The 71499-nt window shown below is 43.3% G+C and overlaps 2 protein-coding genes across 4 annotated transcripts in view; both read left to right on the top strand.

Moving 5' to 3' along the window:
- Positions 1-16192: 16192 nt before the first annotated feature.
- LOC100350914 (uncharacterized) lies at positions 16193-47797 on the top strand. Its single transcript, XM_051855299.2, has 4 exons — positions 16193-16713; positions 34133-34172; positions 46407-46473; positions 47473-47797. The coding sequence occupies exons 1-4, from the start codon at positions 16229-16231 to the stop codon at positions 47664-47666; spliced, it is 786 nt and encodes a 261-aa protein (XP_051711259.1). The 5' UTR covers positions 16193-16228; the 3' UTR covers positions 47667-47797.
- Positions 47798-54522: 6725 nt separating this feature from the next.
- PLAGL1 (PLAG1 like zinc finger 1) overlaps positions 54523-71499 on the top strand; it is a 20124-nt gene continuing 3147 nt past the window's right edge. The window contains exons 1-3 of one of the 3 annotated variants that reach the window (XM_051855298.2): positions 54523-54651; positions 68243-68350; positions 68639-68707. In XM_051855298.2, the coding sequence (XP_051711258.1) occupies positions 68349-68350; positions 68639-68707 (71 nt within the window). In that variant the 5' untranslated portion in view covers positions 54523-54651; positions 68243-68348. Of the gene's footprint in view, positions 54656-68242; positions 68351-68638; positions 68708-71499 lie in introns of those variants that run through there. The other 2 variants (XM_008263594.4, XM_070073473.1) reach the window with 2 other exon arrangements.

Below are 71499 nucleotides of genomic sequence, written 5' to 3' on the forward strand. Positions count from 1 at the left end.
AAAGAGATACATGTTTGAAAAGTTAATAGCTTATGCAGTAACTGTATGTCGGTAAATTATTAACCTCACAAAGGAGCCCTGCTTTGGTTACAGCATAAAATTGTAATTAGTAGAACTGATAAAGAACATAGGAGCCATTGGTTGTACACTTTGAGGTGCTCGGACTATAAAGGGACAATCCTATGCATTCCGGGAGGGTGGGTTGCTTTCTTTGTTTCCTCCTCTGTGGTTCCCCCTCTTCCCCCACCCCCATCTTCAGGTTTTTTTTTTTTTTTTTTGTAAGTGTTGCCAGGTATCTTTATTATATCAAAATGAATGATGCTCTAAGACTGTTGGAGCCCCAGTAAACTTTCTTTAGGACCTTGCTACATGTGAGTCTGTGCATGTGTTGGCAAGACAGGTACAATCAGGATTACTAGAATGAACATACAGTAGTTCATTTAACAAATATGCCAAAGATTTCCCTGACAGAGCAACACATTTCTCAGTACCTACTAATGGCTTGTGACCCACTGTTTTGAAAACAGTGGTTTATGGAGTTTTGAATTCATGATACTATGTGGAGTCCTGGGACCCGGAAGGCTGTCTGTAAATGTTTGTCAGACATATGAACAAATGATGGAGTTCAGCGAATGAGGAGGAGCTGGGGTCAGCTGGAGGAATTCTTGAGAGGTGGGGTTTATGTGTTTCTCATTGTGACTCCGTATTCCTGTCGCTTGCATCTGTGAGGGTACTCCTGGGCTGAATCCAGATCTCTTCAAGTGGAGCTCAGGCAAGTCGGCATTTGCTTTTTAAGTGCCTTTTAATTTTAGAATGGTTTAAGAGTTGTGGAAAGTTACAAAGATATTGTAGAGAGTTTCCAAACAGCTAGTACTCACTTTCCCTTTGTTAATGTTGTGCATTTCCAGGGTGCACTTCTCAATCAATAATGCTACTTTGTTAGTCCCTAAACTTCCTGCTTTATTTGGAGTTCACCTGTTTTCACCTGATGTCCTTTTTCTGCTCCAGGATTCCAGCTAGGACACCCCCCTCCCTTTAGTTGTGGTGTCTTCTCAGGGGCCTCTTGGGTGTAAAGAGCCTCTCAAACTCATTCCTGTTAGATGACCTTGACAGTTTTCGAGACTATTGGTCAGGTATTTGTAGAAAGTCCCTCAATTTGAATTTGATATTTTTCTCATGGTTCAACTGGGGCTTTCAGAAGAAAAACATAAAAGTAAAAGGTACATGCTATGAAGACCTGAGTGAGGTAGCATTTATGATTTCTCTACTGCAAAGTTAGCCTTTTTTGAGTCATTGTTCTACACCGCACACTTTGGAAGGACCTCACCCCATACAGCCCATACTTAGGGAGTGGGAGTTGTATTCTTCTGACAGCAGAGTATCTGCATAAATTATTTGGAAGTCTCTTGCACAGGATTTCTGTCTTTATTACTTGTGTGTTCAATTATCTATATCAGTATCAACTTTTACTGATGTTAATGGATGTTTGTACTTCTGGTTATAATTCAATATTTTTTAAAATTTTTATTTTTCTTTTCTTTTCTTTTCTTTTCTTTTTTGACGGGCAAAGTGGACAGTGAGAGACAGAGAGAAAAGTTTTCCTTTTCCGTTGGTTCACCCCCCAATGGCCGCTGCGGCCAGCATACTGCGCTGATCCAAAGCCGAGAGCCAGGTGCTTCCCCCTGGTCACCCATGCGGGTTCAGGGCCCAAGCACCTGGGCCATCCTCCATTGCACTCCCGGGCCACAGCAGAGAGCTGGATTGGAAGAGGAGCAACCAGGACAGAATCTGGCACCCCGACTAGGACTAGAACCCAGTGTGCCAGCGCCACAGGCTGAGGATTAGCCTAGTGAGCGGCGGTGCCTGCTATAATTCAGTATTATTATTATTATTATTATTATTATTATTTTGACAGGCAGAGTTAGACAGTGAGAGAAAGACAGAAAGGTCTTCCTTCTGTTGGTTCACCCCCCAAATGGCCACTACAGTCAGTGCATTGCGCCTATCCGAAACCAGGAGCCAGGTGCTTCCTCCTGGTCTCCCATGCGGGTGCAGGGCCCAAGCACATGGGCCATCCTCCACTGCCTTCCCGGGCCACAGCAGAGAGCTGGACTGGAAGAGGAGCAACCGGGACAGAATCCAGTGCCCCAACCGGGACTAGAACCCGGAGTGCCAGTGCCGCAGGCTGAGGATTAGCCTAGTGAGCCTCGGCGCCAGCCCAGTATTATTATTTAATTGCTCAAATGGTCCCAGTGTCAATCACTGGGAACTCTCTCTGGTTGACTCCTGGGTCTTTTAGACAAGCACCTTTTTGGTTTGTTTCTGAGCATCATCTGTCTGATTCCAGGCCCGTCTCATGTATTTATTCCCTGGCTCAGCCCTACAGGCAGCAATTTCTCCAAGTCCTGGAGAATGGTACTAGAAGCAAGACCTTAGGGCTCGTTCATACTACAGTGTCATTGTACACAGACCTTTTCAGCATTCAGAGCAAAGAAATACGTGTGTGTATACTACCATGTGCATACATACATCTATTTATATGTCCATCTGCATCTTTATAAACTTAAATTTATATAACCATGTCTGACTCTAATCCACTACTACATGTGACTTATTCTAACCTTCTTCTCTTGCTATCTACAACTTCCCTTTGCAATAGTGAAAGAAATCTGGCTCCCACCATCTGTTTACTTATTTTTCAATCCCTGAGTGCATGGGCAGTGTTTTCAGAGCTGTTAATTTGTACTCCATTGGGAAACAATTTTAACAAGTAGAATGCAGTGCTTGTTTTATATATAGCTCCTTTTTGTCTTTAATTATGTCCAAAGTTACATTATCTGGGTTACCGAGGACTCTTTTTCTCAGACCTCCCCCCCCTCCCCTCATCAGTGATTTAATGCAGTAAACCGGTAATACAGATTCTGAGACTCTGGTTCAGAGTCCTGGATCCCCTGAGTAATATGGTTAGACTCTTTTGTTGCAGGTTGCATTCCTTCTGGGATCCACTGACCTCCTGGGTGACTTTTTTTCAAAATTTGCATACATTAAAGTTTACTTTTTTTTTTTTCTTTTGACAAGCAGAGTGGATAGTGTGTGAGAGAGAGACAGAGAGAAAGGTCTTCCTTTTTGCTGTTGGTTCACCCTCCAATGGCCGCTACTGCCAGCGCGCCTCACTGATCCGAAGCCAGGAGCCAGGTGCTTCTCCTGGTCTCCCATGTGGGTGCAGGGCCCAAGGACTTGGGCCATCCTCCACTGCACTCCCGGGCCACAGCAGAGAGCTGGACTGGAAGAGGGGCAATCGGGACAGAATCTGGCACCCCTACCGGAACTAGAACTTGGTGTGCCGGCGCCGCAAGGCAGAGGATTAGCCTAGTGAGCCACGGCGCAGGCAAGGTTTACTTTTTATGCTATAAAATTCCACAGGTTTCATCAGATACATATTACATATCTACCACTACATGGCCATAGGGATAGCTTTATTGTCCTAAAATGTTCCCTCTGTTCACCTAATCTTTTTCCCTCTCCTAACTCCTGGTTAGTTTGATCTGTTTTTCATATCTATAGGGTGCCCTTTCTGAAAATGTTATATAGATGCAATCACAATATGCAGTTTTTGCAAACAAGCTTGTTTTGTTTATTATATAGTAAGGTCTTTTATGTTGCATGATTTAGTGGCTTATTGCTTTTGATTGCTGACTTGCACTCCATGTTGTGGATATATGCATTTACCTATTGAACATCACAGTTGCTCCCGGGTTTTGGTCATCATGAATAAAACTGCTGTAAATACTTATACACAGGTTTTTTTGTGAATTTAAGTTTTCAGGCTATCCAGATTAGTATGGGAAAGTATGATTGCTCAATAATACGATAAAGCTACATTTAGCTTTGTGATAAACCACCAAACTATCTTCCAAAGTGGCTGTACCATTTTCTGTTCCCACAACAAATGATGAGTTGTTGTTCTGCATCCTTGCCAGCATTTGGTATTGTCAGACTTTTGGATTCTAGCCATTCTAATACATGTGTAGGGGTATCTTATAGCTGTTTGACTTGCATTCTCTAAAGACAGTGATGAACATCTCTTCATATGCTTATATGCCATCTGCACCTCTCCTTGGATGAGTGGTGCATGCTTGTATTTTGCCCACTTTCAGATTGGGTTGTTATTTTTCCCTCTTAAGTATCCTTTGAATGTCTGAATGTGAGCCCTTTATCAGATTTATGATCTGCAACTATTTTCTCTCACTCTGTGGTTTGTCATTGGCATGAGAGCTTTTAAAACATTTTTGGCTGATTCTGACACTCTAGTTCAAAGTCCTAGGTCTGCCTGAGACAGAGGAGTGAGTCCCCTCTTCTGCAGCCACCTTCTCTCCTCTTCTTACTAGTCAGTCTCTCTGCATCTTGATTGCTTCATTTGTAAACCAGGAATATTAGGTTACCTTCCCAAGAGCAGATGTCTTTCAACGTTCAGCTCTATGATTCTGTGACCACCTGACCTTCTAAAACCCTGCTGGAAGGCGGCCAAAGTACAGTTAGATCTGCTTACCTTTCTAATTGCTTTCATAAAGGAAGAAAACTGTATGATCCCAACACTGAGAGGTTTGAATTTCATTGTAGAACTTATCGCTCCCTAAAAACTCAACTGTTCAGATGAAATGACAGAGTGAAATAAACCTATCAGCACTTTAAAATCACAACAGCACAATAATCAACTGACCCTGCCTCATGGACACTGCACATAGAAATTTGACCATGTTTACTGTGTATTGTAAATGCTACATGCTTGTAGGCAGGCAAGGAAACAAGTCGTCAGGTTAAAATTTTATTTGCTTCCTCTATGTAGTTATCCCATCATTAAAAAGCAGACCCCATTTTCTACAAAGGTGGTTTTTGTCTGCAAAGTGTCCCCTGAAGCCTGAACAGGAGACTTCCTGCAGGAGATTAGAAAGGCTTGCAGGGGCTGTTGCTGTGGCACAGTGAGTAAAGCCATTGCCTTCGATGTCTGCACCGCATACAGGCACTGGGTCTAGCCCTAGCTGCTCCACTTCTAATCCAGCTTCCTGCTAATACCCTTGGGAAAGTGGTGGACAATGGCCCGAGTGCCTGGGTTCTCCCCATGTAGGAGAACCTCATGAAGCTCCAGGCTTCAGCTTGCCCAGCCCTGGCTATTGAGACCATTTGGAGAGTGAAGATCTCTCTCGCGTGCGCATTCACTCTCTAACTCTGCCTTTCAAATAAATATATTTTTAAAAATTTTATTTGAAAGTTAGAATCACTAAGAGAGATGGAGAGACAGAGATTTCTCTCTGCTGGTTCACTCTCCAAATAGCCACAACAGCCAGGGCTGGGGCAAGCCAAAGCCAAAGTCAGAAGCCAGGAGCTTCTTCCGGGTCTCCTACATGGGTGCAGGGGCTTAAGCACTTGGGACATCTGCTTTCCCAAGAGCATTAGTAAGGAGTCCATATGGGAGGCTGATGTTGCAGCTTTACCCACTATGCTACACTGGCCACAGATAAATAAGTCTTAAAGAAAAAAAAAAAAAAAAAAAAAAAACCTCCCAGAGTAAGGGTACAGTACCTTGAAGATTCCTGTGGGTAGAATACTTTTAGAAAAGATACTTATAAAACCTTAGAATAATAAAACAAAAATGCAGGAATAATAGCTAACATTTTCTGACAAGATGGGACTTGCAGAGGCTCTTGTTCACTCGGTGGTGTTTTTAAATAAATCCAGAGCATGCAGACTTTTTTTGGTTTCACTTAGTGTAATGTGTGATGGAGGCTCAAGCCTCTTGGTCAGAATGACCTGTTACCCACTTAGTGCCTGCTTCTAAACTGACCATTATGCACATGTTCTCTGCATGCTGTGGGAGGCTCACAGCACAGGCACAGGAATCGGAGCTTTCATGCAGTTTGCCTTGACATTTTATTACTTCCTAGCTGAGACATTCTCTGCAAGTTCCTTAACTCCCAAAACTTTGGTTCTTCCTGTGCAGCAGGTATCTTTATTTTTTTTTTCTCTTTTGTTTGAAAGGCAGAGAGAGAGAGAGAGAGAGAGGTCTTCCACGAACTGGTTCACTCCCCAAATGCCTGCAACAGCCAGAGTTAGGCCAGGATGAAGCCAGGAGCCCAGAGTTGCATTTGGGTCTCATGTGGGTGGCAGGAGCTGAAGTACTTGAGCCATCATCTACTGCCTTCCAGGTGTGTGCCAGCAGGAAGTTAGGAATTGAAAACAAAGTCGGGAATGAAACCCAGGACTCCAGAGTGGGATGCAGGTGTCCCAAGTGGTGTCTTAACCCCTGTGCCAAGCACCTGTCTAGCTCTTTGTGTCTTAGCTCAAGCTACTAAAACAGTGACTTAACTGAAACTTACTTTTCGCAGTGCAGGAAGCTGGGGAGGGCAGACTCATTTATAACGAGGGTCTGCCTGGGGGTTTACAGGCAGCTGTCTTCTCGTTCCCTCAGCGGTGGAGGTCAGGAGATGCGGAATAAGCAAGCTACCTGGGGTCTCCTCAGACATGGGTACTGGTCAAATCAGGAGGAATCTAGCTTCAGGACCTAATCGCCTCCAGGAGTTATTTTAGGATTAAGAAATTGTAACCAGTTTAGTGTTTTTGAGTTTTTAAGAGTCTCGTAAGAGTCTCGTTTGATTTGGACTCTCAGCTTTTTTTTTTTTTTTTTTTGATAAAATTTTTATTTTTTTTCTTTTTCTTTTTTTTTTAACTTTTATTTAATGAATATAAATTTCCAAAGTACGGCTTATGGATTACAATGGCTTCCCCCCCATATCGTCTCTCCCACCCGCATCCCTCCCCTTTCCCACTCCCTCTCCCCTTCCATTCACATGAGGATTCATTTTCGATTCTCTTTATATACAGAAGATCAGTTTAGCATACATTAAGTAAAGATTTCAACAGTTTGCTCTTTTAATCTTTGTAGCAATGATGTTTTCACAACTTACAGTCTAGTGGTCTAGTGATTTCTTTCCCCCGATATCCCTTGATTTTAGTTTAAACTGAGTCTAGTTATTTCATCATTTTGAGAGTTAGGTTATATGTTTTAGCAGGAATACTTACATAAGTGATATTGTATCTTAGTATATTGCATTGGGAAACAACTGTCATTCTGTTACACTTTTGGTCATCCTAACTTTCTTAAAAATATTGCTCAGAGAATTTAAATAAGTGTTAGATTGAGCATTACTTTTATTTTAAATTGATAAATTAAAATTTTATATTTATGTTGGAAAATGTGTTTTGATATATGTATATATCACAGAATGGCTAAATCAAGCTAGCTAACATATGCCTTGCCTCACATACTTGTCAGGTTTTTGTAATGAGAATACTTGAAATCTATTCTCCAAGAAATTTTCAACCATACAATATATTGTTCTTGACTGTAGCCACTATGATGAACAACAGATCTTTGGAACTTATCCTTTTATCTAGCTGAAATTCTATGTCTTTTGACCAACATCTTCCCCAGCCCCTCACCTTGAAGCTCCTGTTCATCACCATTTTGCACTCTGCTTCTGGGAGTTTGATTTTTTTTTTTTTACACTCCACACATAAATGAAATCATGCAGTATTTATCTTTTGCTGCCTGGCTTATTTCACTTAATATATCTTCCATATTCACCCATGTTTTTGCATATGACAGGGTTTCCTTTTAAAAGATGAATAGTATTCCCTTGTGTGTATATGACATATTTTCTTTATCATTCATCCATTGATGGACACATAGATTTATTCCATACCTTGGCTATTGTGATAATGCTGCAGTGAACATGGGAGTGCAACTATCTTTTTTATACATTAAAATCCCTTCAATATAGCCAGAAATGGGGAGGGGGGTGGCTCTAACTATGATCACTTGGTTAAGGTGGTGTCTGCTGGGTTTCTTCCTTATAAAGTTACTAGTTTCTTTCTTTCTTTTTTTTTTTTTAATTCCTAGTGACTAAGTGGGACACACACACCATCTTCCATCTGCTGGTTCACTCCACAAATGGCCACAACAATCTGGGCTGGGCCAGGCTGAAACTAAGAACTAGGAATTCTATCTGGGTCTTCTGCATGAGTGGTAGGGATGCAGTCTTTTGAGACGTCATCTGCTGCCTTCCCAAGCACATTAGCAGGGAGCTGGGTCAGAAATGGAGCAGCCAGGACTTGAAAATGCCGCTCTGATGTGGGGTGCTGGTATCACAAGTGGCAGCTTAACCTGTGCCACAATGCTGATCCCTACAGCTACTATCTTTACCTTTGTAGTTAATAAGAATCTTGTTAAGGGATAGATGCTTTGTCACTGTAGATTCTGTAAACATCCTATTCTTCAAAAAACTATTCTATTTTTCCTTGCAGTTTTAGCATCCATTGGTGATTCTTGCATGCATCAATTATTACCGTGATGCTTCCAAAATGACAGTTTTGTAGATGATTCTTTCTGGGCTTGTTAGCTGGCTGGAGTAGAGCTTTGGAATTTGGCTTGGTGTTAAGCAAAGTTCTGAAGACACCTGAGAAAATGATTACAGGCGTGAGCTATACAATCCAGCCTGGCTGGAAAAAAACTGGAACAAGTAGGGAGTCATGAGAAGGAGACTGGCACAGGGGAATGCCACTGTAATCAGAGTAAATATCCCGGGAATGAGCAGGTGAACAATCTGGAAGGGCAGGAAGTTATGGTCATCAGAGGCAAGGATACTGGAGAATAAGATTTCCTGAGTAAAACGGCTCTTGGTTGTTGAGTGGAGCAATGGCTTTCTATTAGGCAAAGTGAGATCATTCAAAGACCAATGTGTAGAATAAATCATTCACATGGATGCTGAATTAGCTCATGGTGCTGAGGCAGAAGTAATTGAGCCAAGGTTCAAAGTCTTCCGTTAAGCAGGACCCATAGTGAATCCATGGATGATAATGAAAAGGGGATGGGTTGAAGAGCTGGAAATCACAAATTAGTGAAGGAATAATCATGTAGAAGAGAAGATAGTGCATAAAAGTAGTGCCATCTTTTCCACCTCTCCCAGGGCTGAGTGGGTTTTGGGCAATTGCACTGCCACCACTCGAGTAACTTCTGAGCACAGCCAGGTTTTTGAGTTAAGGTGAAGAGCTGGAGGGAGTATGGACAAGAAGAAGGAAAAGCATGACTCTGGTACTGTGGACAGGATTAGAAAGGTATAGGAAGAGGCAGTGGCTTAATCCATTTGTGCCACTGTAACAAAATATCATAGAATGAGTAACTTATACAGAAATTTATTTTCTCATAGTTTAGAAATTTACCTTTGCATAGTACTGGAGGTGGAGAAGTCCATGATCAAGGTGCTGGCAGACTCAGTGACTGCTAAGGGCTGCTCCGTGCTTCCAAAATGGCACCTCTTGCTACATCCTCACATGGTTCTAGGGATGGAAATAAAGTTATAAGGACCTTGATAAGGGCTCTACCCTTGTGACTTAATCACCTCCCAAAGGCCCTCCTAATACAATCACATTGACTGTTAAGCTTCAACATGAATTTTGGTGGGGACATGAGCATTCAAGCCACAGCATGTAGAATGGCAGTTGGTCATAGCAATGAAGAGCAAGAGGACTGGGGAAGCTCAGGATGTCTTGGGAAGAGAGGACCTTGGAGAATCATGGAGGGCTATAGGTCAAAGAATGGAAGGGGAAAAAAAGGTGCTTTGAGCTGGTGTAAGGTCTATGCTTAGACCTTGAGTGCATAGGTGGACCCTATGTTCCATAAAGGACTGGACAGCCAGTAATTTTTGGCCTTGTGGGCAATTCAGATCCCCATCACACCTGACACAGGAAAAGAAGCTGTAGATAATCAGAAAATGAACCACAGCGGCTGTGTTCCAGTCAAATTTCATTGACAGTCACTGAAATTTGAATTTCATTTTCCAAAAATTTCATTTTCCAAAGTCACCAGATCTTGTTTTGATTTTTTCCCCCTCAACTATCCAGAAATGCAGAACTCCTTCTCAGCATGCAGGGCATTCAGAAAGAGCCAGTGGGTCTGGTGTGGCCCCTGGTTGCAGTTTGCTAAGCGTGGGACTTGGAATGTTAAAGCAAAGGCTTAAGAGTCACTGGGGACATTTTGGGAGGAGGGAAGTGAAATATCTCTTGATAATCCTGAGTAACTGGGAAAAATCAGTGGATTAAGAGTTCAGATTCTCTGCTGGCGCCGCGGCTCGCTAGGCTAATCCTCCGCCTGCGGCGCCAGCACACCAGGCTCTAGTCCCGGTTGGGGCGCCAGATTCTGTCCCAGTCGCTCCTCTTCCTGTCCAGCTCTCTGCTGTGGCCTGGGAGTGCAGTGAGGATGGCCCAAGTGCTTGGGCCCTGTACCTGCATGGGAGACCAGGGGGAAGCACCTAGCTCCTGGCTTCGGATCAGCAGTGGCCACTGGGGGGTGAACCAACGGATGGAAGACCTTTCTCTCTGTCTGTCTCTCTCTGTCCACTCTGCCTGTCAAAAAAAAAAAAAAAAAAAAGTTCAGATTCTCAGATAGGCTAATCTGAGAAGACAGGGAAAAGTTTAAGTGAGATGAACAATAGTTTGGTGAAGCAGTTACGCAATTGGTGCAAAGCAGTTCATTTTCATTTTTAAACTTCTTTAAAAATGTAAAATGTGTGATATATTTAAAACCAGAAACATAGGATTTCCAAGTTCAGTTTTGAAATATCTGGTGGATCTCTTGATAGAATTCTCAATTCAGTACTAAATCTCTGGTTTCTTCTACATGGGGAAAGTGTGGTTGCTACCAGAAAGACCTTGGTCCCCTAATTGCTCTGCAAAATAAAGGCTTTTTGAATTGGTGCCGCCTTGGCAGCTTCCTCCTCTCCTCCTTGCTCCCTGGCACTGCTGAGTGTTGAGTCCCTCTTAAGTCAGCTACCCATCTTCCCTTTGTTTTTCACAACCCACTACGGATCCTCCATTTGTTTCCCACAATTTGTCATTTAAAATCCACTGAACTTGCTCAACTGCTCGTCGCGTCACTCTCCTGATGTCCTTGTTTGAGCAGAGATTTGGAAAGGAGATGAGAAAAATAGATATAGCTAGCCTGCCAAATCGTTTTTATTTAAAAATAAATAGCTGGTACTCTTAAATTATGAAGTGGCTCTACCACCTTTCCCTTTTTCTTGTTTCTTCTCACCTACTGCTGCTGAATTTTGTGATGAAATTTTAATTATGGTGGATAGAAAAACAGAATACCTATCAATATTTGGTGTCTATAAATGACTTTTCTGTCTTCCCTCCTAAGACCAGCCTGGGGTCAGTCATTGTCAACTCGCTTTTTTTTTCATGCCACATGAAATGAAAATTAATGTCATTGACTCTATTTCAAATTACTTTACTAGTTCTGGTTGCTTATTAATAGAAGCTGAAGGTTTTTTTTTTCATTTTTGACATAGTATCAAATTTGAAGCTAGACACCGAATTCTCCTGTAAAGTTTAAAATTCACACAAACACCTTGTACAACTGGAGTCACAGGAGGGCCTTTGACTGTGAAAGCAGAAGGCATGCAGCTGTCCCTGTCAATTCGTTATTCTTTTTGGTGGGAGTCACAATCTCTCTCTCTCTCTCTCTCTCTCTCTCTCTGATTTATTTATTTGAAAGGCAGAGTTAGAGAAGGAGAAGCAGAGAGAATCTTCCATTCGCTGGTTCACTCCCCAATTGACAACCATTTCCTAACATGCATGTAACAGAGAAACACTTTTCCACATGGAGGTTTGTATTTCAACAGAGCAACTGCCTGTACAAAACTTTGTGAGCCCACCGTGCTTGCCAAATGTTATTCAACTGAAGAGAAACATGGATGTTAGTCTGCTTTGCTTAGGGAAAAAAACATTTGAAAGTTCTTATGGGATACCTTTTGGAGGAAGTGATACCTGGAAGGAGAAGTCACAGTAGCTAGCAGCAGGACTGGGGAGGGGGCAGGAATCCTGTGAGACAAGATTACCTCTCACAAAAAGGAGAAGGGACTTGGAGGTTGAGAGAGGCCAGCCGAAGGCCAGCAAGAGGTGGTGTGGCCAGAAGCCATGAGCCTCAAAAGAACTATGTATAGGTTTTAAACTGTTATATTATTCGAGAAAATTAAATCTAGGTACTGAATATTTGCTGAGCTGAATGCACTTGAAGATGTTTTCAAGTTGGTATGATTTAAGATCTGATGGGCAGAAGGTAAACTGTCACGTGGTGGCTCCTGATGGCTGCTGGCTATTGTGGAAGAACCCTAGACTGGGAGTCGGAAGAAAGATTCGGGCTTGAGTTTCTTCTCGGCCACTGAAAAAATGAACCAACACTATACCAGGGAGGGCTAATGACAAAGGTCGCAATGAAAAAGCTGAAGGCAAATTCTGATTCAAACTGCTGTGAAGGAAGACAAAAATAATCTCATATTTCTCTATCCGCATCCTATTCAAATGAGATCAGAGAAATGTTACGACCTTCACTGAGACCTAATGTATATGTAACGTACACGTCTTCCTTGTATCCTTAAGTAAAGTGTGGCAAATGTATCGACCACACAGTCTCACCAGTGAAGATACGGAACATTCCCATCAACCGCAAAATTCCAAAATTCTTCCCTCCCATCTGGCCCAGAAAACCACTGCTCTGCTGCTTATCACCACAGATTAGTCATTCTAAAAGTTTATATGGATGGGATTGTAAGCTTTATCTTTTACATGTGAGTTCTTTCAGTCAGCACAACATCTGACTTCTCTATGAGGCTGAGCCTATCAGCAATTTGCCCATTTTATTACTGACGTTTGTGTTCTTTCCAGTTTGGGCCAACTTTTAAGATTTGTTTGTCTTTAAACAAACACATGATCATTTCTCTTCAGTAAACACTGAGGGGTGGTATTTTTCTGGGTCACAGAATTAAATTTACTCATCTATTTAAATTTCCAAGAAACTTTCAAATTGTTTTACAAAGTGGCCATTTCATGTTCCCTCCAGCAGTGTGTGTGAGAGTCTGAGTTTTTCCACACAGCTGCCAATCCTTGGTATTGTCAGGCTTTTTAATGTTAGCCATTCCAGTGGGTTATTTTTTGTAGTTTTAGTTTGTGGTAGTCAGCCTTGTGTTTATTGGCCAACCACATGTCTTCTTGGTTAAGTTCTTTTCAAGTGTTTAGCACATGTTAATTGCATTGTTTATTGCACGATTGAGTTGTATGGGTTTTATTGAAACAAATACATCTAAAATACTATTGTTTTAACATGTAATCCATATAAAATTTGAGATATCTTACATTGTTTTTTTTATCCTAAAGCCTTTGAAATCCAGAGTACATCTTATAGCTTACTTCAGTTTGGGCTAGCCCTGTTTCAAGTACTTAATAGCCACCCATGGGTGATGGCTGCTGTTTGGAGCACTAGTTCAAGAAGTTCTTTTTATTTAGGGCTGTGACCTAACTTGATTTAATTTTTGCGTATAATGTGAAATACAGGAGAACTTCATTACTTCTGGATTCAATATACGATGCTAGTTTTTCTTATGCAGTGCCAAACAGTCTTGTGTATCCTAGCTTTGGAGTAGGCCTTAAGATCAGGTAGAACAGATCTTCCAACATTTTTTATTTGAGATTCCTTTTTGTCTTCTCATTTCATTTCTATATGAAGTTTAGAATCTGCTTGTTGATTTCTACAACAAAGCTAGTAAAGAATTTTCCCTGTCATAGAGGGTTGAGAAATGCTCCTCCCCAAAAATATGTCTGTGTCCTGAACCCCAGAACCTGTGAATGTCACCTTCTATCTAGAGAAAGAAGGAGGTGGGAAGGAGGGGAATCTTCATAGCCTTAATCAAGGATATTGACATGAGAAGATGAACTTGAGTTATTCAGATAAGACCTACATACGACAGTCATCCTTATAAGGTGGACGCATAGGAGAGAAGCCACGACACATTGACAGGAGAGAAGGTGGTATGAATATAGGAATGATGTGGCCACAAGCCAGGGAAGCCAGGAATGCCAACAGCCACCAAAAGAGCTGAGGAAGAATTCTCCTTCATGACCACTAGAGGGCACATGCGGTCTTTGCTGATCCTTTGCTTGTAGCTTTCTGGCCTCTATCGGGCTGTGAGAAAAGAAATTTCTTGTTTTAAACCACCAGTTTATAACTTGTTCTGGCAGATATAGGAACACATCTCCTTTATCAGGCTAAGGAAGCTCATTCTGTTCCCAGTTTTCTTTTCTTCCAGAATTAGTGCTAGATTTTGTCAGATACCTTTCTTGTATCAGTTTAAAAAAAGTTTCCCCCATTTATTTTGTTAATGTATTTGTATTCTGTGTGGGCTGTGTACTCACATGGCATGAGTTTTAGTGGGATCATAGACCTCACCCCTAGTAACATCTATGTTTGAAAGTGCTGGGTCCTAATACATCCTATCAGGTGGTAAATATGTGAACGTGAGCTGTCTTGCACTTTAAGAACTCATCACAGTGTCCGTAGAACAAAACCGCATCTCAGAATACTTAGAGATGGGCTGCAGAATGTATCCAGAGCGTTTCTCTATAGCAGGGGTAGCACTGGGAACCCTGGAGTCCAGGTAGGCCTCGAGAGTGACTTCATTTGGCCTCTGCCCTGCTTCCAAATCGGGAGATTTTGTACTAAAACATTACACATCTTCCAGACAAGGTAAAGGTGATTAGACCAAACCTTAAATTCTCACTGCTGTCCTCCAACGTGGAAAGGAGGTGACCACCTCCCTGAGAAGTATCAAGGAGTCTCTGCACCACTGCTGAATCTTGCCAGAGCAGGAAAGTTGGGGTACTGTGCTGAACTGAAGCAGGCACCGGGGGGCCGTGGCTAGTGACGGCGGCGGGCTGGGGGATAGCTTGCAGGACCCCCAGGTGGTTGAGTGCCCCCAGCAAGCTCTATAACAATCTCGCTGAGTTTTTCGCAGCCCCTTCCTCCCTCCCTTGTCCTCAGCCTACAGAAAAAGCAGATAGAAACAACACTGGGACCAAAGACCAAAGCCTATTCAGGCCTGTAATGTGTTCAGAAAATCCTCACCCCCCTCCTGCCAAAAAAAAAAAAAAAAAAAATGCAAGGGAGGCAATCTGTAAGTTGCAAGATCATACTATATTTGGGGAGGGGGGACCAAGGCAGAGTAACAGCACTGAGAGCTCAGATAAGGAGGTTAAAGGGTACTTTGATAAAGAATTCTTCAGAAATCCTCACAGGAAAATCAAGTCACTCCCATGGGAAAAATTACATGGAATTCAGATGTCCCCGCAGCAATCTCTGACGTCAACAAGGAGTAAAGCAACTGCCTTCTTGTTCTGTTGGGGTTTTGAAGGAAGGTGTGAATTCAAAATATTTGCCCAGCTCAGTTTTTATTTACAGATAGAGGGGGCAAAAGTAAGTTTTTTTTCAAACACTAAGGCACTCTATAAGCCCTCCTTAAGAAAACAACTAGGAAAAAAAAAGGCAGTCTGTTGAGAACCAAATGAAGGAATTTAGGAATAGATAAGTTATGGGGAATACCTAATTCCCTTAAATGTAGACTTAAAACCGTTGGAGGATAAGGTTGCAGAGCAACTGTGAATTTTCTAAGTGCTTGTAAGACAAAAGTAAAGTAACAAACAGGAATGGGGAGACCGGGGGCCGAAGGTGGGCGCAAGTGTGAGCCGCTCGCCTCGTCTTAAACAGCTACAAGACTGCAGCTGAAACGCGTGGTCAACAATTTATGCCTGCCCTAGTCTTTCCACTTAAATGTTTCCAGGCCTCTTTCAGGATCATTGTCTAGGAAGAAGGCAACCGTTCACTTGAGTTTCTTCCACTTAAATAACGCGCAAAGTCTGGAGGTGACTTAAGGCACACAGCACGCGACCCCACGATTACAGAATTACTTTTGCCCGGTCTGTCCGCGCCTCGCTTTCTCGGGCTGCACGGCGGGAACGACTGAAGCTCTCTCGGGGCTGTAGTAGGGAGGACTCTGTGTGTTCACCTGTGTCGTGCTCAGAACCGCGCACGGCTCCAGACCCGTGGTCAGATTCAGCTGCCATGACTTCTACTCGGCGCGCGCACAGCAGCAGAGTTTGGCCTAACGCAGTGTGCTCCTAGCATCTGTCCTGCTTCTCGCTTATGATTGCACTGGGGCTGCTCATATGGGGGGGGGGGGGGGGGGTTGACTTGAGTGCGCAGTTTCCGATACGGGGCTCCGGGCTGGTTCGGGTCTACCTGCGCCAGCCCTGCACCTGGGCCACCTTGGCTTGGCCCACACCGATGACTCAATCGGCCAGGCGTCTGGGAGCCTATCCTCCTCCTCCTCCTCCTCCTCCTCCACACGCAAGCTGCCGACCCCCAGCTCCCTGGCGGGGCCTCCTTCTGCCACGTGACGCCCCCGCCAGGGGCCCCAGCGCCCTCCTCGCGGACGCGCCGTTCCGGCTCCCGGGCTCCGCCTGTGCGCGGCCTCCTCGGCACAGCCATCCTCTTGGCTGCCGCGGGCGGCAAAGCCCACGGCATCTGCCATTTGTCATTCAGCCTGTCGGGAACGCCCCAAGCCTTGATTTAGACACGTCTGGGGCGTACTCTGGCCTCACTCTCCCGGCGCACGGGCAGACGGACGCACGGGGCAGCCGTGCTCACAGCCGAGCGGAGCGCGGGCCCTGGCGCGCGGGGCTCTTTGCCGGGTCGCCGTCATGGCCGCGCGGGCGGCACGCCTGGGCTGCCTTGCCTGAGATCCAGGGGGGTACTCTGGGCCACGCAGGGTAGGTACCGGGGCTGCGGCCGCGCGCTCTGCGTGGCGCCGCGGCCTGGGGACGGCGGGTGGCCGTGGCGCGGCCGCGCTGGGCAGGGTGTGCCGGAGCGGAGTGCCGCGGACGGGGCCGCGCTGGCTGCGCGGCAGCGAGTGCGAAACTCCGGGACTTGTCACGGTGCACGCCCGCAGCTGGGACCGATGTGCCGCGCTGGCCACCGCTGCCGTGCAGTCCGCAAACCGCGCTTCAGACCTGGGGTTGCAGCCTTGGTCGGAGGCCAAGGAGAGAAAGAGAGGAAAGCGGTAAAAAAGTCTCCTCGAAGTAATAACGTGGCTGCTTGGCCGTGGCTTGCGTTGCCAGCCGCGCTGGGGAAGGCGGTTATTTCGATGCTTTCATGTTGGGGGTTCCATCCAATGACTTAGCTTACTCTGAACCGCGGGCTCCTAAAAATTTCTCCGACTCGCATCGCTGAGTCCCGAACTTTGCCGATTGTGCCTCCGTATACAACTTGAAGGATGGTGATTTTTTTTTTTTCTACTTTGGGCTTGGATGTGCTACTGTAACTTTGAAGGGAAAACAATTTTTTTTCAACAGATGTGTGACTTTTATGTTTTAGGAAACCAATAAAAAATAAAAGTAGAAGCAATTTCCTTAGGTCCGCCTGCTTCCAGGACTCCCACAACCTGGGCCCCGGGGTCCCCCCTTCCGTAGCCCCAACCCTCTCTTCCCCACAGCCCTCCGCGCCTGAACCCGTCGGGTGCGCCCGGAATCACTGGTGGGCTTGCTTGGAACATGGTAAGTGGGCGATTACTGTTTCTTGACGGAGCGAGAAGGTAAAACGTCCTGACGGCTCATGGTTTTCCCTCTGAAATTTGAATTGCGTTTAGTGTACGTGCGCTTAGATGGGTACGTTGGTTTTAAAAGTTCAGGATCTTAGAAAAGTTGAGGTCGTTGGATGTCCGCGGTCCATTCCCGCGCCTGGGTATTCATCCTCTGTAGCGATGTTTTCCAAAAACCCAAAGCCCGTTTTGGTGGAAAACATGCAGAATTTGTAAAACGCGAACTAGCAGAGAAAATATCAGAATGTGTCTCGGGTCTAGGGTGTTTGCTTGATGGACGCGCGCACCTCCCTGTTTCATATGTAGACACAGATGTGTGTCTTACTGGAAAGCGTCATTCCTTGGTGTGAGTCGTGGTCAGCCAGGTTTGAAAGCCCCTGCCCTAGGTACATTTTCTCACGTGCACGGGGAAGTTTACCGTAGGACCAAAAGGTAGCCTTCATGTCCATCTGGAGGAGAAAGGTGAATTATACGCTAGCCGTGCAGTAAAGGGAGCAGCGTACCTTGGCAAATAAAGTCGTTTGTGTTTCAACACAGATGTGTCTCCATGGTGAGCCAAGGAAAGAGAGAGCAAGTTGCTGAAGAACCCTGAGGATAGCATGTGTGTAAGATTCAGAACGAGGCAGAGCAGCGCCATTGTGGGGGCACGGACCCAGGCGTTCAAAGTAGCACAGAAAAACGTGCAAAGAAAGGATTCCCACCAAGTCAGGCTGATGGCACCTGCTTTGGGGCCGGTGAGGCGGGTCTGGGCGCGCCGAGCGCCTCTGACCTGGGCGACTGTTACAGGAGTGTTCGCTTCGTGAATTCTTTGTTAGTTGATATGGGAGAGGTTTGTGCGCGCGGAGGTGCCCCTAGAATACATTGAAATACAGGCATCACAGAATAAGGGAGCCTAAAGCCAGGGCTCTAAGTCTGTTATTAATATTTTCCAGCTTTTTAAATAAAGAAAAGCTGCGAACAGGGAGCAGTAGCTGAAGAACTTAACATCAGTAATGGTTTCTATTAGAAATTTTGAGGTGAACTCATCAGTAGTCATTATTCTCTCTAGATGTTTGAAACTTAAATAATTTACAGTGTTTAATGGAGCATTTGGAAGAAAAAGATCTTTTGGTATGTCTGTTTTCTAAAAAATTAACTATTTTGTGCAGAATTTCATGTTGTGATTTAAGCTAAATTTATGTTGCGAAAAACTTACATTTTCACATACTTTTTAGTATGTAACAGAACTTTGTAAACCTTCACTTAGGGTTTAAAAATTCTAATATGTTGTCATATTTACTTGGTGAGACCGTTTCAGTCCCTCAGTCGCTCTAGACCACATTTCTAGGACTCAATTGCCATGTGTGACTTTCATATTTTCTGTTATATTATTACTATGTTATAGAGCAGAGGGTTTCCAGTCTTGACGAAGTTTCCTTCAGGAAACATTATTCTTGATCCAAGTACTTCCAAGTTGGTTAAGTAAACTTAGAGATACTAAACTGTGTATACTAATTTTTTTCTTCATGCTTTTTATATCAAAATATTCTTTCCTGTTAATGAAGTGCATTTTAAAATGACTTCTGAAGGTTATAAAGTTTGTTTCATCTTCATTTAGCTCTTACCTGACCTGAGAAATATGTGTACATATGTGTTTGTGTGCATTTTATGTTGCGAGGTGAAGATTAATGTGTTTTTCTTTTTTCCGTGTGGAAAGGTAGTTGTCCCAACCCCAGTGATTTGCCCTGCTTGTTCTGTCATATGCGATACCCAGGTATTGACTACAGGGCTCTGGATCCATTTGTTACCTGAAAATGCTAAAGAATTTTATTAACTCTTGCTTTATATGCAAGATATAGTTTCATTCTAAGAATTAAAATTTTTTTCATTGTAATATTTTTCTTTCCCTGGAAGATTTCTCTCATTGCTTAGTTCCCACAGGGAGGGTTTTGTAAGTTACTCGATTGCTGCTGGCTTTTAATTCCCAGTTGTAGTCAGCAGACGTCCTGTGCTTAGGATTTCTTTGAAGCTGGAAGATGGCTTTCTGATCTCAGTTGCTCCCTATATCATCGAGAATGTGTACTCATAGACTTTGTGGGCAAAGTAGGTACTGTGTATATGTATTTTATACATATGTACAAATAAAATGTGTATTTATATGCATACATGCATATACATGTACATATATAACATAAGCCAACATATACGTGTGTATGTGTGTGTATAGGTTCCAAATATGTCCATTATCTTTTGATTCCATTTTCTGGGAACTTTTTGGAGCCCCCTCATAAAGCTATCTCCTGTCTCTAAGGTTTTGTACTTCATCATGCTGGAAAGTTATATACTTTATCTCTTTCCTATAAAAACTATATTTGGTTTCTGTTAAACGTTGATGATAAATGAAGAAGTCTTTAAATCTAGCTTTTATTTATTGGATTATATATATATACACACACACACCATGTTTATGTATTTTATCCATGTTGAATTCTAGATATTTTCTAGAATTCTATTTTTATGTCCATGTTGAATTCCATATCTACATTTTGATCTTTGTCTAATTTGTATTTTTCTCCAAATTGAGCTTTGCAACAAAACACAGAAAGACTGTGGCTTAATCCAGTTCACATATGTCTGCATGCACTTGTGTGATCACTACCCAGAAAAAGATAAAAAACATTTTCATTCCTGCAAAAGTTCCCTCCTCCTCTTTCCTATCAATAGTCACTCCACAGTTATTGTCCTGACTTCTATCACCATGAAGTACCTTGAGGTATTCTTGAACTTCACATAAATGAAACCATACAGTCTATTTTGTTCATATTGTGTTTATGAGGCTCATCCATAAAAGACTTACATATACATTTATAACATTTTTTTCTTTTTTCTTTATAACAAGGATTGGAAAATTATGACCCATGGTTTAAAGATAAAATAGATAAAATTTTCTTGGAACATAGCAATGCCCTCCATTAGAGTTGAGTAGTTATCACAGAGACAGTATAGCCCACAGAGCCTAAATGCTGGACTGTGCGCCCACTTAGAGAAAATGTTCATTGACTGTGAATTTACAGTATTGCATTATGTGACTATAACAGCCATTAATCTCTTCTTCTGTTAGTGAACATTTGAGTTATTTTAATGTTTCACCGTTATAAGTTAAAACTACAAATGTTCTCGAAAGTCCTGTTGAGGGATGTATACTTGTTATCTCTTGAGTATATGCCACGGAGCTGAATTGAAGGTGTTGGGTAAGTTGGTTGCATTACCATGACTATTAGTAATGCCAAACATGTTTATTGGCCATTCAGATTTCATTTGTGAAGTTTCTATTCAGATTTTTTGCTCATTTTAAAACTTAGGCTAACCTTTGTTAATTTTTAATCTGATAGGGAACCTTTGTCAGTCCCTCCAACTTTATTCTTTTAGCAATTGTTTTGGTTATTCATTCTTATGTAAATTTTTAAAAAAGATTTACTTATTAATTGGAAGAGAAAGAGGTAAGACTGAAATCTTCGTCTGCTGGTTCATTCCCCAAATGCTCACAGGCTGAAGCCAGGAGCAAGGAACACCATCTGAGTCTTCCACATGAGTGGCAGGAACCCAGATACTTGGGCTGTCATCTGCTGCTTCCCATGCACACTAGCAGGAAGTGAAATAGCTGGTCCCATGCGTTCCAGTATGGGATATGTATGTCGCAAACAGCTACCTAACCTGCTTTGCCACAATGTCTGTCCCTAAGTTTTAATTTTCATTTAAACTTTTTTGAGTTGGCAGAGAGATCCCATTTGCTGGTTCATTCTCCAGATACCCACAATAGACAGGGTTGGACCTGAGAACTCAATCCAAATCTCCTCCATAGGGTGGCAAACAGCTGATTACTTGAGCCATCACCACTGCCTCTCAGCATCTGCATTAACAGGTAGCTGAATTTGGGAGCCGGAGGCAGGTGTTAAACCCAGGCACTCTAACATGGGGCAAGCATCTTTCTTAACTAGCATCTTTCTTAACCACTAGGCCAAATTCCTGCTGTTCCACATCAGTTTTAGAATGAACTTGTCAACAACTATTCTTTGTGTCTACCAGTCTTGTGGCTGGCATTATTGGCACAGCAGCTAAAGCTGCTGCCAGCAATGCCAGAATCCCATATCCTGCTTCCAATCCAGCACACTGCTCATGAACCTGGGTGGGCAGAAGAGGATGACCCAAGTACTTGGGCCCCTGCCACACACCTGGAAGACCTGGATGGAATTCCAGGATCCTGGCTTTGGGCTGGCCCTGACAAAGTTGTTTGAGGAGTGAATCTTTCTATCTGCCTCTCTGTCACTTTTTTAAATAAGTAAATAAAATTTAAATTAAAAAAAAAACTAGTCTTTTTTTATCAAAATTGCATTGACTCTGTAGTTATGAGAAAATGAATATCTTAACAGTAACCTTCCAGTTTATGAACATGGTATATCTCTTCATTGAATATTTCTTCAATTATTTTCAGTATTTTTTTCCTTCAGTATAGAATACTTACATTCTTGTATTAAATTTACTTCTAGGCAGTAGATTTTTTTAAGATTTATTTTATTTATTTGAAAGAGTTACAGGGAGAAGTAGAGACAGAGAGAGAGGTCTTCTATCCACTGGTTCACTCCCCAAATGGCTGCAACAGCCAGAGCTGAACCGATCCAAAGCCAAGAGCTACTTCCAGGTCTCCCATGTGGGTGCAGGGGCCCAAGGAGTTGGGCCATTCTCCACTGCTTTCCCAGGCGTATTAGAAGGGAGCTGGATCAGAAGTGGTGTTAGCGAGTTAAGCCACCACTTGTAACATTGGCATCCTATACTAGAGCACTAAGTTCAAGTCTCAGCTACTCTGCTTCTAATCCAACTCTCTGCATCTGAAAAAGCAGCAGAAAATGGCCCAAGTTCCTGCCACCCACATAAGAGATGGCATAAAGATGGCTTTGGTCTAGCCAGCCCTGGTAGTTGTGGCCATTTGGGGAATGAACCAATGAATGGAAGATATATTGTCTCTCCCCTCGTCCTTCCCACCCCTCGTCCTTCCCACCCCTCGTCCTTCCCACCCCTCGTCCTTCCCACCCCTCGTCCTTCCCACCCCTCGTCCTTCCCACCCCTCGTCCTTCCCCCCTCTTTTCCCCCTTTCTTCACCCCCTCTTCCTTCCCCCCTCTTTTCCCCCTTTCTTCACCCCCTCTTCCTTCCCCCCTCTTTTCCCCCTTTCTTCACCCCCTCTTCCTTCCCCCCTCTTTTCCCCCTTTCTTCACCCCCTCTTCCTTCCCCCCCTTTTCCCCCTTTCTCCACCCCCTCTTCCTTCCCCCCTCTTTTCCCCCTTTCTTCACCCCCTCTTCCTTCCCCCCTCTTTTCCCCCTTTCTTCACCCCCTCTTCCTTCCCCCTCTTCCTTCCCCCCCTCTTTCTTCCCCTTCTTTACCCCCCTTCACCCCTCTTCCTTCACCCCTCTTCCTTCACCCCTCTTCCTTCACCCCTCTTCCTTCACCCCTCTTCCTTCACCCCTCTTCCTTCACCCCCTCTTCCTTCACCCCCTCTTCCTTCACCCCCTCTTCCTTCACCCCCTCTTCCTTCACCCCCTCTTCCTTCACCCCCTCTTCCTTCACCCCCTCTTCCTTCACCCCCTCTTTTCCCCCCCTTCTTTCCCCCTTCCTTCCACCCCCTTCCTTCCACCCCCTTCCTTCCACCCCCTTCCTTCCCACCCCCTTCCTTCCCACCCCCTTCCTTCCCACCCCCTTCCTTCCCACCCCCTTCCTTCCCACCCCCTTCCTTCCCACCCCCTTCCTTCCCACCCCCTTTCTTCCCACCCCCTTTCTTCCCCCCCTTTCTTCCCCCCCTTTCTTCCCCCCCTTTCTTTCCCCCCCTTTCTTTCCCCCCTCCCCCTCCCCCTTCCCCTTCCCCCCCCTCACCCTGTCACTATATCTTTCAAATAAATAAAATTAATTTTTAAATTGTTTTGACTTCACAAATTAATATGAGAAGGGTGGATATTTTTAGAATATCTAATCTGTCCATTCTTCTCACAAGTCTATATCCTTCAGTGATGTTTTATAAATAAATGATTTGTACTTATTTTGTTATGTTTATTCCTAGATCCTGTGATTTTTGTTGTGAATTGTTTCGCTTTATTTCTATTTATGTAGGCACACAGTTGCATTGAATGACAATTTTTTTCTTTTCTGATCTGAATGTCTCATGTTCTTTTGCTTGTGTTTATTTCATTGTCTAGGCCCACCCCTCCCCATCCCCATTCCAGTGAAGAATAGTGATGGTGGTCATGGATAGTCCTATCTAGTTCCTCACTTAAACAGGGAGATTTCTGCAGCACTGTAGATTAGTACGATGCTGCTGCTGAGTATTTAAAATCCTCTTCCAATTCTCATTTTCTAAGGATTTTAAAATCCTGAATGGTGGCCGGCGCCGCAGCTCACGGCTAATCCTCCGCCTGCAGCGCTGGCAACCCAGGTTCTGGTCCCATTTGGGGCGCCAGATTCTGTCCCAGCTGCTCCTCTTCCAGTCCAGCTCTCTGCTGTGGCCTGGGAGTTCAGTGGAGGATGGTCCAGGTGCTTGGGCTCTGCTCCTGCATGGGAGATCAGGGGGAAGCACCTGGCTCCTGGCTTCGGATCGGCGCAGCGTGCTGGCCGCAGCACACCGGCAGTTGCGGCCGCTTGGGGGGTGAACCAACGGAAAAGGGAGGACCTTTCTCTCTGTCTCTTTCTCTCTCTCTCTCTCACTAACTCTGCCTGTCCAAAAAAAAAAAAAAAAATACATTTTTTGAATCTGGTGGAGCTTGGAACCAGATTGCTTGGGTTTGGGTTCTAGTTCTGTCTCTTTGCTGCCTTGTAACTGTGATCCTGGGCAATCACTTAACTTTACTACATCTCAACCTTTTCATCTATTAGAGTATCTGGGGCAGAGGTTGTGATGCAGTGGGTTAAGCTGCCACTTGAGACACATCCCATATTAGAGTGCCTGGTTTGAGTCCCAGCTACTCCATGCTTTGGTCCAGCTGATGTGCCTGAAGACAGTGGATGATGGCCCATGTATTTGGATTCCTGCCGTGCATGAAGGGGACCCAGATGGAATTCCTGGCTCCTGGCTTCAGCCAACCCCAACCCTAGAGAGTGAACTAGTAGTAAGTGGAAGATTCTCTCTCTCTCTCTCTCTCTGTCTGTCTGTCTCTCTGTCTCTTTGTCTGTTATTCTGCTTTTCAAATAAGTAAATCTTTAAAAAATATTTAAGGTATGTACTGTGTGAGGTTATTGAAAGAAATGAGTTAGAAAGGGCTGAATTGTACTTTGTCTCCTAGGATTTTTTGTTTCTTAGCATGTGATGAAGTTATTTTCATGTAAATTATGTTAATTATGTTAATTATCAAGTCATTTTGTTAAGTAAACCTTACAAACATTTCTATGATTTGGTTTTAATGCTTTAATTATTTTCATGTAATAAGCATGAATACAAAGTGATTGTTCTTTTGCTATAGCGAAGAACGTAATGAATGATAGATTTCTGAAACAGTATTACACAAGAGCTTAGTGAGGTGACAACATTCCGAACTTTCTGGAGCGATTTCTATCTGAGATTTTTGATAAACTACAGATATAGTTCTTACATGAGCAAATGTAAAACTTGGCATATATGAGGATATCTCAGTAAGTTTGTGGAAAAATAGAATTGAAAGATAAGCTTATTTTGGTGCAAACGTTTTTTTGAAGTCTAGTTTTTTCTATACTGTGCATTTTCCATTCACTTTTCTAAAGACTCCTTATATGGTGGAAAATGGCCACTTCACAGGAAGAGAGATTTCAGCTTTTCTACTTGTTTCACATTGCATTATTACCACACTGTATTATTTGACTTGTGTATTGAAGTTTCAGTCTTGGGAATCTTTAGAAATATCTACTCACCAGCATTGTCCAAAACAGTTCTGTATGCCAGGAAGTATGTTTTGCTGGTCTGAAGTGTATCTTTGCTTTTGATGGACAGGCCAACTTGTATCCATCAATTGTTAAAATTGAACTTTCTCTTTCCTGTTTCTTGGACGTCCATCAACACCTTGGTTATAGGCCCTTGTCAATCCATGCTGTTTCTCCCTGTGTGGGATTTTCTTTCCTTTCTATTATGGGTAATGACCACAGAGCTCAGTTCCCCAAAAAAGACTCCTTCAATGGCATTCCAGTCCTTGAGAAAAGAGGGCCTTGACTTTGCAGCCTGCCGGTGGTCCTCCTTTGATACCAACCTGCTTGACCAATGGCCTTATAGTCTGTTACTATTCAGAACTAGTCCAGTGGTGCAGGTGGTCCTAACCACCCATCAGCCCCTAAAGGTTCACTCTACTGCTTCTGCAGGTATGTTCTTATTCGTGCCATTTCCTCTGCCTTAAATGCATTTTCTCCAAATAATTTTTCAATAAAAATGACCCAGGCCTTTTTCAGAGAATACCCACTGTACAATCCTGCCAGCTAGATAGGAACCCTGTAATTTGTAATCTGTAGCCTTTGTTAAAGTCTTCCCTTTCATCACGAATCTCCCCATCTAAATGTCATTTCCAGATGGTCAGGGTCTTAGGGATAGAGTTCTGGTACCTAGCACACCACTTTGTGTACAAAGAGCTATTGCTAAAGAGTCCCCACTATTAAGTAGCTGCTATAATTGTGCTACAGTTCTGCCAAGTAAGTATTATATGTTTTAAATTGTGAAGAAATTTGGTATCAAAGAGATTAAGAAACTTACCCAACAACGTATAGTTAGTAAGTGCCCAAACTGGTTTGTCTGATTTAAAAGCTCTTACTCTTTTCTTCTGTGTCATATTGCCTTGGTGATAAATAAGTAGTTAAATAAATGAAATTATTAAACATAAACGTTTATGGTGAAGCACCATGGAAATTGCTTTACTCTCCTTGCCAGTGTGCTCCTTGGTATCTTTGCCTTGTTGACCCCACTGGTTACTATGAACTAACTGGTGCCCTACTTTATTTGGATTTTCCTTCTGAATTTTTTTGATTCATTTATTGGTTTATTTGAAAGGCAGATTTGCTGGGGAGGGGGGAGAGGAGAGAGAGAAAGAAAATTCTTCCCTCTGCTGATTTACTCCCCAAATGGCTGCAATGGCCCAGGCCGCCCCTAGGAGCCTGGAACTCCATCTAGGTCTCCCAAAATCTGAAATATAAAACACTTTTGGTCTCAAGCATCTTAGTTAATGGATATTCAGCCTGTACAAATTTTCTTAATTAGCAGCTTTCCACCTTGTATTTCCATTTCTTATATTCTGTATCTTTGCATTCATATCCCTTAGATAATCTCTGAGGTGTTTAAAATGCCCTTTTGAAATCCATGCTGTTAAAGTTTCATCTATGCCCAGTGATCACAGCTTGAGAGAAGGTACTTAAGCTTAGTTGTCGGGTTTGAATGGCTGTGCTTTGATCTAATGGGGTGCAATCCCAGGCTTCCTAGGTCTTTGTTTATTTGTTTTAAAGAAATACATTAATGATGATCACTATGCTTTTTTAAAACAATGCTTCATGGAGGTGTGATTGATATACAAAAGCTATAGATATTTAATGCACACAACTAGATGCATTTGAAGGTAAGGATGCACCATGAGACCATCAGAGTTCCCGGTACTCGATCACTGTGTCCAGGTAAGCATAGATATAATAGTGCTTGGTAGCATTCCCTTATCTCTCCGTTTAATTGAAGCTATGTAATTGAGGTCTCATTTGTTTAACACCAAGAGCCATATCCAATGAGAAAGAAGACTTCCTCCAACAGGTAATTTCCTTCAGAAAAATCATCAACAAGTCCTAAGTTATACACAGTAAGTGAAATAATTGTTAAATATTAAATCAGAATAATCTGTGGGTGAAAATGAGTCAATAATCTGAGTTTATTTAGCTATGTACTTGAACTCTGCATTAGAATTTTTAAGAGAATTTCAGACACATTAAAATGTTTGTATTAGGGGCTGGCGCCGAGGCTCACTGGGCTGGTACTCTGCCTGCGGCGCCGGCACCCTGGGTTCTGGTCCCAGTTGGGGTGCCGGATTCTGTCCCGGTTGCTCCTCTTCCGGTCCGGCTCTCTGCTGTGGCCTGGCAGGGGGAGGGGGCGGGGGGGTGGCCCGGGTGCTTGGACCCTGCACCCGCGTGGGGGGCCGGAGGGGGGGGCGCCTGGCTCCTGGCTTTGGATTGGTGCGGCGGCCATGGTGGCCGTTTGGGGGGTTAACCGGTGGAGGGGGGACCTTTCTCTCTGTCTCACTCTCTTTTACTGTCTAAAGAAAAAAAAATGTTTGTATTTGCCTATTTGGGTTTGTTTTGTCATGGGAATTGTGTTTGAAGAAAAATGGGAGGGAATCTTGAGATTTTTGTTTTTAATTTTACATCATCAAGTGTGTATACTCATTTTTAAAAATTTTGACCACAGCGTCCCTTGTAGGGTTAACAAACTGGTAATTGCTGTATCTTGGTTTTGTGTGGCATACTTACTTTTTTTTTTTTTTAACTTTTATTTAATGAATATAAATTTCCAAAGTACGGCTTATGGATTACAATGGCTTCCCCCCCATAACGTCCCTCCCACCCGCAACCCTCCCCTTTTCCATTCCCTCTCCCCTTCCATTCACATGAGGATTCATTTTCAATTCTCTTTATATACAGAAGATCAGTTTAGCATACATTAAGTAAAGATTTCAACAGTTTGCTCCCACACAGAAACATAAAGTGAAAAATAATAGATGATTTTTTAAATGATGATGAAATCGGATCAGACCTATTGTCACGTTTAATCCCAGCGAGAGTCAAGTTGGGAATTGCTAATTTCTTCTTTTTTTTTTTTTAACAGAAGATCAGTTTAGTATACATTAAGTAAAGATTTCAACAGTTTGCACCTCCATAGAAACACAAAGTGAAATATACTGTTTGAGTACTCGTTATAGCATTAAGCCTCAATGTACAGCACCTTAAGGACAGAGATCCTACATGAGGAGTAAGTGCACAGTGACTCCTGTTGTTGACTTTACAAATTGACACTCCTGTTTATGGCATCAGTAATCTCCGGCATACTTACTTTTTTAAATTTTTTATTTATCTGACAGAGTTATGGATAGAGAGAGAGAGAGAAAGGTCTTTCTTCCATTGGTTCACTCCCCAAATGGCCGCTACAGCCGGTGTTGCGCCTATCCAAAGCTAAGAGCCAGGTGCTTCTTCCTGGTCTCCCGTGTGGGTGCAGGTGCCCAAGGACTTGGGCCATCCTCCACTGCCCTCCCGGGCCACAGCAGAGAGCTGGACTGGAAGAGGAGCAACCGGGATTAGAACCCGGCGTCCATATGGGATGCCGGCGCCGCAGGCAGATTAACCAAGTGAGCCACGGCGCTGGCCCCCAGCATACTTACTTTTAAAAGTTATTTGTTGGATTCCTAATCAGGGAATTAGAAGCAAACTCATTCATTGCATCATTGCCAAGGGAAACTGTATGGTGGGTGTCTGCCACAACACAGTACCACACTTTGACTCTAATAAATCTTGCTGTTAAATCTTAAACAAAAACCACAGAACCACAGACTGGATGGCTCAAACAACAGAAACATATTTTCTCACAGCTCTAGTGGCCAGAAGTCCAAGATCACGGTGTCAGTATGATCAGTTTGTGCTGAAGACTGTTTCTGGCAAGTGGCCACCTTGTCATTGTGTCCTCACATGCTCTTTTTCTGTATGAGTGTGAAAAAGTACAGTTTCTGTGTTTCTTAATAAAATAAGAAACCTGCCCTATTGGACCTCATTTAGCCTTAATCGCCACTCTTGTGGTCCATTCTCCCAATATAATCACACTGGGGGTTGGGGCTTTAACATGAATGTTGGGAGCTAGTCCACATAATTTAGAGTGCAACAGTGGGCTTCCTAGAATGCATGCAGCAGTAAGATGTTGGGACTGAATATAAGCTGCTTTGGGTTCATGCTACTATCTCTGATTCTCTGCCATATATTTTATAAAAAAAAAAGCCATATTTGTAATATCAGTGGGTTAGCTCCTGCTTGAGATTTTAAGAGCTTGTATGAAGTAGAGCTTTTGTTCAATCTGTCTGCACTTCTGTGATGTGTGAAGTAAGTGTCATGTGCTTCAAAGATAATACCTTGTCACACTGAGAAGATGCAATCTAGAAAATTGCTTATAAACAGCTAGGAAAAGATGTTCATAGTCTCAGAGGACATTATGTGGATCGGATGGCTGTGCCATTCACTGTGAGGTTTTAACTGTACAGAGAAATTTTTTGACATGTCTCTGAGATTCTTAAAATAACAGATACATACTTAGTCTTTGTAATATTGTAGAGCACAAATTTTATTAGTGTACTCTAGGGAATCACTGGTCCTTAGCAATTTTGAAATCTTTCACCAGATTTCAGAATCCTCTCAGGGAATGAAATGTTCCTTGATTGGGCGCTGACTCTACCTTCTTGCTCATTGTTTTCAAAGACGCTGGGTTCTGTCATCCGAACCTCTTTTAGCCACATAAGAAGTGGAGATTACAGAATTTCTTTGGAAACTGAAAAACTCTTTCTGCCCACTTCCTACAATTTAGAAGTCTGGGGGCCAAAGGATCATTTTCACTGATTTACCTCTAACTTCAACTAATAAGGTCATCATAACTGATGACTCATCTTGAGCTTCAACACACAAGCTTGTTCTCATTGGCATGGTTGTATCCAAAATGTGGATGGTTCTTATGTGTTTCCAGTCAGTTTTGTGTGCCAGTAAGCAACACTTCTCATTTTTTTCTTTTGCTAAGAGACCTAGTCTCAAATCTACTGCATTGATTTGTTGTCTGGCTCCTGTGGCTGTTTTTGCACTTGCCAGTTTTCTTGGGACTATCTGGCTTTCAGTAGAAAATGTTACCCTTAATCTGATCTTTTCCCTTCCTCAATATATCCACATGAAATGATTTAATTGGTGTATTAGGTGCCCATGCTCTGAGACAATTCAAGTTCTCCTGAGCTAATGATCTTCCAAGCCTTATCTTTACCTGTTAGAGCAGAGGTTGAGACGTTAGTTCCTCTAACATTGCAAGACCTGCAGTGTCCAGAAACTCTGCATTCCCCTTCACTTCTTTTTTAAACTTTTATTTAATAAATATAAATTTCCAAAGTACAACTTTTGAATTATAGCGGCTTTCCCCCCATAACCTCCCTCCCACCTGCAACCATCCCATCTCCCATGCCCTCTCCCATCCCATTCTTCATCAAGATTCATTTTCAATTATCTTTATATACAGAAGATCAACTTAGTGTATACTAAGTAAAGGTTTCAACAGACTGCACCCACACAGACACACAAAGTATAGAGTACTGTTCCGGATTGTGTTTTTCTGAGCTCGTTGCTTTCTTAGAATACCTTGCCAGAAAAAGTCAATAATAACCAGTGCACCTATTGAGTGTTTTTGTTTTCTTATCTCTTCTCCACATGCTACAAGTTCCTTAGGTAGGAAACCCACCTCCCAGAGAAATCTACCATATCTCTGACTCCTAAGATGAGTTTTCACCCTGCTTTCTGGACACTAAACCAATATCATATATCTTGGGATTTTGCTGAAGCAACTTCCTGCTTCTAGTACCAATTTCTGTATACTAGGGATGAGCTTACATCATGCTGTGCTAACAAGCCATCCTCCTACCAAGAGGCATCACTCAGACAATTTATTTTGCTCACACTCAATGTCATTGTACATTTGTGAGAGACTCTGCTCCATAAAGAGACTCACACCTTCAATGCACCACCTTGTACTTACACACTTCTGGAATACCTAGTTTTCTTGGTTGCAATGGTAGGAAAGAGAATGTTAAATGGTCTTGCACCAGTAATTGACTCTTTATTAATAGCCGATAAATAGTCTCATGCCCCTACCTAACAGGGTGGAGTTCCAGAAGAAATACAAATAAAAGGACTTTGGTCATACATTTAAGTATTTAATGTAGGGAGGAGGACATAAGGGAAGAAGATGAAGTCTTGGTCTCCTGTTCTGAGAAAGAGTGCTTTGGGGCAGGCCTGGGCTCTTGCCTCTCTCCAATGGGAGGCTTGTTTTTCCTGTCTCAACCTAGCAATCTCTCTTAACCCTCAGAATCCTGATTTCTCAAAGGAGGGTAATGATTGCTATAACCTTGGTAAGGATCCTTTGATAGAGGGGGGAGATAAGGGCCTGGGATTGGGTTGGAAAGTGACTTGACTGTAAGGAAATGGGTACTAAGGTTCTTTTTCTTGTCCCAAGTTCCTCTGAGAAAGGAGGGGCATTTAGGGTGAGAAATAGAAGATAATGGAAGTTTTGTTTTCTAAAAGTTGGGAAACATCAAAGCCCGCTCATTTTCTTGCACATATCACTGGTGGGTAGGAAGGGAGCAAGGAGGAGGATGCAGGGTAAATTCCGGAGGGAGATTGGCAGCTGCTGCTGGCTTTGGGAGGTTTGTAGCTCAGAGTTGGAAGATGAGATGCCCTATCCAATAGCTTTTCTTTTCTCAGGGAAGCATGAAGTGAAGGTATCGTCATAGAGGTGTATGTGTGAGTGTTGGAAGCAGGCAAGGCACATGGAAGAGAGTGGTGAAATTATGCAATGATCAAAGCAAGAGGAAATGTTGCATTATGGAGACTTCTAGAAGCAGGACAGGTTTGGTCTGAGTGGACAGAATGAGTGAGTGCACATCATACATATGGGGACAGAGCTTAGTGGACAGGGTCTCCTTCACCCCATCCGTCATTTTCCCACCTTAAAGGAAAAGAAACTTTTGAGGAACTGGAAGAGATTATAAAGTTGATTTAAAATAAATTAACTAAAGTAGTTTCTAGAAATTGCACACAGTATTTGAAGTTTATGATACATTTAAGTGTTCATGAGGTTGTGAACGCTTAAGTTCAGAGCTTCACATGGAAGCAGAACTTAGGAGCTCCCTTCCCATGGTTCCTATGTATAACTCAGTTATATGAACACCAAACAATGCTAATAATGAATTCTCCTCTGCTGGCTGCCTCTTGAACTTAGGTCATCCAGGAGATGTCTGTAAAATTAGCACTGTAAAGGAAGCCTACCTAGAGCATTTGGGGCAACATATCAATGGCTTATTGAGTAGGCACCTGTTCAATGCTGTTGAATGATTGGCAACACTGCTGCAGCTATTCATAAGTGTGTTTGGTGGTTTCACAGGAGAAAATATCTACTAATCCTCAGTAATAAAGCTATATTATTAAGCTAATAACCCTACAGAAAGTTGTCACAATAGACATCTACTAAGTTATAATATCTAAACATTATCTTTGGATTTTGATGTCTCTTTGGGTTTTGATATCTCATTCTTTCCTTAGCCTAATTTTGATGCTTTTATCTGTGACCACAATTTTCAGTTCTTCCATCATCTTGACCCAATTGAATGTGTTTTTCAGGAGTAATTATAGCTGTGTGTAAATTGCTGCCTGACAGTCACTAATCCATGTTGAAGATGAGCTGTTCAGGGCTGGCAAAAAATTTGGTGTGATATAAAGTTTTTCCTGTGTGTGCCATCTTTGGTTTCCTGGCTATTTCTCATCATTTAGTGTCTCATTCAAGCATTGCTTCCATTTTACAAATCATTGTTTTGGGCATTTTCCTTATTCAAGTCCTGTGTTTAAAGTGATTTGTTTGGCATAGCGATGATGGTAACACAGAGTAACTTGATCTCCCCAAAGGTTTCTTTGAAGGACAGGGTAGTCCAGGTGTTCAAGAGCCTGGTCCCAGGAGCAAGGATCTGTCAGTTACAGATTTTGTGACCTTAGGCAGCTTGTTAAACTTCTTGGTGCCTATGGTTCCTCCCGGGTCAAGGAGGAATAATAATCATGCATATAACCCAGGGTTATGAGGCTGAAGAGAGCTACTATATAAAAAAAAACTTAGATTGTCCCATGCCAAGTGTTGAGTTTTCTTGTTGGAGAAATACTGAAAATATGGCATCCATGAGTTCAGACATTTCTAGGTATCTTATCTTTCACCTTTGCTTTTGGAAGCGAGTGGTCCATGCTGCGAGAGGAGCATAGAGATGAAACTTCAGATAATTTATCCTTAAACTGAAACTTTTAACGTAAAAAAGAAAACTGTTTATTTTTTTATTTTTTGCCTATAACTGGGAAGTAGTCTCCTATGCACAATGAGTAAAATACTAATTTTTTTTATAAATAGATGTTGTTTTAGTGTTAAAATAGATGTGCAAGGCATTTGGGACAGAAGAGGTTGTGCTAAATGAGGCTGGGTGTGTTTATAAAAGGCCACGTGAGGGATTCTTGTGGCAATGGAACTGGTCAATATCTTGACAGTGGTTGGATATATGATCCTACTCATGAGCTAAAATTGTATAGAACTAAATACACATAGGTGCAATTAAACTAGGGAAATCTCAACAGACTTGTGGTTTATGTGACTATGAATACACTGGTTGTGATATTGTGGTATAATTTTGTAGAATGTGACTGTTGGGAAAAACTGTCTAAATGCCCTGTTAAAACTGCTCATGAATCTGTAATGACTTAAATCATAATTTAAAACTGTTGTAGCAATTCTGTAAAACTAACGAATAACTCTTTTTGTTTTCAGATTGTCCCTGCCTCATCCGTGCACATTGTCATTGGCTTTTGTAAGTGACATTTCAATTTTTCTTCTCTTCCTCTCCCAGCATTTGTCTTTTATCAAATGAGAGTCCTGGGGGCAAGAAGTAGAGCAAAGCTTTATTATTTGCATCTTATTTTTAAAGTCTGTTTCATTTATTCTGCCACTACTAGGTAATTTGTCACTTTGAGGAAGTTTGAATTCTGCTTCTTAGGCTGGTGCGCTTGTCTCCGTGGTGACTCCTAGCACTGTGATCAGTGAGGAGAAGGGCCATCTGCAGTGCTGAGGCTGCGTATGTCCATCCTGTTGGCCATGCTTCTCTTCTTTTTTTTTATTTGTTTATTTGGAAGGGGAGGGGAGATTTATTTCATTGACTGGTTCACTCCCCAAATGCCAGCAACAGTTGTGACTGAGCCAGACCAAAGCCAGAAGCCAAGAACTTCATCTGGGTCTCCCAGGTGGTTGGCAGGACCCAAGTACTTGAGCCATCATCTGCTGCTTCCCAGAGTAGCTGGGATTGAACAGAGCACACTGATATGGTATGTGGGTATCCCAAGTGGTGGCTTAACACTATGCCACAACTCCTACATTTGCCGCAACCTAAAACATTCCTTTCTAGCATCTTTTTTTATTTTTGTATACCTGTGTACATACATCATTTTGTTAGGTAAAAATTAAGACACTAACTTAATTTTAGAGACATTTAAGAATTATTGTTTGAAAATGGCTTTCCTTTTCATGTTAGCAATGAACATGAAATTCTTCATAATATAATGTAATGTCACACAGATTTGAATTCTGACAATATCTACATCAATATCATCTATTTATTGAAGCAGCCTTCTAACTGTTGTGCATACTTTTCTAGTGTCTCCCATAGCATTCATTCCCCAAACAGCAGCTATATAAATTATTGAGAACTGTAAGTCTGATAGGGTTACTTTACTACTCTGATGTCTTCAGTGCCTCCTGGTCTTAATTACAGAACTTTGTGAGCTCCTGCATGATAGGAACCTTGTTACCTCTGGCCTGATGTTTTAACACTCCCCTTCACTCATAGTTCTAGCCATACCAGTTTTATTGTTTGTACATCATGTTTTTTTATTCACTATTCCCACAAATAGTCAAATGACTGGTTTTCTTATCCCCTTCCAGTCTTTGCTAAATTTTCATCCTCTCACCCAAGGCATTCCCTATTTTAAATGGCCACTGTTTCCCCTGTGGCACCCTCCTAGTACTTAGTGTCCATTGACTGATTTATTTTTCCAGTCACTACCTGGTAACTATTTTACTTGTCTGTCTCTTTCACTCCAAGGTAAGTTCCACAAGAGTAAGATTTGTGTGTGTGTTGTTCACATTGGTTGAATCTCCAACATCTAGAACAGTGCTAGGAAAACAGTCAATAAATACTAGTTGAATGAAAAAACTTTAAAAAAGTATTTATTACAATTTGGGGGTTCCATACCCAATATATAATCCCATAAAGATTTAAGACAGTGAGGTGGGGGTAAAGGATTGTTTATGGTTGCCACTTTGCCTAATACCCATTTCTGTTATTGCCTTTTGATCATAGAGATGGGTAAATGACTCATGCTAGGCTAACTTTGTTGTAAATATTTGCACTAATGAAAATATAAGGGGTTAGAATTTCATGCCAAGGATACTTCTACCTGAAATGGCCAAAAATAAAGGAGAGGAAGAGAGTAATATTATGTGAAACAGAAGTGATCAGACTGGGCAACAAGTAGCACAGGACAGGGAGCCCTGAGAGAATGAAAACAAGTTATTTGCTCCAGGCTGCAAGGCAAGAAATGGGAACCTCAACACTTTTCAGTGGTCATTTGAGTTGAGATGAAATAGTTAGGAGATCAGGGAGTGTGAGGCAGCTAGAATTTGAATGGCAGAGTATCAAAGAAGAGAGTTACACAGGCAGTGAGCTTCAGAGATCTTTAGACAGTCCTCCCTTGGAGTCTTCAGTTGAGTGTTGATTACTGCATGCATGTAAAAACTACCCCAGGCTGAAAAGAGAGACACTGGAAAGCACAAGTAGCTTACACCAACTGAGAAGACTGTGTCTCCCTACCATTAAGAATTGTCATTTAAATGGCAGTAGGTGGTATACTCAGGAGAGTAGTGCCTCAGTAGTGAAGCAAAATTGATCCTAAAGTATAGGCTGCTCCTGCCCTTCCTAAAAACATATCTTAAAAGTAAGTCATTAAAGAGGACTCATAAAACTTTTCTGTAAAGGGCCAGATGGAAAGTATTTTAGACTGTGTGGGCCGTGTGATCTCTGTTGTAACTACTCAGCTCTGCCATTGTAGTGTAAAAGCAAACATAGAAAATATGTAAATGAATGAAGGTGACTGTATTCCAATAAAATTTTATTTATAGAATTAAACAGGGGAGCTGGTGTTGTGGTGTTCACTCCCCAAATGGCCAAAATGGTTGGAGCTGAGCTTATCCAAAGCCAGGAGCTTCTTCTGCATTTCCCATGTGGGTGCAGAGCCCAAGCACTTGGGCCATCCTCAACTGCTTTTCCAGGCACATTAGTGGGGAGCTGGATCTGAAGTGGAGCAGCCAGGACTCAAACTGGCATCCATATGGGATGTCAGCACAGCAGGCAGAGGCTTAACGTACTATACCAAGTGCCAGCCCCTATACTGGTGAAATCTACCAAATATCCCATGGGCCAAAATCATAGCATTGAGAAGAAAGAAACTGGTGGGCATTGTGACACAGAAGATTAAGCCACTTCTTGGGATGCCCACCTCCCATATCAAAATGCCTGGTTCAAGTTTCAACTACTCCAGGCTTCTGATCCAGCATCCTGCTAATGTCCCTGGGAGACAGTTTGTGATGACCCAAGTACTTGGGTTCCTGCCAATCATATTGGATACCCAAATGAAGTTCCTGGCTCATGCCTTTAGGCTGGCATAACCCTGGTGGTTGCTGGCATTTGGGGAGTGAATAGGTTTATGTAAGATACTGTTGTCTTTATCTCTGTCTCTGCCACTCTGGCTTTCAAATAACTTTTGAAAAAATGATCTATCAAGCCTTGAAAAAAACAGGGAGAAAACTTGATGCTTTTTAGTAAGTGAAGAAGCAATCTGAAAAGGCTACGTATTCTATGAGTTCACCTAGGTGACATTTTAGAAAAGGTAGAGCTATGAAGACAGTAAAAAGTCAGTGGTTTCCAGAGGTTAGTGGAGATGGAGGGGTGAATAGTTGGAAAACAGGATTTTTAGGGCAGCAACACTTCTCTTGATGGCCTTTAATGATGTATACCTTTCATTATAAATGTGTCCAAGCCCACAGAATGGATAACAGGTTCTGTGAGTGAACTCTAATGTAGACTGAACTCTGGGTGAGAATGATATATCAGTGTTAGCTGAAATCAGTTACAACAAGTGTAGCGTGTTGCTGGGAGATGTTGATAATGGAGGAAGCTGTGTACCTATAGGAGCAGGTGATATGTGAGAAATCCAAACCTTCAGCCCAATTTTGCTGCCAATCTGAAAGTGCTCTAAAGAGTAGTTTGTTTCTAATTTCCCTTTAGACATTTACAAAGTGTTTTGAGCTGGATTAAAATGAAAACATTTTCAAATGATCAAGATATAGCTGTAGCAGTATTTAAAGGAAATTTATAGCACTATATGCCTACAATAGAAAAGAATGGTTTCCTCAGAATCAGCCCTTAAGGCATCCTGATCTGGCTGAAAAGCCCATGAGAGCATTTCAGGCATGGAAAACCAAGACACTGTGGCAAAAAATATTCTACATGAATGACCTTTATGAATGAGACCCCAGTGGAAAGAAGTGGCCATCAAAGAAAGATGTACTTTTCTCTGAAGGGAGGAGAGAACTTCAACTTTGCTTTTGGCCTTGTCTAAATACTGACAGAGTTTGTGGATTCAAAAGGCTTCCATAGCCTTGGCAGCTCATGTCAAGAGCCTCAGCTGGCCACTGACATCATACGTAAGAGTAATAATTGTTAAATTAACAACAGGAGTCACTATGCACTAATTTCTCATGCAGGACCTCTGTCCTCAATGAGTTGTATTATGAGAGTTAACTGTAAAACTTGTTCTGTGTGTGCATGTGTGTGTGTGAACACACAAATTGTTGAAATCTTAGTATAGAGTTGGTCTTCCATGTATAAAGTTAATTGAAAATGAATCTTAATAGAGAATGGGAGAGGGAGGAGGTGGAGGGGTGGGAGTGTGGATGGGAGGGTGAGTATGGTGGGAAGAATCACTATATTCCTAAAGTTGTACTTATGAAATTTGTATTCCTTAAATAAAAGCATTCTTTGGGGAAAAAGAATGGTCTCAAATTAATGGCTTAGTATAAGGGATTGCCATAAATGTTGTCAAATATTAATGTCTTTCATTTCCAAAAATATTTCATGTTCTTGGAGAAAATAGAATCCAGGGTGGTCCCAAAAATCGATTCCCTTCATAGGAAAGAAACAGTCCTTCGTACTTCTCTAGCTATGGGCTGAGTCTTTAGAAAGACATATTCCTTTAGATAGTCTTAATGGTTCTTTCCAATTACTAATTTCTGAGGTAAGTGTTAGTAAAGAAAAAAATTTTATTAACAGGCTGCAGATTACCGTACACAATTAAACTGATATGTTAGATAGTAGGTGTTGCAAGACAAGAATGAACAGTAATTTTAAAAATTGAACTATAGAATTGGAAGGTACCTTAAGTGTTTTTGTCAAACAACAGTGGCCTCAGTTCTCCCATGGGGAGGAGGAATCCCTTTCAGTTTGTAAATGAACTCACGAAGTGATCGGGAAGTCAGAATTCACAGAAAAACCTCAAGCTCACAGACAATCAGGTACATTCTGCAGTGATTAAAAGCTTGGATAAATTGCCTCATTTCCAAAGCCTTTTCTGGCTCTCTCAGAAGAGTGGCCTCTGTCTCTCTCTTCCCACAGAATTCTGTACACTGTCTGCTATAGCATCTGCATCCATTACCATCCATTAATAGTGTTATGAAAAATGAGACCAAGAGTACAAAATAAAGTTTGCTGTTTATCACTGGAAGTCTTTGTGTTACAAAATTTTACCTGTTTTTTCTTAGTAATATGAGGGTCAGATGAAATAAGATAAATACTAGTTCTCTGAGAACATTTAAGTACTCTATATACAATAAAAGGCCCTGTATATATTTTTCTTTTCACACGTAAGTCTCTGAATTCCTTCCCATTACTAAACCATTTCTACTTGAAACTGTTAAATGGCAACGACTAAAGCTGAATTGTACAGAAAACCCACACTGCTGCTGTACAGCAAACAAGGGTTTGCCTCAATTAGCTTTTGTAAAGGACACTTCAGTTAGTGTTTCTACTTTGTGAAGTAGTTCCTTTCACAACAATTTGATGTTGCTTCATTAATTGGCCCCCATAAAGTTCTAGGTTTCAGTGTTCAATTTTGATGCTAGGGAGATCATATAACCTAGAGCCTGGGAGTTAAATTTTCTGTCTTCTTACTGTAAGACACAGTTTGTGTTCCTTTAACAAGTTTTACATGGCTTGGATTTTCATCTTTGACAATACTTACTATAAGTGGGCATGTATTATATGCTAACGTGGTCCATGTGCTCTATATTGGTTTTTAAATTTTATCCTCTACAGACCCTATGTAAGGATTATTAGTCTGGAGAAGGAAAAACTGAGGTTCTGAAAGTATTACTGAATGTATAAAATTACTAAAAATGACACTAAAATTTAGCTGTGGATCTGACTCTAGAGCCCATACTTTGAGACACTACCTCATTGACGGGAAGTGTTACAATATACTATTGAACTTAAAAATGCATTGTGAGTGCTTATTTAATAGAGTTATCATAAAAGGGATTCAATGGATGATTGTATGCACAGTGCACAATAGGTAGGTATAATGGAAATAGCATGAGATGTGGAGACAGAAAAGTTGAACTTAAAGTGTGGATCTTACTAGTTAATTCTCTAACTTGGGCAAGTCTGTTTCTCTTGAGCTTCTTTTCCCCTCATCCAGAAATGCTCTCAGGTGGTGGTGAGGAAGATAAAACTGAAAATGTTTGAGTACTTTGTAAAGGTTCTTGAAAGATATATAATGAATTGATGATTATATTTGACCATTTGCCATAGACTTTAAGCAGCAGATTTTGAGTGCTTTTAGAAAACGATTTGATGTGTAGCAACTCAGTTTTATTGAATTACAGAGTGGTCTATTACCTAAGGAAGTTGTATTTGCAAGACCAGCCTTCTTCAGTGAGATACATCTCGTATTTTGTTTTTTGAAGAATGGCAATCTCCCAGTACCTTGTAAATGAACTCTTGACGCACACTGCTGTCTCTCTTTTGGAAGAGAAGGAAAGGTTAATTTTGTCCTTTAAACCCAAAGTGAGTCAATGCCAGAGTAGATTTTTAACTTCAAGGTTCCTGATTCAATGACTACACTGCCTTTGTCACAAACTATGCAGCTTAGAGTTCTGTATTTTCTAAGTTCGTTTCTGTCCCAACTGAAAAATAAGCAAAAGCCTTTGTCGCACAAAGGAAATTAAGCACACTGTACAAAATGGCGTCCTTGGCTGTCAAAGGTAAATAGTAAATGGTGATCCCAGGTCCCTTCCAAGCCTTTGAGATGGGTACTGGGAAGGTGGTGTACTGTGTCAAATAATGAGCTCTCCATACCTTTCATTCCAATAGTGTTTATTTTCTTTTTGGTTTAGGAATTTTGAAACCTAACCCGTCTATTCCCATGTTTACTCAGGATGAGTGACAGAAACAGAGTGGATCACCGTGAGAGGAACCTGTTTCGTTACAGGTTTTCCTAAAGGTTGTGTTCAAGAAGCACTCAGAATTCAATGGCAAATTTGGAAATATTTTAATTATATTTGTTCAACTCGGGTAGCGAGTCAGGATAAATCATTTTCTTTCATGTTCCCTCTTGCCTGCACCCCCACCCCTGCCCCAGGCTAACCCTCCTGCTGCCCACAGACGTGTGTACAGCTCATTCACACACTCAGGAGCTTGGGCTGCCTAGTATGGTGATTCCCCCGGATGGAATCAAAAAGCTAGTTGTGATCTCAGTTCACATTTATGTTTTGCAATCAGAATTTACACAAACTAACTCTTTAATAAAGTTGTGTGCGTAGGGAGCTCTAGAAATTTCAGCCCTTGGTTCCTCGTGCAGTGGCAGCTCACTGGGTGTGAACAGATGGGCTATAACAGCGGTGAACTCAGGAGGACTGCACCTCTAGCCGTACTCCTATGACCATCCGCACTGTTACATTGAGAATAAAGTTTCCGAAGAGTTTGTGTACGGTGACATGAAAGAAATAGCAGGATGTTAAGTGAGACCATCACTTGTGGGGCTGCAGGATGGAGGAAGAAAGGGAGAGTGAGAGGGAGTCGTTTATTTATGGAATGCCAGGGGGCCCCTGAGGCTCAGCAGGCCCTAGAAGCAGAGGACTTCCCTCCGTGCTTGTTTTCTCCCTCTGACCTTGGATGAACTAGCTAGCAGTATATTATGCTGGGTGATTGTGCTGGCTTGTCATGGTTAGCATTCTGGACTGTCACTGGAATGTAGGAAACGGATGAATTTGAATTGAACCATGAGGTGGTCTGCTGGGCCCTCTCCTTGTCTCAAGGAGACCTGTCGCTGTTTGTCTGGGCTGGGCCTAATGAAAGCAATGGAGGGAGAGAGAGGTGGGCCTTTGATCTCTTTGTTGCAGCTGCTCCCTGGGAACTCGCTGAAATCAATGCCCTGTTTTCCTGAAGGAATGAATGGCTCTGCCTAACTAGCTTTGTGAAGCCGTGGGGAATTCACTGCCACTGTTTATTGACAGCTGAAAAGGAGCACATGGGGCGGAATGGACCTTCTTGTGAAAACCAGGCACAGGGAAAATTAGACCCCAATTTAACACAGAGGAATTTGGAAAATCACCCCAAAGGAGACGGGAGTTTCTCATGCTTACATTAGAATGACTCAAGTTTGGGGTTGGTGTGTAATGAACAATGGAGGTTTTGTCACAACTATGTTATAAGTAGGAATATGGTATGCATGATAAATGATGTTAAGTAGAAGTTGATTTAACACCCCCCCTTCTTTTTTTTTAAACACCAAAGAAAGACACATATTAACTATATGATCAAGTGATTATTTTTATTTTTGCCTTAAGGAAATAAAAAAAATCTAAGAACAAGTATTATTAACTAATTTTCTAAAACCTGTCATTCATTTATGTTTCAAAACATGTTTGAACTTGATCATACATTTCACTGATGCTGGTGACTTGTGGCTTTTTTAAAGTTTGTATTCTTGGTGTATTGTAACTGGGAGTCTGTGTCTAATGTAAACGAAACCGGCTAATATACCCAGGTAGTGTCTGACATTACAATAGTTTATAAATCCTAAAATTACCACCTTGCTTCTTAGAACACAGAAAAGCAAGCCTTGAGTTTATCACAAGAAAATATCAGCATCCTGTCTTAACTTCTCCCCTCACTTGCTTGATTTCCCAGGAAGAATTTACGGCCCCTTCCTCTAGCCCCCAGCCCTCTGTGCATACCTCCGTCATAGCACTTAACACATTGCCCTGGAGCCCTTTGTTAGGTGTGTTCTCGGAGCTGGAAGTAAAGCAGCTGTGTTGTAGTATTCATTTTTATATCTCCGAGGCTGGCAGAGCTCTTGGCTCAGCAAATGCTGAATGAATGGGGATTGATGGCTCCCTGAACATTCCTTTGCGTGTAATTACTTATCCAGACTTCAGCAGCAAATACTGAATTTTAGGAAAACCCGACTAATCTGTTGTTACCTGATTGGTGCTGTTGCTTTTGAAACTTTCCTTTATGGAGAATTCTTCAGCACTTTTTTGCTTTGGTCAGTTTCTCGGGTTAGCCCATCAGTCTCGACGAGGGGCAGGAGGAGGCATAAGAGGTGGCGGCCTGGCCTTGTTCTTTCCAGAGCTGGGCTCTTTATTATTCTTCCCTAATAGTAAACTTCATTGTGTTTAGATATTTTCATGAACTAGATGAAAAGGTTTCTGATTTAGGATTTTGTAGACTTCACTTTGCAAGATTCATCCACTTAGATGGCTAAAGCTTCCAGCTGATGTGGTTTAATTCTCTGTTGAATAATGCAAAACAAAACATCTTCTGACAGTATCTTTAACCAGATTTACTACTAGTGACATCCCAGGTCCCTCATCAAAAGAAGTAAACAAATACCTTTACTTCTCTGAAAAGTGGAAGGGAGGTTTTGATTCTCAAAGTCTGGCTGCCATGGTGTCCAAGGGCCCTGGGACAAACCTGATTTCTGAGCTATTCTTAAGTTGCAATTTATTTCTTTTTAAAGCCAGAGCTTTAGGTGCGAAATAGTTGTCAATATTACGTGGGAGAGTGATACCTTAGAATCCTGACGGGAAGTTTTAGAAAACATAATGGGGATAGTAAATGCACAAGTACAGGAACTAGCTGATATTTTATTCTGTGGTATTTTTTTCTATTTCCTCCACCAAGATTATTTTTTAGGAAATTGTGGATTTCTGTTTTGACTAACAGTAGGGGTGAAATTGAAAATAGGGGTCTGCATAGCCGTGTGTCCTGGCAGGACTCTTGTAGAGGAAGGGGTAGTTGTTTGTACCATTGGCCCAGGGCGGTGGACTCCCCAGCTTGTGATTCTGCTGAGGTTTTATGATTTCTGAAGCAGGAAAATTGCTCTGGCTTCCATCATTGGTACACTACCACCCCCACAAGTATCAACTTGTAGATAAGAAAGCATTGAGCACAGCACTTGGGTTTTACAACGTGTCCTCTCCATCCTCCTGGTTTCTGGAAGTTATTTCATGTGACATCACAGCCAAGTGCAGAAAGGCCACAGGACAGGGGGGCGAGGGGGCGATGGAGCCACAGGGTCCCTGTGATTCTGCAGCTTTGAGCCGAGAGGCACGTCTTTGTCTTCACAGGTGGAAAGAGTTGCATACAGGTCAAGGAAGTGACTGCAACTAAAAACGGCGTTCTTGCTGTGAAGACGGAATCAGATACCTTCAAATACGGGGCCCTCCATGGAAGAGCCATTTTCTTCAGACTGTTCTAATATCTGAGAACAGTTTCCAAGTCAGGCCCTCAAAATAAGTGTGGGAGTAGACTTCTGAGGGGGCTTCAAAAAGTTCATGAAAATGGAATAAAGTTTATTTTGGTACAAAAAAAATTGAATCCATGAGGAAGTCGTCAAAAAGTTTATGGGAAATAGTGTGTTATAACAAAACTGCACGAATTTCAAAACTTTTTCACCAAAATAGACTTGATTTTTTAAATTCTATTTCCCGAAAACTTTTTGAAGTATCCATGCATTAAGTCTCTGTGTTTGCATGTTTGTTAATCTAGCGAGGATACCAGAACCTTTTCTGTTGGACGATTTCATGTCATCCAGATGGACTGAATAAACCAGCTCCATGAAGGCTTATCTGGTCATTCAAAATAACACAGCTTCCTTACCCTCTAGCTGAATTGCAAAAAATGGGCTGTTCTGAAATAAGAAACCACTTAAAATTAAATAATATGTAAGTTATAGATAAGGCCAGATGTTACTGTTATAAAATATCTTTAATAGATGTCATTTGTAATTAATCACTAGCGAATTAGTAAAGCTGTTAAAATACTTAGTATGTTTTCAGTACTTTCAATGTTTACTGGTCAAATTACTTATTACCTCCTTTAGTGAGACATTTTCCAGCAAGGAAAGACCTCAGCTCCTCAACTCCAAAAATCTCCAGCTCGGCTCATACCTCAGTTATTATACCTGTAGCTTTAGTAGGATTTATCTTAGAAAGGGTCTTCTGCTGTTAACAACAAAAACAACAAGCTTTCTCAGTCAGTGGATGAATGGGGACCACCCAGAGGAGGTGGCTATGTAAGCTCATTGCTCAAATATTCACCCAGTTGGATTGGGCTGTTGGTTAGTAAGGAATTTATAGCTGAGAAGGTGCAGGTTGATGGGTTTCAGTTATTATTGATCTGTTTCCTGTCTTCATTCCTTTTATGGAAAGGCATATTCAGCTCCATTTCCATTATTGTCTTCCTTTTACTTGCTGTCTAGGCCTCTCCTTGCCTTATCTCAGGGTGAATAATGGGCTGCTTACTGTCAACAGGTCCTCTGTTGCCTTTGATAAAAAATATGGTTGAGCAATGTCGCTCCCCCTCTTCGTGGAGGAACGACACAGGACCCTGCGCTGTTCTTTCGTCTGCTCGGCCTTCCCCGGGTTTGCTGCTGGTTCTTCCCGGGTTGGCTACTATCCCTTCCACCTCCGTGGAAGGGCAGTTCCCCCTGGCCGCATTCCCCACTTCCGCAGGGGAGCGGCACACCGCCGGCCGGCTTTCTCGGGGGCTGCACGGGTTCCCTTAGATGTTCCCCATAGATGTTCCTGGTGCATGCATGCCGTCTCTCTCCTCCTTTATAGTCCTCCTCCGCCAATCCTAACTCGGCTGCCCACACGCCGAGTACGCTGCTCTCCAATCAGGAGCAAGTCCTACAATTTATTAGTTGAACTGGAGGCAGCTGTGCGGAAGCTGTTTACTTCTCTCCCAGCGCCATATTGTGGGAGAGCAGATGCATAGAATAAGTCTTAATTCGAGTAACTTAGTCTAGTCCGGATTGCTCCCCACAAGCAAAGGCAGTATGTTCTTGTTTCTGTTTTTGCCATTTTGCCTTTCAGTGTCCTTTCTTGGTTCCCGCCTTCCCTCTGTCTTCACACCTAGCCTTGCTCGGGATCTGCATACTTTTCCCATGTAGCATTCTTCTTAACACATTCTTCTGACTACCTTCTAACTTCTGCTTGAGCTGTGAAGTATTTACACTTGGGTAAATACAATAGCAAAAACATGAGTATTCCCCAGACACAGTGTTCAGCACTTCCATCACATGAACTCAGACCATCCTAAGGGCCTTGGGCTGAGATGCAGTCAGCAACTCCAGCAGAGGTGTAGACTAAAGGTTTCTAGGTTGTTCCAGATAACACCAGGATTTGAATCTGAGACTTGTAGCACCAGAACCCTGTACTTCAGGCATATAGCTGTATTGCCTCTCTCAAAACCAAAACCCTTTTAAGGACTTTGGTTGATGTTGGAATATGGCATTGATAGATGTAGACAGAGCCAGATTTTTGACCGTGGCACCCCAGACTCACATTTCCCTACACATAAATGAATACTCAGTGGTTTTTCTGAGTACCTTCTTTTTTGGCTCATCCTGTGATTTTATTTCCCTTCTAGGCTTGCCCTCCGTCTGGTGTGGCCTCTGTTTCACGTCACATCTGGAACTCGTCTGTCCCTCGCTTAGGTATGTGTGTCTTCCCTGAGCCCAGCTGGTGTTCTCATGGTTGGTTGTGACTCTGCATCCCTATTCTCTCCTCTATTAGAGTCCACACCAAAGCCGTCTTCCTGTTCCACAGTGCAGGAGGTCATAAAGTTCCAGACAACACTTGCTGTCTGGGAATTTGAATCTAAGGAACTTTGGGAGGTAGGCAGGAGGGAAGTAGGATTGGGAGATAAAGGTTGAGAATTTAAGAAAGCCTATTTTTTTTTCACTTAAAACACATCAGTAATGCATTCTAATGACTGTCATCGCTGTTTATTCATATTAAATTAGAAATAATGGATATTGTACACTTGATTTTTATTTATCATAACTTGCTTACTAGAAACTTTGTGATCACCTTCCATTTTAAAAAGTTGCATCTTAGAGCTAACAAAGAAATACTGGGAAGAAATCTGGGTTCTTATCTATTTAGAGTCATACAGCTAGTATGTTAGTATGTGACATGTGTTACAATTCAGAGCCTCTAAGTCCTCCTCAAATCATGATGTGAGGGTAATTCACAACTTTCACTGCCTATGTTCTTTCCAAATTTCTTAAAAGTTGTGAAATAGGTATGTCACTAAATCCAGTGTTTATTTGAGGGAATTTGTGGTTGGCAGGCTCCCTATTATATATCAGGAATTTTTATTTCTTAATTTCTACTGTCTATCTGGAGACTGATTCCTTTTAACCACCTATTTCAAGATTATGATCCCTAATTCCAGTTTGAGTTTCCTGTCTCACATTTGTTGCTGTTTCCCCATACTCTCTGTTCATTCTCTGTTCAATCCTATGTCACCCAACAGCAGCCCTCCCCTTGTTGTGCAGCTTCAGTGCTAACTCTTGCTCAACCATAACTTTGGCGCCTGTCCACATACAGTTTACAGAACGTCCTTGACTGTCATGCTGTGTTGTTTCAACCCAGTTGTCTTTGTAAGTTTTCTCATATTCCATCATGCGTTTTCCCCTTATTGCTTTTAGATAAACCACTTCCCAGATTATTCTTTGATCCTGAGGTTGACTCCCAGGAAGGCTGTGCACAGCTGCCCCAGCTGAAGAGTTTTAGGTGTGCACGTTTAAATTCCTTTCTCCAGATGATTCTGATTGACACTTGGTCCACTTCCTTCACTGACGCATTCGGAAGGGAAAGTTTGGCAAACTCCAACAATGCCTGAATCGCCTCAGTCTATCATTTGGGCCACTTTATGGCACCCATAAGACCAAGTCATGCCAAATGCTTTTGTAATTGTTTTCTCTGGTTAAACATGATATTGCCAATAAAGGCACAACAAATAGGACCACACTACTTAAGAATTCAGGAATGTTTCAAATGCATGACATACAAAATGGTACAAGCATTATGTTGGGAAACAGAGCTGTCTTGATCGTGCATGTTAAAGAAAGGCGATTGCAATGAAATCACTCATTTCTCCTCTGACTCTCTTCCACATTCGGCTTTAATGTTTCCTAACTGGGAGCTTACCCCTGTGATAAGATTGTTCTTGATACTTCCTATTCCTGGGCCCGGTTTGCTTTGGACTCTGCACCTGTCATTGTACTTCTATCTGTACGTATATCATATATCCTCGTATAACAATTCTGTAAGATAGGCATCTGCATTTATGGTGAAGAAGACTTGGCCTTCCAGAAGTTGTGCAACGTGCCTAAGGTAATAACTTTCCAAGTAGCAGAGCTAGCACTCACACCTAGAAGCATCAGTCTCCATAATGCCCCACAACGTCCCTACACTGTGTCTAGGAGAATCCTCCCATTCAGTTAGTTCTTTAACTGTAAGAACTCAACCTAGTGTGGAGTATACTTCTGACCTAGTAGAATGCAGTAGAGTGAAACTCATTATCATTCCATTCTCAGAAAAGGAAAGTTATGATCTAATGGAATATCATTAAAATGTCTCTACTTCCCATCTCTATGAGCCAACAAAAAGAAAAAATGAAGGTAGTTAGGGGATTATAATATAGGAGAGTGTTATAATATTAAAATTAATAAAACATTTCTCACTGTTTAAAATGCTAGAAATTATGCATGTTTATAGCAAAGCATATTTTATTTGGGGGATAACTTAATTGATCTGTTATGTGGCATTTGCAAAGGTAATTTTTGCCTTTTTGTTTCAGCAGTAGGAATTAAAAGTGATTCATAACACACACACACACAGTCACCATGTACACTGGAACCATATTACGGTCATATTTATTTTATGTTTCCCTAAAATGGTCCTTACTTGCCTCATACATTCTACTCAAAGGGCAGAGGAGTGTTGTGAATTCTGATTCAGAGAGCATTTAGAACTTTCTGAAGAGTGTAGAGAAACTTAAGTTTAGGTACAGCATTTATTATTTTTGCATAGAGTCTGCTTTTTTTGCTCTGGGAATTCCTGTTTACTCATGTTAATGTACAAAATTGATAAATCATGGAAATAATCCACCTGTTGTCTGAGGTCTCGTCCTATATAACACAAGCCTGGACAACCTACTTTCCCGATTAAAACCTTTCCATGGTTCTGATGAGACAGGTCTCTTGATTGCAGTTGACAAGAAACAAATGAGACCATTGAGGAGTTCCAAACAAGCAAGTGCCGGGAACGTGTTTGCCTATTGGAAGACTCCTCAGATAGCAGCATTGTCATTAGAGTGAAGGAAAACTGGTTCCAAACCAGGCTGGGGGACGAGAGTGGATCCCAGTCTCCAACATCTGGAAATACATTAGCCTGCCTGACACCAAGCTCCTAACTGGGATGGTGGTGCATTTAAAGGAAGCCAGAAGACCATTCAGTTTGGGCCAATAAAGTGGACCTGTTCTCCATTCTCCCACATCCCTCCCCACCTCTGCCAAGTGTTGGGGCTTCAGGACTTGGAAAGTAGCTGCCTGTAGACAGTTGCCCATATTAAGTGTAGCTTGGGAAGATCTTGTGAGTGTTCCTTCATAATCTCTTTATCTTCCCTTCTGGGTCTCATCTGTCTGACATGACAAGGGAAAGATGTGCCAACAGAGGCTAGACCCTCACAAGATCAGGGTGACCCCACTCTGGGGGTGCTCTGGTTTTCCAGATCTCTGCCTGCTTGCCCAGCACCCCCTAACTTCTATGTCCCCAGTCTATGGGATCTCAGGTATGGTTCAACAAAACGTGTCTGCCTATCTTCCCTATAACCAAAGCAGAGACTGGGTGGGGGAGGTTGGGGCTATAGCTTCTAGGGTCCATCTTTGTAAGCCTGCTTTGGAACTCCTCTGCCAGGCATCTTCCCTCTGGACATGCCCCATGCCCTTCAGATTTCATGGTGTGCCTGTTTGGCAGAAAATTGGGGCCCCCAGTTGCTGATTATTGGAGATCTGAAGTTCTGCTGATCAAAGGTCTCTGCACCCAAAGTTCTAATCTCTGTGCAATGGCCACAGCCATCATGCATTTCATGATCCTCTTCAGTTTCCACCCCGGCCTCTGGAAGCCTCTTCTTAAAGTCCCAGATGTCCAGCTGCAGACACGAAGGGGAGTTTGCTTGGAGGATGCGACTGACCTCAGAGTCTGAACTCTTGTAGACAGCCATTAGTGCCCCGGGGGCCCACCGTGACTACCACGTCTTTGAGGCAACAAATCTGTCATGAGGATTTATGTCCTTTCTACTAGGGTGGGAATCTCCCCCTCCTCGAAACCACCTCTGTTCGCAGCACACCGCGGTTTCCATCCTACAGAAACCCACAGCCCCCACAGCCCTGCTGCCTGTCCTGGCTTGTTGGCCCGCGAGGCACGTCCTTGCTGGGAACTCGGGGTTCCTGGCCCTCCCGACTCCGGCAGCTCTGGCCTCTCTTTCCTTTTCTGAGTAACTTCCCTTTTTCCCTTTGTTTGTTTGTTTGTTTTCAGCAATTCAGAGTTGAAGATAAAGGCCTTAAAGATAACCTTGTTTGCCTCTCCCTTTCTAGGTATTTGCATAGGAATCAGAGGTGTTAATCTTGTGAGTACATAGTTTCCTTCCTTCCTTCTCTAACTGCCCCAGGGTTCTAAAGCTCGGGACTGCCCCCAGGTCACCAGCGCTGCCGCCTCCAGCAGAGGCCCAGCTCCTCTCTGCCAATGGGTGGGAGCCTTTTGTGAAAAACAGATCGGTGCCATTCCTCCCAGCTGTGGCTGCTCTTAGAGCACAGGCAGGCATGAATGCAGGTCTGAGTCTTAGCTTCTCCTAGAGGCACCCCCACATCAGAATCTCGCTGCACAGGGATCAATCAGTGTGCGTGCAAGAATCATTCCCTTTGTCAGTTCTTCAGAACCGTCCTGGCCCCCGTTCTGTCCCCCTAAGGCAGATTCCTCTCAGACATTTTTAGGAGCCTCCCCTTTCCCCATGACACCCAGGTCCTTGAACCTGGAGATTGCCGTGCCACCTGGAAGGTGTGGATCCGGCTTCTGACCTTCTATGGATCGCAGTAACAGTCTCCTGAAGCCTTGCAGCTGTCTGCCTCAAGGCCGGGAATGGAGGCTAAAAACCTCCCGCCTGTGGTCTGGCCTCCCAGGCAGGACTGCACCTCTTGCAGCTGTCTTCTTGGGCTGTGCCCACTGCCCTTGGGAACAGAGCAGTGCAAGCATCCCCACTGGCTTGGGGCTGATAGTTCTGCTTCTCAGGCCCAGGGTGGGAGCCAGCAGGTGGAGAGGAGAGGGTCTTTATTCCACCCTCTTATCCAGCCTCTCCTTTTCCCCTCCCCCTACTCCCAAAAGTCCAGCAGAACCTCCTCATTGGGCTTAGATGTTAACAAAGATGGACTTCTTCAGGCTGCTTCTGCCTGCAGTGGAGCTAAAATACAAGGGACAGCTTGTATGGCAAAACCTGCCACCTGCTTTACATGAGCAAGGAAGAGCCACTGTTGGGAGGACAAGGTGAAATTCTGTAGTTGTCATGCCATGCTGATTTGGAGGCTGTCATCAGGGCAAAACATCACCCAAACAGTGTGCAGCTGTGGGAATTAGGAGAAAACAGGTTTGGGAGACCATAAGCTCACAGGATCAACCCGGAGAGTAGGAGCCTCTGACTTTGGGGAGGCTGCATGTGGAGGGACTGACTTTGAAATCACACACGCTGGATTCACATCGCACTTCAGCTGGTGGTAGGACCGCAGGCCAATTGGTGCACCCCCCAAGCCTTGGTTTCCTTATAAGTAAAATACAGTTGGTCCTGCCTGCGCAGATGGTGGTGGAGGGTGTTACCAAGTGCTTAAAACAATAGCCATCACTGGCTGAGCATCCCAGAGCCGAAGGCTATTCCCACCCAGTGACACAGCCCTGCTGGAGGAGGAGCCAGGCTGGAGGGTTGCAGTGTGAAGCCTCTGCTCCAGACCTTAGGGGCACCCACAAGGGGAGGTGTGGGAGGGGAGGGAGATGCATTTGTCGGGAATTTGAAAGAAAGTTAAGCATTGAAGAGAAAGATTTGGGAGGTCTCTGACCTCCAGGAGTAGTTGAAACCTTGGGTTGTAAATGAGTTCTCCAGGGATTATTTATAATGGGAGAGGGGAGAAGGCCAGGTGCTAGGCCCACAAATCTATTCAAACTCCCAGTGACCTTTAGCAGCGTGCCCCTCTGTGACATCTTTTAAATGACATTGTTACTTGGAAGTGAATCTGAATGTCCCAGTTAGGCTCTCCACTTCAAAGATATCATCTCATTGCTCACCATGGTCCACCTCCCTGAAATAAGGGTTAGTCATGGGGAATCTGTGGAATCGGGTGGGCTCCTTTCCATCCGGAATGAATGTCTTTAGAAAATCACACACATTTGAGAGGCTTTAGGAAACAAATTTTGCACATCTTCTATCCAGAGGATTCCAACAGGGAAAACAAGGGCAGAGTTTCAAGTGGGTGTTAGCCAGTTCTTTGCCATTCTGATCATTAGAAATAATAAGAATGATGATGGTGATGATGAAGTCAGCTTGGAGAATTTGCCTGAGTAAAAACAGTAGTAGCTGGACGCGAATGAGCGGAAGCTGGAAGGAAATCCCTTTGAGTTTGAGTTTCAGTGTGTGCTCAGCAGGCGGCTAACCCAGTTCATTAACTGAGAAAAAGACTCGTTCCTAAACGCTGTTCTCCAAAGTAAGTGCTTAGAAAAACCCATTATGACAGCAAAATGGATTCTAGAAAGCACACGCTCTAGATTCATGAAACTTTCTTTTTTTGGTCAGTGAATGGCTTCCAAAAAAGTATCTTTTCCTGTTCGTTTAAAAACACTTCATCTGTTTACCACGTGCCAGTCTCCTGTCTTAGAAGAATGCATTTTTTTTTTTTTTTTGCTACTCTGGAATGCAGACACATTTATCTTTAAGATTATTTATTTCTCCCATGTGCTTCCCTAAAAAACAGAATGACACTTGAAAGCCTTTTTCTCTGCCTTCGGAACCTAAATTCTGGCCTGAGAGGCAGACTGCACGTAACGTCCTATCACCCCACGACACGTTCTCTTCCTGTCTCCTCTGCTTTGTGAAATGGCCATCCAGTGCACGTGCTTTTTCCCCCGTGCCTGGGCCTGCGTCAGGCCCTCGGCTGCATTGTGAGCTGCTGCCCCCTGAGAGCTGTGCTTAGATGGCAGGTGGGGACGCTTGGACTGGATTTCCTCCCGCCAGAGTTCTCTTTCAGCAGTGCTGCTGCCACATTGAACGGCTTCAGAATAAGCTCCTCTGCGAGCCCTCGGGGCCAAGGAGTATTGTTGAATTCTGAAGGGAGTCGCTTTCTCTTTGTGGTCATTTGAATACTTTGACAATGAAGCTGAGCTGCTCCCCTGCCTGCTGTGTGTACCTCCCGTTCTGCGTACCCTTTCCTGTGGAGCAGAGGACAGGGTCTCTGCCTCTCTGGACACGTTACGTTAGTCTTGTCCCTTCGTGAGATGGGCAGGTGCGAAGGGAAAATTGTCTAGATGCACTTTAATGTTTTGGAAAGCTCTCAAAAAAAAACCCTTAATATGAGCTTCTGGGGACCATCCCATTAAACATCCACAAAAAATGGTGAGCACTTTGAGATGAGATGGACCATAAAGATGATTTGTGAAATGTTTATACATGCAAAAGAAGGAATATGCTGAAAACAAATTATCTGAATGATTCAGACAAGTAACCAGCTCACCTCCAGTTTTGTTTTTCAATTGTAATATGGAGTATTTTAAAACTTTGGGTAAAAATGGCCTTAATTTTTCCATTCTTAACTCAAAAACAAGTGGGCCTAGCCATTTTGATCAAATTAAGAGAAGAAAACAGGCAACCAAGTGAACAAATCACTTAGGTGAGGTGTAATTGGCTTTGTTTCTTAATAGATTTACCCCTATACTGGTTAAGAACGTCCTGAAAAGCTCTCCCCCTATGAGGGTCAATTGGTTGGAATAGTCTTAGGTGGAAGATGTCAAGTTTTATAATTAATTGGTGAACAGAGATGGTGGCTTCCAAATGCTCGTTGGTTCAGTCATACAAAGCTTGCTGCAAATTCAGCCCTAGTGGACTTGGTAAAAACATCAGTTCTCAGGGCCCCAGCCATGCAGTTTGGCCTAAGTTTGCCCTGTGGCCCAAGAATCTCTATTTTTAAAAGGTTTCCCTGCTAACCCTAATGCACAGCTGGATTTAGTAACTATTGAATTGAATATTCAATTTGGAGACAATACAGTTATAGCAAGCTTTTATCGAAAATGAGGGCCAACTGGATAGTGCTGACTTTCTCCCAATTCATAATTTGTTTCAGGTTCTGTTACTGCATCACTTTGCATACCTGTTTTCTGGTATTTTAATACTGTTGGTTTAAAAAAATCATTTCCTCTGAGTAATGTTTTGAATATTTTATGTAAGCAATTTCATGTTTGTTTTTTTTTTTTTTACTTGCAGAAAGCAGGGAAAAACTTGAGAGTTCTAATCCAGTTCCAAGTAGGACACAAGAGATGATATTAAGTAAAATCATCTATTAAAATGCATGATGAAACAGTAGAAAAATCTCTGCCCCTCACCAGTGGTGTGTGTGTGTGTGTGTCTACGTACATGTGTTCTAAAAGCAGAGCCCAGGTTCTAGCACGATGGGGGACTGCTTTCTGAGTTGCATTCACTGAAGATGTGCAAGGTCTCTTACAGGTTTGAATCTGCCGACAGACTCGTGGGAGGACTCCGGACCTGCCTCGCAGTGGATGTGTCCTGTCACCCAGTAGGTGTGCAAGTTGTTAAATTATTTCTACTTGAGCATGTGTATTAATCATTGCTTGGAAACATAGCAAAGTCAAGAACATGCTAGAGGTTCGGGGTACTTCTAAAAGGTTCTAGTGAAGAAGAAATGCATTTCCACCTTAAACAAGAAAATGTTTTAGAACAGGATATAGTTTTTTTTTTTTTTTTTTTTTTTTTTTTGCCTTTTCTTTTGCTAAGTTGTTGGCGCACTCTCCGGGTTTCGGGGAATCTGCTGCCCCTTCCCCAACCCTGCAATACCTGTGGAGTTTCCTGCTGACCTCCATGTACCTCGGTTGGAAAGCTCCAACGCTGTGCCTGACTACACGCCTAGCTTGTATCCCTAAGACATGTGTCAAGGGTCTTCGTGCTTTTTGAAAGGTGGTGACTGGGGAGCCTGAGACTGCTCACATCTCAGCTGCACGGGGCACTCTTCCTCCCCATTCTGAGGCTTTATCTGGAGAGAGTGGAGTCAAAGCTATTGCTGAAGTTCACAGCTTGTGCAGACAGTGTGGCTAGGAGGGTGGAAAGGAGAAGTAGCAAGAGCACTTGGCTTAGGTCAGAGTACCTGTGTGCAGCTCCTGGCTGTCAGGAACGGTATTAGAGGAAGCAGACACCCTTGGGCACTCGCTATATGCTAGGTACTTTGTAGTACACCACACGGTAGTTGCAGTATCTCACTAGGCCTTGTGTGCAATGAACAGCCTTAGTCTCTTCATGTATCAAATGAGATAAAGATGCCTTTCTTCCTATCTCACAGGACTGTGAGATGGAGATTATTAGAAAATAGCATGAATGGGCCGTATGAGCCAACTGAAACTCTGGATTGCCTTTCTAAGTAATATTTTTATTTATACTGGGGTATAATAGTGTTGCTAAAGATTATTTTGATTTGCTGGTCAAGAAGTTGAAATGTGTTTCCACGGAGCCAGCATAACTGCTAGGAACTGGGAAGAGCACCAGCAGTTCTGATTAGGTTTGGGAGGTGGGGGAGGGAGAGTCTTGCCTCCTATCTTATGTTTACAGTATACTCCACAAGGGAATTCTGGGTGTAAGACCCTGGAATGTGGCTGCCAGTACTCCGTGGTAAGTCCACAGGCTAAAAGCAAGTGGGGGTGGGGGCGGGGGCATCTGTCTCAGGAGCTGAAGGGACAAGCCCAAGCAGGACAGACAGTACAATGGCCCAGCGAGCTGGGTAGGAAGCGCAACTTGAGGCATTGCTATAGGCTACTGGGAAGGGGCAGCAAGCATGCAGCGGTGGGAAATTGGGGCTCATTGTGAGCAAGGTGCCTGGCCCCCAGGGCGGGAGGAGTACTGAGCAGCACATTGAAGCCGCCTGTGGATGGGCTGGGGGATGGACCACACATGTGGATTCCAAGGACAGCTACTTAGAGAGTTCACATTCCTGCCTGCATTGAACTGGGTATGATTGTAATGGTTTGTTAAACAAACAAAAGGCCGAAAGCTGTGAATGGGGGAGAGAAAAGCCTTAAGGTAGAAAGGAGAAGAGGCCCTGCTTGCTAGTGTTCCCCTCTCATTCAGTTTTCTCCCCCATTTCCTCAATAGTTCCTCTCACTCTTTCAGAGAAGCCAGAGTAGCAGCCTGGAAAAGTCGCCTTGTCTGTCAGGGCCATGCAGCTTTAAAGTGGAAGCCCATAAAATGCTATCAGTTCCAAAAGCGAAAATTAAAAGCAGGGATAATTGTAAGGGATCCAGGGATAATATTTTTCTATGTCAAATTAAGTATTCTGGAGGAACAATTTGCTTTGCAGCATTTGGTCTGTTGGATGTGACATGAAAAAAAAAATCGTCGTTTAAAGCTTGCTGCAGTCATTCTGTCTAATAAAATAAGGCCCACGGCAGGGGTGGGGAACCTCCCGCCCACGAGATCATTTGGTCTGGTCCTGCCAGGGCAACCGCAGGCAGGACACGAAATTCAATAAATCTCTAGCAGGCTAATTTTTAAGTTGATAATTTGGTATGGCCTGTGAATGATGTTATCAATATCCGAATGGCTCTGGGCAGCAAAAAGGCTTCTGGAGGAAGAAGAGAGCACTTAGGAGCAGGCGCGACAGTTTCACGTCTCTCACGTAGCCATCCGGGTGCATGGTTCACTAAAGTTCCAGATCCTGCCCTGTGGGAAAAATTTAAACCGTGTACAATGTCCTTGTCAAACCACGCATTGCATCTGTGTCCAGGGTGTTCATATTAGGCCCTGAGTCATGCCTGTGAAAGGAACCACTTAGCGTTTCAGAGCAGTACCTTTTAATTAGCTGTTTCCTCCCCACAAGCCAGTTATCCATGGGCAAGGGTAAATGCCATTCTGTAGCCTTCCTCTGTGACACGGCCTGTCGACCAGACAGCCTCACTTTACCCTGGCTCCCATTTCCTGTGGGATAAACCCACTTTCTGCCACCCAGTGCATTCGATGGTGGTTAGGTACCGACTGTGGCCTCCTCCCCAACCCTGCCCCGTAGACTGTTTCCTGCACCCCAGCCACACCACCCCGTGTATTCCACAGCACCCTGCACTGCTCAGGCCTCTGGGCTTCCCTATGTTCTTTCTTCTGCCCCCTCCCTTTTGTCCAACTGGGGAACTCCTAGTCTCAGCCTGAGTAGAAAAGCACACATTTTACTATCATTCGTCCCACTGCCCAGTCCGCACCCTGCACAGACACTGCTGTGCATCTCGGCCTCTGTGCAGTTAGATCGTCATCCTGCGATGGAGCAGCGCACCCTCGTGCTGGGTATCCTTCCTAGAACTCACTGCCCTCAAGGTTCCCACAAGTGATTGTAGCCCGCCAATCTGGCTTCCCACCGTCTGTGTGACTAGCGTGGTCTTCTTTCTTTTCACAATTATGAGCTTATACCTTCGCTACTTCCTGGGAAGAAATCAGGCTTTTCTTTCCCCTAGAATGGTGACCTTCCTGGGACAATAGGTCCTGCTGCTAATTAGAGTCCTGGGTCCTCTGTGCCCTACATTGAGAGTCTTAAGCAAAGAGGTCACTGCTGTCAGCTATGGGAGCAGCCCCTAAAGGAGAGTCATTGAGGATTTAGAGGCAGGGAGGAGGGGGATCTGTTTTCAGCTGTCACAAAGGAACAGTCCCCATCCCTGATTTTAACGATTAGAAAATCCTCTCCTAATAGCAAAGGCTTTTGTTTGGATCTCAGGGCTCGCTCCCCACTCCCCATCGCTGCCAGGCTATGTCGAGTCTTCATTAATAGTTACCTTAAAGCTTGAGAGCCAGCCCTGGACTTAATGCTTGCCTCTCTGGGTGCACATGGCTGTTCTGTACATTTGTAGCCATTTGCCTGTTCGTCCTAAATGATGCTGTCCAACAGTGGCGTGCATGGTGGAGAGAGGAGAGGAAAGCAGAAGGGTGGAGAGTCTGCAAGCATATTTGCTTCCCATTTTTCTCCTGGAAGGGTTTCACGCTCAATAACCCATTGAGTAGAAGGCGTTGGCACCATGTGGGGCACCCAAGCCGTCCCAGCTCCTTGCTCCCATGCTGTGTGATGAGGAAGGGCAGTTGGGTCACTGTAGACCTGCAGAGATAAGGCACATCTGCGGGGATGGATCTGGCTCCCTGGTCAGGGGCGTCCTTTCCTCCTGGTAGTTTGGCTCTTGTGAGACTTCTGTGGCTCTTTACAGTTCATGTTCATGGGTTTGGCCCTTTCCTGTGGCTTCTCAGGGCTTCACCCCCATTCTGGCTGGGATCAATTTATTGGTATGTCTACTCTTCTCTCCCCACTTCCCTCACTCTGCCTCCATGGAGACACGGAGTCCATGGCCACACGACTAAATAGGTTAGGTGATGACTTGGATCTGCTAAACAAATTATAACAACAAAAGACTCTGGGGCTAGCCTTGTGGCACAGTGGGTTAAGCCCCTGCTTGCAATATAGCTTTCCATATTGAAACACTGATTGGAGTTCCAACTGCTCTTCTCCCAGTACAGCTCCTTGTGAATGGACCTGGAAACGCGGAAGATGAGGGCCTAAGTATTTGGGTCTCTGCCACCCATGGGGGAGGCCCAAATGGAGGTCTGGGCTCCTGGCTTTAGCTTGACCCAGTCCTGGCCATTGCAGGCATTAGGAGAGTGAAGCCAGCAGATGGAAAATATCTCTTTCTCTGCTATTCTGCCTTTCAGATAAATAAATACTTTTTTTTTCTTTTGAAGACTCATCTGTAAAAAACTCCACCTTCTAAAAGATTAGGCAACCAAAGGGTTTTATTGTTTGTTTAATGAGATTTTCTTTTAAGCTCTTGGAGTCTGGTTTGTACTATCACCATTCAGAAATTATACAGAAACTTTAAGTTTTTTGAACCCAGATACAATTCTCATTTTGCCTATTTCATCACCATAAACCTGTCACTGCACTGTCTCATACCAAAGGAACTGAGGGAACATAGAGGCAGAAGCAACCCCCTTCTTTGAGCTCTGAGAGCTGTGTGCCTCCACAAGCCTGCCTCTGACTTCCCCTAGCTGCAGCCTGCTGTAAAGAGAGCAGATGCCCCCTTCCCTCCAGGACTAACGCTCTTTACCTAACCATTCTGGAGAGGAAAAACACAGCTCACCAAGGCTGCTCATGTGAGCTTACTGACAGGATGTGAGGCCACACATGAAGAGCCCAAAGAAGCCAAGTTCAGAATAGCATCCTCTTCCATGAAGCCCAAGGGTGTCACTGCTCTTTGGTCTTTTGGAGAGCACCCCAGAGACTGACTGCTGTAGTTCTTGCTGCCCTGAATGTCTGTTGGGCACCATTAAACTCAACATATCTAAAAACAAACACATAGCTCTATTTTTTTTTTTGGCTGTATTTTTCTTCTGGGATTCATCTTTATTTCCCATCTCTGCCACTACCATCACCTCTTCCCTCTAATCCGAGTCCTAATCCAGCTGGTCTGCTTCCAGGGTGTCATTTATACCGGTCCTCTCCTCCTGCAGGCCAGCTTACTACTTCTGAGGACAGAGAGGCCTGCATGGCCCTGCTACCCCAGGTCCTGCCATTCTCCCAGTTGATCTTATATCCCTGCCAGCACCACAAGTATCATGTGATGACAAGCCCATTGCTTACCAAAGGTTGGGTCATCCTTTCCCTGGTAGTTTGGTATCTCTTGGTTTTCTATGGCTCTTGGAGGGTCATAGTCATGATATGCCTCTTCCGTTGCTTCTGCCTATTTGTGTTTGCATTTTCTGCTCCCTTACTCCACCACATAAACCTATAGTTAGTGGCTGCCCTTGATTTAGTAAGTAAATCAATCTGATTAAAAAAAAAGTCCACCTTCTGCCTAGTAGAATGGACTCTTGTGCATCTCCAGCCTATTTGTCCATTGTACCCTATATTTGCATATCCCAAATCCTGTTGAACTCCTCATTTAAAAAATGCCCCATGTTGATTCATTTTCCCAATCTTAAATTACCACCTTCCCATTGAATACCTGGTGAACTTAGACTCAAGTTCAACTTGAACTTCTTCGTGAAACCTTTTTGATCTCCCTTGATCACTTCCTTGATCCCTCTGCAGACAACAGCATTCATTCCTCATCCATCTTGAATTTTAATAATTCTTTTTGGCTTTATTTACCTTTTATTCATGTATAAGTCACCATAAAACAATTTAGTTTAATCTGTTAATTCCTAAGGAAGAGTATCTTTAAATACATATGTCCTCTCCATGACTTAACAATCTTGTATGTTACTTTATTTTTTTTTTAACTTTTGCTGGACATTGCTTAGATATGATTGTTTGGCGGCTAATATATATGGTATTTTGAATTACATTTATGTTTGCTGGTAGCTAGGAGTGCAGTTAATTTGGTGTTTATAACTGAATGCCTTGCCAAATTTTCCATTCTGCGTGTGGTTTCTTTTGAGCTTCCTATGTGGATAATTGCAAATAATGAAAGACTTACTCCTTTCCAGTTGTACTTATTTTTATTTCTGTTTATTTTCTTATTTTATGGCCATGACTTCTAGTATAAGAATGAAATGTTTAATGGAGGCAGTGGTAAGAAGTAACTTTGACAAACAATGAAGACAGTATACTCTGTTTTGTCAACTTAAAAATCATCATCTGTTTCTTGGTCTAACTACACATATTTTGACCACTTTACCTATGAATGATTTTACTGTGTTTTGCTGGTTGAGTTACAAAACGTGACCTCATGATGTTAGATCGCTGTGAGCATTAGGTCTAGCTAACCAGTAAAAATAAGACATCCTCAAGCATCATCTAACGTGAAGGTGTCTAAGACTTATCAGGGAGTTTATTGAAACCACAGATTTTCAGATGCACTTCTAGCAAGACTGATTCAAATACCTGTCCCAGCCCCAGGGGTCTTGTCCTGGTCTCAGCCTTTTTTTGTTGTTTTTTTCGTAAAACAAACAAAAAATCCTGTTCTTTGAGGGTTGCTCTTCCCTCTCTGTGGGATATTAATGATAGTTGTTTTTAAAGTTTTCTTCTCTCTAAAGATTCTTGGTTTTCCCTCCTCAGTGCTTTTTTTCTACTGTTGTGTGTGTGAGTTTTTCATTATAGCAACTTCCTGGTAGCCCTTATGTGCCTACTAATTTTGGGGTACAACCATGACAAAAAGCTGACAGGAGCTTTGTAGACCAAGAGCCTCAGGTCTTGTGTGCAGGAGAGTCCTTGAGGAACCTCATTTCTCCTTCTCTGTAGCTTGTTTTCTCCTGGGCTGCCCAGCTTAGCTACCCCTAGGAAGATGATTCCACATTCTTGCCCTGAAGGGTCCAGGCCTGGTTGCCTTGTTTGGCTAAGAGGAGGAGAAACTCACCAGGTTTTAGAATATTCCCCCACACTCCTACCCTCTACAGGGAGAAAACAGCGAGCTTGTCTCAGTGCATGGAAGGGCAGTGGCCCTACTGCGGAGGGGCCAGGAGGGGTGGGGAGGGGAGAGACTGAGGTCCCAGTGCCAGGGACCAGGAGGCAACAGGAGGCCTGAGGGCTTCACCAGTAGGATTACAGCTGCTTGCCCTGTTTTTTCCCATTAATCTCACTTCTAGAGATATCTAGTGTCCTGAATTTCTGTGACTTGCTGAGTTTTGCCAGATGAATCAGGTTGTTTCATAGCTTTTCATTATGGGCTTAGGAAGCAGCTTTCTCAGGACAGCTTGTTTACTTACTTTCTGCTGCCAAAATTCATTGCTGCTTTCTGTTATGTTAGGCTGTGGTTTTTAAAAATCCCATTAATACTGTTTTTAGAGGAGTTTCTGGGAAGACTGGCACTACATGCCTTTATTCAGACCGTCTTTAAATATTACAGTATCTGTGAACCGAAAGTACCTTGTCCTTTTTCAGATTTTATGTGAGCGTATAGGTTTGATGTTCTAGAGCTGTCGGCCAACCAACTGCACAGATCTCTTAATCTTCTCTCCATTATAAAAGTAATTTCACTGTGGCTTTTTTGCTTATCTTAGGCCTCACTTCTAAGAAAATAAGAGCTTAGTCACCAGGTTAATAAAATCGCGTCTCAGTGTGACTGTTCAGCATGCTGGGTGAGGGTGGCTTTCCCCAGAGCACAGCAAAGGGGTGGGGTGGTCAGCGCTTCCCTCCAATGAGCATAAACTAGAGAAAAACAAACTGTTTCTAAGACATGAAGGTGAGGTGTTTACTGGACTTTTTAGTAATCACCCAGCCATGTGGAAGAATTCATTCCTGACTTTGGAGGGGGATGGGAGAGGAAGTGTTTCCCTGATGGACTGGGGGTCTCAGGCCATCCAGGAAAAGGAGTCACATTCACATTGAGGAAATGGCTAATGCCTTCATCACCTTGACACAGCAAGGGGACTGGCCTGTGGGTCCAGCTTGCCTGTTCATCCCAGGCAAGCTCCTTCCAAATAATGAGGCATTCTGGAAGTTAGTGGATTCTAAAGATCATAGTGAGGGAGAGATTTCCATAGAGGATTTTCAAGGATGGTGGCAAATGAACTCCTGTGATTTGGAGGGCAGCTTGCCCTGTGTAGGAAGGCAGGCCTGTGTTACATTACAGGACCTCATAGATAGTCGTCTCTAGTTACATTACAGGACCTCATAGTTGATCATCTCTATATTTGAAATGAAATTTGTGTAAGTTGTTTACTACCTGAATTTCAGAATCTTTTTGAACCTTTTTAGTGTAGTCTGATAAAATGCATCTACAAAACATATGGCCTATGGGTTAGGAAACATCAGTAACTTTATGAAGAGTCAGACTGGATTTCGAGCACCAAGAAGAATTTTATTTCTCTTCTCTGCCCATGTCTTTAACCTGCTTGAATCTAAGCCCCTTTAGAAAATGTGAAGAAAGCTGCAGTCTCACACTGCCACCCCATCCCCACCGAAGCTCCAGTGGACATGCTCTCTAATGTTGCACCAAATTCCAGAGAACTTACAGGGGCTCAGAAGTCTACCGGGGCCCCTCTTATGCAGCCCTGCTCTAAGCCCAGGCTGCTACCGCAGCCACAAACCACTGTGGGGTCCTTTCCAGAGCCCTACATCTGTCCTCTTCAGCCAGGTCTGCCCGTCCACGAGCACCGTTTTTACTGCTTGGACCAATGATGTGGCCCAGCTCTTCTGAAATGTCACTTACTCAGGTACAACACTCAGCAGATGTTATAATGCATAGCAACAGTAACAACAACAACAACAACAACAATAATAATAAAAGGCAGCACCAGGAGGTTCTACACATCATCTTTCTCCTACTGGTGTTTCTGAATACTTTCTTCAAATTTGATGTTAAGAGACTTACCACCCAAGTCCTTCAGAAAATGAATAGTGAGAAAAGCAACCTCTCTCCAAGCTTCCTAAAGCCAGATAAAGAACTACCCCATGTCTTTTCCCACTAGTGACTGTTGCTTAGTTTGCAAGTATAAAGAGAAGCAGAATCTTGTTAGGCCAACTTGAAGAGGGCCCCTTAGACATTTATTTAAAATATATATATATAATCCCAGGTCTTTGAAGATGAGGGAAATGGACGTTGGAGTAGAATCCTTCTTATCCACAAGGAGTTGTGATGAGTGGAGTAAAAAAATAAGAAGTTACAGTAGCCCTGGTGGAAGACCAAACATGGACATTGAATTTCCTCTCAGAGGTGGGCTTTGCATTGTGTCACTGGAGACAATGCAAATAGAAGCCAGAAGTCAGTTTATTTTGAGAATGCTGTGAAACAGTTGTCCCCCGTGAGATGATTGTGTTAGGCATCCCTGGGGAAGTCCTGGAGCTACACTTGTGCTCTGACCTCCCCTCCACTGTTGTATGCCCTCAGCCCCAAGGGAGCACAGTCCTCCCTGGCTGTTGCCTTATATATGTGTTCATATTCCAGTTGGATCCTCTCTCAACCCCAGAAGAATCAGTATGAGCAAAATGAAGCAGATGGCACAAACCTTCTTTGGCATACTGGCAGATCTGTATCACTCACTCTATATTTTTAGAATCAAGGAGACTGAAAATTATGTCCTGAGATGTTTTGGGGGAAAGACTTAGACTTACTATCTTCACAGAGTGACAGGTGTTGAAATAGTACCGTACTTGAGACTGAATAGTAATCTATGTCAGGTCACAGAACAGTGATTGCTGGTAGTTTGCCAGATAATCAGAAGCGATCATAAGTGAGTTTAAAGGATATGGACAGAAAGTGTGTCAGGTTCCAACCAAAGACTGGAATAATCGGCATACAGCCGGTACTGATCCAGGAGCAGGGTGATGAGAGAATACTGTATATACTCACACAGTTTGTTTGAATAGCTAAACTTTGATCTTCAGCCATAAAGAATTTATAGTCTGTTGGGGAAAACAGTTTTATTTTTATGGAAGTTTGTGATTATATCATGAAAACAGTATAAATATTTGTATTCCAAGTCCCATGTTTATGAAATACACAACTATGGTGATTGAGTTGTATTTGTGAATTTGAGTTTGTAGTCAAATACTTCCTGAAGAAATTCAAGGATGTTCATTATCATGATTAATTCGACCCACCATTTATGTTAGGGTGCCTGTGTTCAATACACGTGCTGGAAAACTCGAGAAAAAGTCTTGGGAAAAGATGCTCATGAAATAAGTTATGTAAGTATAAAAATGTCCAAGAGACTTCTTTTTCCTCTTGGACTTTGAGGAAACGTTTGGGGAAACTGAAGTTGTTGGAAATGTGCCTCACCTTTAAATAAGATACGGCATGTCTAAAACTGATTTCACCCACCATCTTTGGTGATTCAAGGGAAATGTCCAGGACTGTTGAACTTGAGAGTCTTGGGAAAGAGTGGCTGGAAAGTGAGCCTAGAAAATTCTACCAGTGCTAAGGGGCAGTTTTAAAAATATGAAGAAATGTTATTTTTCCTTTGTACTTCTGGTCTGTCAGTAAGTGATCAGAGGTTTACATCTGCTGAAACCCACAGTACATGCCTTTTTCTGCCTCTTATGTCTTTTCTGCCTGTGCCTTGTCCACACTACTGGTTCCTTCCAGTATGAATAACTGATGGTGTGTTATACACAGGGGAGAATGTGTGTCTTCCATAGCTAGATGTTTAGAAACCATTAACTGCCTATTGACACCTGGTTCTACTTTCAATGTCAGTGTTTCAGAAACACTGTTTAGTATCTTTTTTTTTTTTTTTGACAGAGTTAGAGAGAGAGGTCTTCCTTCCGTTGGTTCACCCCCCCAAATGGCCACTATGGTCAGCGCATTGCACCGATCCGAAGCCAGGAGCCAGGTGCTTCCCCCTGGTCTCCCACGCAGGTGCAGGGCCCAAGCACTTAGGCCATCCTCCACTGCCTTCCCGCGCCACAGCAGAGAGCTGGACTGGAAGAGGAGCAACCAGGACAGAATCCGGTGCTCCAACCGGGACTAGAACCCAGGGTTCCGGCGCCGCAGGCTGAGGATTAGTCTAGTGAGCTGCGGCACCAGCCTCGGTGTCTTTTTAGATCACAACCAGTTTTCAGGTCCAGCTCATTTCAATAGATCAGGTGAATACCATAAAAGAGGAAACAGAAACCTTAGAATACAGCTAACATGGGGAAGCTAGAATTTGAACTGGGGAATCTTTCCACTGTGTTCATTAAAACAAGTGACATCAATTCCTCCCATGCTTGGGAAAACACCTGAGAGTGAACTGATAGCCGCGTTGACCTCAGAGAAAGCATGATTTTTAATGGAAACTCAGAATCTGCCTGTGCTATCTAGAACAGCAGCCCTTGCTGTGTGGCTAAGTAAAAACGAGTTTCTCAGAACATTTTTGAGTGAGCAGTAGCTGATTATATATACACCGTTCCCATCATCACAGAACATTCTGTTGGATATCTTGGTCATCTCCTAAGGCATAAGTCAGAATAATTTTACTGAAATAAAATTTTAAAAAGTGTAGATACAGGGAATTGACAAGTAGGTGAAAGCAAGAAAACCCTCCCACCCCTCAGCTCCTTCTCCAGACTGAAGAGTGCTATTTTGATTTCTCCAATAAAGGGAAGAAAGATGCATTGTAAACTTCACAAGCTGTGTATGTTTTTGTCTTGTTTAATAGACCTGGGAAGAACACAGAGCAACTTCAAGTGAATGGGTGTATTTTATAGCTGGGCCAGAATTATGGCCAGACTTTGGCTGGGTGAGAAGTAGGACAGATCATGAGATCTGGCAGCACAAACTTGGCAGGCGCAATAGAATTCCTAGAAGGAACTGTTTCAGCTGTGGCCAAGGTTGTTGGGGCTGCCTCAAGGTAGAGCTCAGGCATAAACTGGAATACTGGAGGGAATCCGGGTAGAAGGGTTTGGGTAGAGCCAGGATGGGAGCCCAGAGGAACAAGGTCATGCACACAGTTAGAAATCAGGAACATCAGAAGGTTAGGAGCCAAGATACTGGCTGAGGACGCGCATATGTCTCCTGCTTTGGACCAGTGCCAAACCTTTGGGTCAAAGAGCCCAAGTCAGCGCTAAAGGTTCCAAGTAGGTGGGGCAAGACCAACAGGGATATTTTGCTGGTGCTTCAGGCTGTGACTAGATATGAAACACACCTGAGACAGAGGATGAGGAATTTAACAATTAGAAAAGAAATGGATGTTTGTCTTTGTACTTGTGGTATATTTAAAGATGTGAGTTATTACAATAAAATTTTACCAAGCTAGACTCGATTTTTTTATCTGAAAATGACTGAAAAAGTGAAAATTAACCCCTACTAAAGCCAGGCTTGCAATAAGTGAAAGATGGCAGGGAATAGAGCTTTAAGGAATGCTGTGATTGGTCAACTAACTAGATGCCCAGAACTAACCAGCAGCCTTCAGAAAAGGCTACTCACTTGTGTTTAAGTATATGGTACAGGTTGAGTACCCATTATATGAAATGTTTGGGAATGGAAACGTTTCAGATTTTGGAATATTTGCATATACTTAATGTGTTTCTTATACACGTGGCCTGAAGGTAATCTTATACAGTATTTTGAATGCACCTGTATTTGAATGCACAGCAACTCATCACATGACGTCAGGTGTGGAATTGTCTACTTGTATCTTCGATGCGGCACTCAAACCATTTCTGATTTTGGAGCATATAAGATTTCTCATTTCCAGTTAGGGATGCTTAACTTGTTCTCTAAGTAATGGCACTTGAAAAACTAGCATCACTCACCTGAGAGAAGCACAGGATTGTAGTTATCAAGAGTCCCACTGCTTTGTTCATGATACTGCCTTGGATACCCAACACTCCTCAAATGATGGTCTTTTGGCAGACCAAGGAGAGCCTGCTTTTTGGTGACTTTGGCTGGGTTGGAAGGATGATGATCGTTTGGGTCTGAGACAGGTTGAGTTTGAGAAGGCAGCAGCCCACCTGCTGGAAGTGGCCAACGAACCGTAGTTGGACTAGCCTTTCAAGGTGGGGCTGGGGCACGAGCAGATGGCTCCCAACCAAAGGGGAGCAGACGAGTACAGCCGTTTACTGGAGGATGGTGCCTGCAGTGTGAGTGAAGCCTGAGATTTTACCTGAACCATCAGCTTTATTTCCGTAGAAATCAGTGCCACTGGAATAGCTTCACTGGCATTTTGTTTGTATGGATCCTTGTGCATAGTGATCTTACAAACAAATTCACTTAGGTGTATACAAATGATTTCTTCTCATCCTCTGGAAGTTTAAACAGGTGTCAGCAACAACTTATGCTAATGGCAAGTGGAGAGGAAAAGCCCGTGGTTTGAATAAGCTGGAGCGATTTTTGTTTATGTCCCTGTGAAACACTAAAACACACTGAGAGGGGAGGGTGTTTCATCTTGGAATCAGTCATCTGAGCCTCACACTGACCTGCAGTCATGGTTTGAAGTAGATGATAGGGACTCCGTGGGAAGAGCTGTGCTTATCACAAAGGAGAGCGTGTTTCACGGGCCGTCAGAGCGCAGTGCGTGCTCCGTACTGTGCCGCTCTGGAGCAGCGCAGGTGGGAGGATTTATATGCGGGAGGCTCTCTCAAAGCACACGGGAGGGTAGCAAATTGTGCTGCAGAAGAACCCTTTACCAGACATGTTGGTCCTGAAGTGGCACGGGAGGGAAAGCGTTGTTTGCAAATGGCTAATGCTAGAACCTCTTCCTCCTTCTCTCCGCAGACAGTCTGGTGACCAGGGACGTGCCCCAGCCCTAACGCTAGTGATGCGGATGACCTTTCTGCTGCTGACCTGCGCCTCCGACTTTCTGCACCCAGCTTGAGACTGCATGTAAATTGGGATGTGGGAAAACAGGAGGCAAAGCTAGTGGTAAAGAGAGGTAGAACCCAGCCCACGATGTTGCCCACGCCCTCCTCTGGGGTCCAGCTGCAGGGACTCTAATGATGTGCCCAGCCACCCTCCTTCCAGTTGTGCTTAAATGGCACAGCTTTTATAGTGAGCACGTCAGAAAAGGAAAGTAAGAGAAGCAAAGCCCATAGCCACATTCCCCTGCCAGTTACGTGGCAAGATGTTCCTCACCTTGGAGAAGTTCACTGTCCACAATTATTCTCACTCCAGGGAGCGGCCGTTCAAGTGCTTGCAGACTGACTGTGGCAAAGCCTTTGTTTCCAGATATAAATTGATGAGGTGAGAGGCTTTAGAAAAGGGATGCACTTTTCCAAGTACCTTTAAATGGCTTTTCTAGCGCTCAGAACATTCACTGCAAGGGGGCGGGGTGCAGGATGGGGATGCATTTTAGCCTTTTAGGGACTGTTCAAAGCCGTATCTCCAGTGATTACTGTGGTTTTCTGTGATAGTTTTGCTGTGAAAAGTCAGTTCGTTCTTTCCAGAAATACTGCATTTGCACCTACAATACACCAGGCTTAAGACTGTTGGGCAGGGGGCCGGCGCCGCGGCTCACTAGGCTAATCCTCCGCCTAGCGGCGCCGGCACACCGGGTTCTAGTCCCGGTCGGGGCACCGGATTCTGTCCCGGTTGCCCCTCTTCCAGGCCAGCTCTCTGCTGTGGCCAGGGAGTGCAGTGGAGGAAGGCCCAAGTACTTGGGTCCTCCACCCCATGGGAGACCAGGAAAAGCACCTGGCTCCTGGCTCCTGGCATCGGATCAGCGTGGTGCGCCGGCCGCAGCGCGCTGGACGCGGCGGCCATTGGAGGGTGAACCAACGGCAAAGGAAGACCTTTCTTTCTCTGTCTCTCTCTCTCACTGTCCACTCTGCCTGTCAAAAAAAAAAAAAAAAAAAGACTGTTGGGCAGGTAGTCGTGCAGATACAATTAAAAGGCACCCTCGATGCTTTGACAGAGCTGTGCAGGTGGAGAAAGTTGCTCTTCACTCCCTGCTGAGACCGGGGAAAGCTCCTCAGAAGGGCACAGTCTTACGCTGTGACAAAGAATGAGCAGAAGCTGAGCAGAGAGGAGGTTCTGGGAAAACCATAAGCCTTGTCTTTACACAAATATCGAGGGTAGCTCTGGAGGAAGGGGCAGGGTGATGTCAAGAAGGTAGGTGAGAAGGAATGAACTTTGAAGCTTTCGTTTTGAAGCTCTTCACGTTTAAATCCAGGGTGACAAGTTAAAAGTAGCGAGCAAGACGTCCCATCTCAGTGGTATTAATATAGATCACACTATTAACTCTTGGAATGTCCCTGGAGAAAGACACTTGAAAGACTTGGGGGGAAAAAAGATAAATTACATTCCTGGCCCTTAAGACTGACTTTACAGATACTAAGTTGACTTTCAAATAAGCTCATAAATGCTCAGATATCCTAAAGTTCACATGTCTTCTGTCCATAGGACACTCTCCAGCTGTCATAAACAGAAGTATTGAATGCCTACCATGTGAATCAGTTCTGTTGCAAAGGCTCACTGTTTTGCATCAAGCAGTTTATGTATACACAGCAAGCACACTTTTCTAAACACTGAAAACAGTTTTGGGGTCAGTGGAGCCATGTTGCGGGTACTGTAACTATATGGACAAAGATGGAAACACATAGAAGAGAAAAATATTTGGAAAAGATAGTGGAGCCAGCAGAGTATTGAGTGAGTAGAATTAGCCGTGTTTGCTGTGGTAAACTGCACTGAAGAAGACAGGTAATATTTAGGAGGTAGATGTTCAAAGGAGGTTACTTGTTTGGGTAGGGAGTAAACAAGGGAAGCCATGTATGGTTTGCCAGAAATGCCCTGCCTGCTGTAGCCTTCAGGATTTCTCATCACTGTAACCTGAGCAGAGATCTCTGAAAAGAGGATGAGACTGTAGATGACAGCATGTTTTTAATTTTGCTGTTTAAAAAAAAAAAACAAGCAATAAAACACCAGCACTCTGTCCCATTTCCCAACAGTTGTAACATGAGCTCCAAAGTCAGGCTGAAAAAGTGACATGCTTACCCAGAAAAGAGAACATGGGTCCCAGTAAGGCAAACGATGAAACCAGTCAGATGGAGACAGTGAAGGGCAGGGCAGACTGATGTCCGTGCTTGGATACCTTAGTGAACTCTGTGCCATTGACATGACCCAGTTGACTCCCAAAGATGGTGGCATTTGGTGCTGACTATAAAGTCTCCTAAAATGAGTGGTTTCATGAACTTGGAGGGAAGGACGAGAAGTTGAAGGGAGAAAATGAGTTGTTGACATATTTTCATTGATAAAACGCTGATGTTCTAGATGGGAACTGTTGAATGAATAAGTAGAAGAAAAAACTAACGGGGAGAATTGGATGCCATGCAAAGGAAAGATGCAGATTCAAAGGGAGGGAACAGATAAAGTTTGAAAGGTTTTAATGCTCAAGGTCTGTGTCAACTTGTGCCCACTCATAGATAGTACAGGAGTAGAAAACCGAAGAGTAGGAAGTACCAGGTCCGGAGTTGTTAATCTGGTATTGTTAAGCCTATTGCTTATAAATGAAGTCAAATTGGATTAAAATCCTCCACAAGAAAGGGAGGGAGAGAAGCAAGAATAGTGAGACTCAGGACAGAGCTTTGAGGTCCTAAACACTAGTAACGGACCAAATAGGAAAGGTCTGAATACCAGGTTTGCAAGCTAGCTCCCTTCTCCACCCCTCCCTTGTATTCTGCACTATAAATGGGGATATCCTGTAGAACAACGTGACCATTTTCTCACCAACGTGCTCTGACAGCTCTTTCTGCAGCCTATGAAGTGACTTAAATGCACTGAGAATGCAGAGTTGCCGGCGTATTTCAGACCTGTCAGATACTTCTCGCAGTGGTTCTTGTCCCTCAGCATTGTTCTTGTGTTACAGCACCCACCATAATCTACACGTGTCAAGTTGTGGTGTTCTGGGGGAAGAGAAAGAACTACCCTTTCTGTTTATCCCTGGCACATACCAGGCGACTCTTTGTAAAGAGGGACAGGAAGGAGATAAGAGATTTTACTTTCTTTTTAAGAAAACAACCTGATTTTGGGTCAGCTTT

This window comes from Oryctolagus cuniculus, chromosome 5 (genome assembly GCF_964237555.1).
Source record: "Oryctolagus cuniculus chromosome 5, mOryCun1.1, whole genome shotgun sequence".
NCBI lineage: Eukaryota > Metazoa > Chordata > Mammalia > Lagomorpha > Leporidae > Oryctolagus > Oryctolagus cuniculus.

What these genes read in the sequence shown, in the direction of transcription:
- LOC100350914 (XM_051855299.2), top strand. Translation starts at nt 16,229, where the DNA reads ATGACTCAATCGGCCAGGCGTCTGGGAGCCTATCCTCCTCCTCCTCCT. An exon ending in GCACATTGTCATTGGCTTTT is followed by an intron (nt 34,173 to 46,406) that starts GTAAGTGACATT and finishes TTTCCCTTCTAG; the next exon opens with GCTTGCCCTCCGTCTGGTGT. An exon ending in CTCGTCTGTCCCTCGCTTAG is followed by an intron (nt 46,474 to 47,472) that starts GTATGTGTGTCT and finishes TATTGCTTTTAG; the next exon opens with ATAAACCACTTCCCAGATTA.